The sequence below is a fragment of the Petromyzon marinus genome (assembly GCF_048934315.1).
Source record: "Petromyzon marinus isolate PM22_M1 ecotype Great Lakes invasive population chromosome 68 unlocalized genomic scaffold, UKy_Petmar_22M1.pri1.0 chr68_unloc.1, whole genome shotgun sequence".
Lineage (NCBI taxonomy): Eukaryota > Metazoa > Chordata > Hyperoartia > Petromyzontiformes > Petromyzontidae > Petromyzon > Petromyzon marinus.
Window position 1 is genome coordinate 6673469 of NW_027422597.1, and position 72089 is coordinate 6745557.

The 72089-nt window shown below is 48.2% G+C and overlaps 1 protein-coding gene across 1 annotated transcript; it reads right to left on the minus strand.

The window, feature by feature from the left end:
- Positions 1-28342: 28342 nt before the first annotated feature.
- On the minus strand, positions 28343-59388 carry LOC116957977 (chitin synthase chs-2-like). Its single transcript, XM_076058222.1, has 19 exons — positions 59363-59388; positions 57953-58085; positions 56692-56880; positions 54336-55426; positions 52648-52743; positions 51343-51765; positions 49821-49983; positions 49251-49337; positions 47382-47523; positions 44007-44207; positions 42174-42458; positions 41121-41236; positions 37838-38146; positions 36980-37116; positions 36067-36233; positions 35365-35468; positions 33609-33719; positions 32656-32858; positions 28343-31619 (listed from the first exon to the last, which is right to left on the minus strand). Exons 1-19 carry the CDS (start codon positions 59386-59388, stop codon positions 31448-31450), a joined length of 4155 nt encoding a protein of 1384 aa, XP_075914337.1. The 3' UTR covers positions 28343-31447.
- Between the last annotated feature and the right edge of the window lie 12701 nt (positions 59389-72089).

Below are 72089 nucleotides of genomic sequence, written 5' to 3' on the forward strand. Positions count from 1 at the left end.
ACCCTTCCGTCGAGGTTTTTCTGTTTTGGGCCAAATTTATTGAGGTACTGTTCGCCGATTGTGCCCCTGTGGCTCAACCATTCGCAGTTGATCTTGAGATTCCTGTATGCATGGTAAATGTACTGCTCGCGATTATCCTGCTATGGAAGTACACAATGCGCCATCTTGTCCCCATCTTATTGCCCAAGTGCCCCATCGCGGTATCCCAGGCCACGTGGTGTTCCTCGACTCCAAGGGGGGCGGGGGGGGGCAGTGAGGTTCAACCACTCGCGATTTTTACTTCCTGTAGTGAACAATACTGTACACGGTTACCTATACAGTATTGTACACTACATTTTGTTCTCATTCTATTTACTTTAACACGTAGGCTTTCACGACCAATATCATTCTTAAAACAGTTTTTTGTGGGGTTAGATCGCATACATATATAAATGTGTCGATAAACCTGCCACCACCTGACACAGCCAATGAGTGAGGTTTGTTACGTGAACAAAACATGCCGATTGGTTACCAGTAAATCACACCGGTGTGTTGGCTTTGGGTTTACACACACCGAGTTTGTGAATGAATACTGATTTATCCTTATCCCTCCCGGTTTGCTCAGTCATTCGGTTGCATCGGTGATGCTCCGGTTTAAAAATAATTGTCACATTCCTGGTGCCCATGATTAGTGTTTGGCAATTAGCTTCTGGTCACTGGACAACCAACTCCTGGATCAGATGCTGATGATGGAGGAAGTCGGAAAGGAGATCAGATAATTAATGTCGATCAATTCAAATAGAAACAAGCAACGTGTACTGGAAGAGAAACTTGCCTCCCTGCAAGAAGACTACAATGACATGCAATCACAAAGTACCATGAGAGAGATAAGCAAACTGGAACTAGAGGTTTTAATAACCAAGCCATCCTTCTATATAAGTAAGCCAGGATCCCCTTCCATGATCCTCCTCCCTCTGCAAGGAAATCCTGCAAGGAAATCGCCTCTATACGGCCTAACTTTCGATGGCTTTCCATTGGGTAGGGGGCACCAGACAAGGCTATTCCCTCTCGCTGCTGATATTCAAAGGGCTATCGAATCCTTTACTGAGAGTATTGCCAACAGGTGTTGGGGGTGAGAAAAAAACAGAAAATAAAATCAATTTATTAATGTATTATGTCGTAATCACCCACACAGATCCAGCATCTTCGATCCCTGTATTATTGTTCCTGGTCAAGGAATACGGGAAGTTGTCAGAGTTGATGCCCTTATCCCCTGCTACCCCGAAGCCACCTGAAGAGCTTTCACCCTCTCGCCCTTCAGGTAGTGCCCACTGCCCATTAAGTATCTTTAGATAATGGTCCCTTCCTATCTCGCATCTCTCTTCATACAACCCTCCCCCCCAATAATCCAGCAAATCAATATTTCGGTGGAGACATGGACAGATATTAACCTTTCCCTTTCCTACAGGGCACACTTATTCAAGATGATGGTATTGCAGAAGCTCCATAGAGATAGAGAGAGACAGGAAGAGAGTAAAGTGAGAGAGGAGGCACGAGTATTGTGCAATCGACGTCACTTTTAGACAATCAGAATCAGAATTAGAAAGGGTTTTATTCGCCATGGACGTTCACACCGACACGGAATTTACTTTGGCAGGATGGTGCATACATTCAACATATAGGAATCTAAAATCTTAAATAAGTTTTAAACAAGTCTTACTGTAATAATAAGGGTTAAAAGTCTAACTAACACCAAGGGGCTGAAGTATATAAAATTGAATAAATATCGAATATAAAATAGCTTTAAGATATAATTTAAAAATAAAAAATACAAATAGGTTAACATAGTTAATATCGGCAAGATGTCATTATGTAGATAAAATGTTAAAATCAGTGTAAGGCCTTGGCCTTGTTTAACAGGCCAGCAGCAGATGGGAAGAAACTGTTTTTATGGCGTGAGGTTTTGGTCCTGATGGACCGAAGCCTTCTGCCGGAGGGGAGTAGCTGAAACAGAGAGTGTCCAGGGTGGGAGGAATTGGCCATAATCTTCCTCGCTCGCCTCATGGTCCTTGTCGTGTGCAGGTCCTCGAGGGTTGGTAGATTGCAGGCAATTACCTTCTCAGCAGTGTGGATGATACGCTGCAGTCTGCTCTTGTCCTTGGCAGTGGCAGCAGCGTACCAGACGGTTATGGAGGAGGTGAGGATGGATTCAATGATCGCTTTATAGAATTGCACCATCATTGTATTTGGCAGGTTGAATTTCTTCACCTGCCGTAGAAAGTACATCCTCTGTTGAGCTCTATTGGTGAGGGAGCTGATGTTCAGTTCCCACTTGAGGTCCCGGGAAAGAATAGTGCCCAGGAAGCGGAAGGACTCTACAATTTTGACTGGGGAGTCTAACAGGGTGATGGGGGTGAGTGGGGCTGTATTCTTCCTGAAGTCCACAACCATCTCAACTGTCTTTAGAGCATTTAGCTCTAAGTTGTTCTGGCTACACCAGATCACCAGGTTGTCAGCTTCCCACCTATAGTCAGACTCATCCCCACCAGAGATCAGCCCAATGAGGGTGGTGTCGTCCGCAAACTTCAAGAGTTTGAGGGACAGATGATTGGAGGTGCAGCTGTTGGTATACAGGGAGAAGAGCAGTGGGGAAAGGACGCAGCCCTGAGGAGTTCCGGTGCTGATGGACCTGGAGTCAGAGACTTGTGTTCCCAGCTTAACGCACTGCTTCCTGTCAGACAGGAAGTCTGTGATCCACCTGCAGGTGGAGTAGGGCACGTTCAGCTGGAAGAGCTTGTCCTGAAGCAGGGCAGGGATGATGGTGTTGAAGGCAGAGCTGAAGTCCACAAACAGGATCCTGGCGTAGGATGCTGGGGCATCCAGATGCTGTAGGGTGAAGTGGAGGGCCATGTTAACTGCGTCGTCCACAGACCTGTTGGCTCTGTAGGCAAACTGAAGGGGGTCCAGGAGAGGGTCTGTGATGGCTTTGAGGTGTGCCAGGACCAGGCGCTCAAAATACTTCATTACCACAGATGTAAGGGCGACCGGTCTGTAATCATTTAGTCCTGTTGGCCTTAGCTTTTTGGGCACAGGGATGATGGTGGAGGACTTGAGACAGGCTGGTACATGGCATGTCTCCAGGGAGGTGTTAAAGATGTTGGTGAACACCGGAGACAGCTGGTCAGCACAGTGCCTGAGGGTGGCTGGAGAGACAGAGTCCGGCCCGGCTGCTTTGCGTGGATTCTGCCTCTTGAAAAGTCTATTAAATTCTCCCTCCTGAAAGGAGAGTGTCGTCTCTGTAGTATGGGTGGGGGATGGGGCCTCTTGGGTGGGAAGGGGTGGTTCAGGACAGTTCAATTGTCTTTCAAATCTACAGTAGAACTCGTACAGGTCGTTGGCTAGACGGGAGTCGTTAGTGGTGTCGGGGGCTCTGGGTTTGTAGTTGGTGATCTGCCTGAGCCCCCTCCAGACAGAAGCAGCGTCGTTAGTAGAGAACTGGTGTTTTAGTCTCTCTGAGTACAGTCGTTTAGCCTCTCTCACCGCTTTGCTAAACCTGTTCTTCGACTCCTTGAATCTGTCTCTATCTCCACTCCTAAACGCTTACTCCTTCTCCAACCTCAACCTTCTGAGCTTTGCTGAGAACCAGGGCTTATTGTTGTTAAAGTTCACCCTGGTACATGTTGGGATACAGCAGTCCTCACAGAAGCTGATGTAGGACGTCACAGCCTCTGTGAGTTCATCCAGACTATTGGTAGCAGTCGTGAACATATCCCAGTCAGTACAGTCTAAGCACGCCTGCAAATCTTCCACAGCCTCACTGGTTCACTGTTAAGATGTCCTCACAGCAGGTTTACAGAGTTTTAGTTTCTGCCTGTATGCAGGAATCAGGTGGACCATGGCATGGTCAGAGTGTCCTAGTGCTGCTCGGGGGACGGCGTGGTAGGCTTTACTGACTGTAGTGTAGCAGTGATCCAGAGTGTTCCCTTTTCTGGTTGGGCATTTAATTAATTGTATGTATTTGGGGAGTTCATGGCTGAGATTACCTTTGTTAAAGTTGCCAAGTACGATAACCAACGAATCTGGATTTGCTCGCTCCACACTAAGAATCTGATCGGAGAACATGCGTTGCGCCTCTTTAACCTGAGGACAAGGCGGCAAATAAACTCCGGCCAAAATGAGCGACGCGAACTCGCGAGGCGAGTAAAACGGTTTACAAGTTATAAAAATTCATTCAAGGAGTGGAGAACAATGTTGCAGAATCACTGTGACATCTACACACCAGCCACTGTTAATGTAAAAACAAATACCACCGCCTTTCGTCTTGCCGGAGAGTGCTATGTCATGATCCGATCTTACAAGATGGAATCCTGCTAATTGTAGCGAAGTGTCCAGAATCAAATCACACAGCCATGTCTCCGTGAAGCACAAAACAGAAGATGAAAGAAAGTCTTTGTTTTTTACCATCAGTAGCTGAAGTTCATCCATTTTGTTGTACAGTGAACGTACGTTGGAGGGGAAAAAGCTCGAAAGCACTGTTCGGATCCCGCGTCTGCGTAGCCGTACTAGAGCCCCCGACCGTTTACCCCTTGGGCGGCGTTTCGCTGCTTGAGCAAAGCCTAGCACGGCATTGACTAGAAAGCCTACTAATTCTGCCGCTGGAAGCAAAAAAGTAGGAATTAAATCCACAGGAGTTGTTTCCCTGATATGTAAAAGTTCGTCTCTTGTTAGAGAACTCCGAAAATATTGGCAAAACACTGAATTGACAGACAAAACAAGACAAAACAGGGTGCACCGACCAGCTGAGGCTACCATGATCGGCGCCATCTTCGCACCAGCACGGGTGTGCTGAACAGCAGGACTCTCTCACCAGCACTGGTGTGTTGAACAGTAGGCCTCTCTCACCAGCACGGGTGTGTTGAACAGCAGGCCCCTCTCACCAACACGGGTGTGATGAACAGCAGGCCCCTCTCACCAGCACGGGTGTGATGAATAGTAGGACTCTCTCACCAGCACTGGTGTGTTGAACAGTAGGCCTCTCTCACCAGCACGGGTGTGTTGAACAGCAGGCCCCTCTCACCAACACGGGTGTGATGAACAGCAGGCCCCTCTCACCAGCACGGGTGTGATGAATAGTAGGCCTCTCTCACCAGCACGGGTGTGTTGAACAGCAGGCCCCTCTCACCAGCACGGGTGTGCTGAACAGCAGGCCCCTCTCACCAGCACGGGTGTGCTGAACAGCAGACCCCTCTCACCAACACGGGTGTGATGAACAGCAGGCCCCTCTCACCAGCACGGGTGTGATGAACAGTAGGCCTCTCTCACTAGCATGGGTGTGCTGAACAGCAGGCCCCTCTCACCAGCACGGGTGTGTCGAACAGCAGGCCTTTCTCACCAACACGGGTGTGATGAACAGTAGGCCTCTCTCACCAGCACGGGTGTGATGAACAGCAGGCCCCTCAACAGCAGGCCCCTCTCACCAGCACGGGTGTGTCGAACAGCAGGCCCCTCTCACCAGCACGGGTGTGATGAACAGCAGGCCCCTCTCACCAGCACGGGTGTGCTGAACAGCAGGCCTCTCTCACCAGCACGGGTGTGATGAACAGCAGGCCCCTCAACAGCAGGCCCCTCTCACCAGCACGGGGGTGTTGAACAGCAGGCCCCTCTCACCAGCACGGGTGTGTTGAACAGCAGGCCCCTCTCACCAGCACGGGTGTGTCGAACTGCAGGCCTTTCTCACCAACACGGGTGTGATGAACAGCAGGCCCCTCTCACCAGCACGGGTGTGCTGAACAGTAGGCCCCTCAACATGGGTGTGCTGAACAGGAGGCCTCTCTCACCAGCACGGGTGTGCTGAACAGTAGGCCTCTCAACAGCAGGCCCCTCTCACCAGCACAGGTGTGCTGAACAGCAGGCCCCTCAACACGTGTGTGCTGAACAGCAGGCCTCTCTCACCAACACGGATGTGATGAACAGCAGGCCCCTCTCACCAGCACGGGTGTGCTGAACAGCAGGCCCCTCAACAGCAGGCCTCTCTCACCAGCACGGGTGTGCTGAACAGTAGGCCCCTCTCAAGACAAAACTGGATAAAACAGGGCGCACCAACCGGCCGAGGCTGCCATCATCGGCGCCATCTTGTCCACAGAAGCCTCATCAATGCATTTATAGGTTAAAAAAATTCCTGAACATTTAAACCAACGTTATATAGTTGTCAATTGAATTCACATATTTAATTTTTAGGAGTTGTTTGCTGCTGATCCTGTTATCCATTGTTTTTTTTACTGATTTTGAGACAGTACCTTACAGAACTAATTTGTAATGAAAATAAACACAGAAATCCGATAGCATCTTGTTTGCCAACATCACACCAGGCAGGCAGGGTCTCAAGGGGTGCCAGCTCAGAGGCACTTACCTGCGAGTCACCTGTCCATCAAACACAACACCTGAATTGTTAATAACGAGACCAGGCAGGAGTAACCCACACACTCACCTTAAGGTTCTCTTCCCAGAGTATGATCTTCTATCCCCAGAACGCTGTCATTTATACTACTGTTGCACGGGCCACGTGATCCAGCCACAGTCTAAATTTTAGATCGCTTTGCATCACTCACGTCAGAATAGTTTATGTAACGATAATTTGGCATATTTACAGAAATAATGAATATCTAATCTATCATACATATACATTTTTCAAACTTGAACCTCTCTTTATTTTTTTATGATTACGAGGTGGAGTGAATCAATGAGTGCTGTATTATCAAACAAGGTTCTTCCAACATTATGGGACAACCTTATTTCCTCGCCAAACATCAAAAACCTTCCATAAAAAATATTCTGAAGCAGTTAGTAGTGCCAGATACACCAGCCACATTTAGAAATGTGTTTTGTAACATCGATCCTTACTCACCGTGGAGCAATATTTTAATGTAAATGTAAAATTCAACTGAGGGATGTTATTATCTTGGTGTGTTCTGGGACTGTTTTTGTACATATCCGGGAATGATCTGGGACTGTTGTTGTCTTTCTGTGGGACTGTTGTTGCTGCTGTCTTGCAGGTGTCTGGGACAATTGTTGTTATTGTTTTTGTGTGTAACTCTTGCACCTGTCATGGTGTAGTCTTAGACTCTTGCTGTTGTTGTTTTTCCTTTTGCTGTTTTGCTCCAGGCGTGCATTTGGTGTAAAAAAAATTGGCAGGAATGTATGTTCTTGTGGAATTTCTACATCTATCCAGGCGTATCTCACTTAACAAGCATTCTTTCTCTGATAATTCGCAATAACGAGCGATTTAAATATAGATTAATTTGTTCCAAAACGAGCAACACTCTCACGGCACTACTTTTAGTTGTGGATATGATCATCTTAAGCAGCGTTAAAACACGTATAGCCACAACATAACCCTCGTGTTCCTCCAAAGATACCTCATTAGGTAACGCGTGTTGGGCTGAAACACGCGTTCGATAACTCCTCGTTTGGTAAGGATTTCGTGTATTTGTATTCTGTTGATGTACCCAGAAAATCCTTACTGACTCTCAAGATACATTTTTGAAAGGCCCTCTCTAAGTTTCACAATAGGGGCCGATTTATCTGCTCTGTGTAATCCCAATTGAGTAATTTGCAGATATATTTTCAACATTGGAATGTTCGGCCACACCAGAAACATTTACAAAGAAATTGTGAAAGAAGAAAAGCAGAGAACCCATAGAAAACCCATCCAGGAGCGGAGGCAGAACACAAACTCCACCCAGAAAAAGCAACTGAGTCAGAAATCCAACACAGGATGTCTAAACTGTGAGGCACAAGTGTTACCACTCTGCCACCCCGCCTTATCTAATTTAATCCACGAATTGAAATAGAATTGGAAAGAAAAAAAATCCCCGCTTCAACTACAATGGAAGTCAAATGGTAATGAATTTAAATCATGACTAAAGTTTGTCATCAGAATGCCTAAAGATATGATATTAAATGTAGTACATTTAGTAAAACATATAACCCATAACTGGTTCATTAGATTAATCTGATATACCAGTAGTTCCCAACCAGTGTGTTTGATGTGTACACCTCCCAGCCCAATCACCTGTCCTCATTCCCTGACCAGCACATAATCTACTGCGAATCATCCCTAATTTTACTTTACAATCCCTGTTCGTACCTCCTTTGGAGATGGTACACCAGACAGCCACTAACAGAAGATGAATACAGTAATTTCTCCAAACGTTTAGGCTCCACAGTCCCAAAGTGTCAGCCCACTTTATATCCAATAACTCCTTTGGTGCGACTGAGTAGTTTCTACTTCGAAAAAAACCTTAAAAAATGCACAGACCATAAAAACGAGACGTGACAAATGAAACACTACAATCGAGCAGACAGAGGTTACGAATCAAGCCATATGACACAATACAAATAAGGAAGACATGCACGTGTAAGATACACGATATAGGAAATTAGCCAATGCAAATGAGACAAACAGCAGAGACAGTACATACGATTCAGGGCATTTTAGATGAGTTATTACGAATTGGATATTAGATGGGCAAAGGGAATAGGTTGGATATGTTAAACAGTAACAATTGACGGCGAATTAAAAAGTAAATAATCATGAGCATCCCCACGCTGAGAAACATGCACGGAAAGCAATCTTGCGAGCAAGCTGTTATGAGTAGCAAAAAGATGTTGTGTTAAGCAAACGTGTTGTGTAAAAAGTACCGATATAGATGTCTCTTCTCTTCCATCAGCTGTCAACAGGCGGTTGACAACGAGGCTAAATTAAATAGTTCCCTTGATTTCGGTCACTGGACACGACATTCGCTATGCCATGAGGTATTGTGAATTGAATAATGGCTTGGCCACATTGATCTGTAATATTTAATGAATAAATAATCAATAAATAACCGTGATTGTGTTGATGTATTGAGCCACGACTTAAGCAAACTTTGTTTGGCTTTGTAACAAGGATAGAGGGCAACAGATTACCAACAGTGGCTTTGCACCGTAATGTGAATGGAGTAGAAAGTAGAGGTCAACCTGTGAATAAGGTGGATCTAGAACACAACAGAGGACCTCAAACAGGAAAACGTAGAACTATGGAAAGAGATATCTATGGCCAGGAGTCAGAAACCAACATAACAAGAAGAGCCATTGTTTTCGAATTTGGTAAAAAAAAAACCTCAATATTTCAAGAACCTCAATGCATGCGAATACCAGACGGGACTTAATGAACAACGTCACGAAGTAGTCTTTCAAGGGCTGCACGCAGCTACTAAGCCGCAGGTTGCCAATCCCTACCCACTGGAAAGACAACCGACATTAAATGCAGCCTCATTATCGACTGCCTGTTGACAGCTAACGGAAGAGAAGAAGACAACTATATCTACTTACAATACACGTCTACTTAACAAAACGTATTTAGCTTATTATGAAGGCTTGCTCACAATATTTTTATTTGACACAACGCGAGGATAGCCATGATAATGTATACCTTAATTAAGTCATAAATTGGTACCACCACGTTTACCCATCTAATATTCATAATTTCAGAACTCATCTCAAATGCTCTGACCCATATTTACTCTCTGTGTTGTTGGTCTAATTAGCATTGACTGCATTTTATATATGTTGTGTATTTTCCATGTTTTTATGCCTTGTGTGCATTGTCTATCTCATAGGTCATGATTCACATGATCTGTCTGTCCCAGTCTTAGTGTATAATTTCTACTATACTTTTTATTTAGACAGTATTTTTTTTTTTGGGGGGGGGGTTGGAAATGGAGATTCCTTATCCCACAAAAAAGCATCATGGGGAACAGAGTGGGGTGGCACTGCTGCGACTCTGGAACCTCAAAAGTTGACAGAAGTAGCCACCATTGTGTTGGCTTTGCTGGTCTGCCATCTGGCAAGGGAAATACATTTGACACGAAATCAAGGGTCTAGGAAGTTTTACTTGATTTGGTTAGCCATGTCACTTGGTGCATGTGTGATGGGTGGCGGTGCACGGATAAAGACTAGTTTTCACCTGTGATGACACTCGGCTAAGGGGCCGTCCATAAATTACGTCACGCTATTTTGGACGATTTTTGATCCCCCCCTCGTCACACGGCGTCATAAAAAGTCAGACCCCCCTTCAAATATGACGTCACAAAGCTCTGCCCCCCCCACAAAAAAATCCATAAAACTATTGTCATTGTAGTGTGTTGCTGCACTCTGATGTTGTAGGAGAAAACATGTATTAAAAAGTATATTTAATTAAGTAGAACGTGTTGTCTATATTCATTTAAAGTTGTGCATTTTGATGTGACGTCACATTTCTCAAACCCCCCCCCCCCTCGTCACACATCGTCACAAATGTCTGACCCCTCCCCCCCCCCCAGGTGCGTGACGTCATTTATGGACGGCCCCTAATGTATTAGTACCTTTTAACTAAATATGTATTTGTACAGACTGTATATACTGTACATGAAACAAAAATTGGACGCATTGTTAGATTTATATCTAACTAGCGGTAAGTACCCGCCATTTCCTGGGCGAAAAAGGCAGACACACACATGGACTTACACACAGACATCGACCCACACATAGAAACACATCGACTTAGACGCACACACACACACATATGGTCCATTAGGGGGGTGCACGTTTCGCAAGTGTAGAGAACGGAGGGAGAGACCAGGTAGCTTCCACACAGTGTAACGCAGCCGAAGAAAAGATAATGGCGCTCGACTGATTTGGAGTGAGACCTCTGCTGTTAAACCGGAGCCAGTCATGAGCACACTGGCCAAGTATGGGAATCTCTCCAATCTCTCCACAACTGCCGCATTACCAATTGTGAGCTGTGGGGGTGGATTGTCCGATGGTACAAAAGACCCAGACAGGTGCTGATGGTAAGGCCCCACCTCTTAGTGGCAAGCTCCAGGTTCAGCAGCAGCGCCTCCAATTCCTCCTCTGAGTGAGCAGCAATCACCAGAGCATCGGCATACATAACATGGTTGAGCAATAGGGAGCCATCCCTTGACCGCACCCGAGCATCGATCAGCCTCCCATTGTATCTGTACCATATGGCAATTCCTCCGGTACAGCCATTGAAGGCTTCACGAACTACGTGGTCAAAAGATATGTTAAATAATGTGGGAGCCAGAGGACATCCCTGTCACACCCCAAGGTGTAGAGGGAATGGCTGTGACTCACGGCCACGTAGTTTGACGCAGGGTCGCTCACCATCATGAAGGTCCTTAGGTATCGTGAGCAAAGGGTGAGGGACTCCGAAAGCATGAAGAACAACCCAGAGGCCAGGCCTACTGATGGTATCATAGGCCTTGACCAGGGCAATAAAACACATACATTCACTCACACGCACACATGGACCTTCAGACATGCAAATAAATGGACTTACACTGACTCACATGGAGCCACGCACACAAAGCGACTAACACACACGCCCATGGGCTGACACACACAGACATATCGACTCACACACACAAACACATGGACTTACACGCACACACACACATATGGACTCACACACGCATAGACATCCACTTTAGATACACACACATGGAGTTACACACACACATTATCGACGTACACACATACAGCGACTCACACACACACACACATCGACTCACGCAGACATACGTGGACTCACACACACATTGACGTAAATACACATATGTACTTACACACACACATATCGACTAAGACACACACACATGGACTTACACACACATACATAGACTGACACACACATTGCCCTACACACACATACGGACTGTGACACACAGATATCTACTTTAGATGCACACACATGGATTAACACACAAACATGGACTTACACACATATACATAGACTGACACACACATTGCCCTACACACACATACGGACTGTGACACACAGATATCTACTTTAGATACACACACATGGATTAACACACACATATCGACTCACACACGCATTGACTTACACACACACATCGAGGGACACACACACATATATGGACTTACACACACATGTGGATTAACACACACACACATATGGACTGATACACACATACACATTGACGTGCACACACACACATCGACTGACAAACATAGACACACAAACGCACATTGACTTACACACTCAGATGGAGCCATGCACACTCATCGACTAGCACACACACATGGACTAACACATACACAGCGACTGATACGCACACAAATGGACTGACACGCACACAAACTCTTCGACGTACACACACATCGGCCGTTGTCCATTCGAAAAAGGCACATGGACTTAAACACACGATGATGGATCAGCTATCAGTATCGCAGTACTACGTATGAGTAAATAGCGTGAATTGAGCAATCGAAACAATAGAAATGCATTGAAGAAATAAGCAGAAATAAGTGCAAATTAAAGAGCAGCAGTACGCACAGGTAAGTGGAGAATCAGGCTACAGTCTAGATTATTGACTGCCAGTACGCCGACTCAATGACATAAGCATTGCTACAGTCGACGTAAAAAGCTGGCAATACGGGCAGCAGCTGAAAAAGCAGAATGCAGTCTACATGACAGTACACTGAGTGAGGTAAAGAAGCAGGCAACAGATTTTAGACTGGCATACACTGAGAATGGTAAGAAGGAAAATTATCAGTGTAGATAATAGAGTGCCAGTACACTGACATTTATTAATCAGCAGGCAGCAGGCCACATCACAGACTTGTAGTAGACCGTTGCAGCGTCATTAAAGCACAGCAAAAAAGCGGATATTTAGCAAGCTAATAATAATGCATTTGTTTTGTGCACACAACAACGTGTTTGTTTAATAATAGTAAACAATAATACTACAATAATGCTATCTAAGCGCTGTACTAATATTAATGTCTACGGAATTTATAGCAGTAACTGCACGCATCGTGTTGGGGGGGGGGGGGCGAAGAAAACATGACTCTGAAAAAATAGCCGCAGCGTGATGTGTATATTTATTGCATGAAAAACGTGTAAAAGAAAATGCCCCCCGTGAGCTCGACCGAACGCGCATCACTTGGCAGGGTCCGCCCCCCCCCCCCCCCCCCCAGGCAATTGTCGTCAGTTGGTACGGTCGAGCTCGCGCAATAAATAAATAATTAAAATAAAGAATGCCTCTAAATCGCTAATTTAACAATTTTACAACGGAATAGCCTATTCCCACCGCGGGGCTTAGGGTGTGCTGCCTGGCAATTTTTTCTACTTGAACCCCACCGTCAGAGAGCCAAATCCCTCGCAAATAATCATTATTGAAAGGTGAATTTAAAAAAAAAATAAAGTTGCATCAAAAGTAAACATTTGTTTCATGGGCACTTACGTTGAGTCCTGATGCCGTGAACACTGAACACTTGATGTGCACGAGGCAGACACAACCTCGCCAAACACTGCACTCTGAGTGCACTACTCACGCACACACTCGCACACGAAGTTACCCCCAAAAAGAAAGGTTTACAGAGTCAAGTAATCGAAACGGATTATGTCACACGGATTTAATGTTGTTAACGTGAGCGCTGAATGTTAGTTTTATCACGCATTTAGATTGTGTGGTTGCTGCTCTACATCTACATTTGATAAGCCACTTCGTTCAGTTTTCATTTGTGGTCAGGTTGTTATATAGCTCAGTGGGTCTTATTTATATATAAGGTAAAGACGCAGCCCAGCAATGGCTCGCTCACAGCTGGTACAAGGGACTACACAAGAGGAGCTCTATTGAGACTCACAAAGGGGAATTATCTTGTTTCACGTTGGTCAGACATCCTGCAAGAGGGTGAAGTACCCACACTTCAATGCACCACACACGGCCTGGCAAATTGTTAACTGTGGGAACCCACTTATTTTGTTGGGTGGAAAGAGGTGGGAGGATTCCGGAACTAAAGATAAATCAATACAAGAACTGGAAGGAAGAGGAGGTAATCTGGTCTCGACAGGGTGACAGATCGATTATCAGTGGATGGGAGGGTACGGTCTGTCAAAGCGGTGCCAGCCACTTAAATCCCCCAATCCCAGATCAGAAATGCCAGAGCGAAATACCATTACAAGAAATTATATGCACTCGTTCACCCTATTATTGCCTGGTTGGAAACACAAATATGGTTACAGACTGTCCGAAGCCTAGCAGCTTCAGGAGGACGACCAGCATCTGAAATTCTGTTGCACATGTTCGTCCATCATGAGATTTAGGCGCAGATCTTGGTACAGATCCAGTGAGCACCACAAACTGGTCCAAGGGCTCCCCACTCAAACGCATTCAGTTTAAATTAATTCACGGAGCATACATGACATATTCGAGCAGAGCATAATCTTGGAGGTCTAGCAAGATTGCTATAGATGCCCAACCTGAGCACGGCACTAACGTATCTCAACGCTTTCTGGCTTTTATCAGATGTTATGAAATGTTACCATGAGATCACGAGTTTCTTCAATGACCATTGCTGCATGAATCTCTCACCGTCGGTAGAAGAGACCCTGTGGAGTTGAAAACCCTGCATGGTTCTGATACACCAACATGCTCTGCTCCAGACCTTTAACATAATTGCCAGAAATATATTTTTGGTCAAGTGGAAGAATCATGAACCCCCATATGGAAACAGTAGAATATATTCTTGGTTCTTTCGGTAAAGTCACGTATCTTTAATGGGTGTATCTTTAATGCCTGTATCTTTAATGGAAACAGTAGAGTATATTCTTTGTTCTTTCGCTAAGTCACGTATCTTTAATGGATGTATCTTTGGTGCCTATATCTTTAATGGATGTATCTTTAATGGCTGTATTTTTAATGGATGACTTTACTGAAATGACCAAGAATATGAATCCCTGCAGTCACGAAAGCTTTAAATATTTTTTTTACAGTAGAATAGTCAACTCCCCACACGTGCGACCATAGGACGCTTTAGTCATGAGCTCAAGGTGAAACAAGAAGGAAATTGACGCCAGATGCCCCCCCCCCCTTGTGCAGATGCTGAAATGAGCAAACTAGACCTTGGCATGGTCAGTGCAGTTTGGGAGAGTTACTCAATGGGACCTGCGGGCAATGTAACAACGAATTGTCGCCTACTGCCCAGGTAAGTGTGTGAACCCGATGACTTCCATTTTGCTCGTTCGTGGCCTGTGCATTTGTCATGTTTGCCATCGCCACTGTGCTTGCTTTGAACATTTGTTAGAGCGTGACCAGCGAATACGTTGGTCGGTCGGACACACCTGTGGCAGTTTAACCCAGCTGGGTTCCCATAGGTGGATTTGGCTCTTGGCCGTACATGTGTTGAGGAGAAGAATGATGACGTTAGGTCACACTCGCCTCGGGGGGAGTGACGTCAGAGGAAGTGACATAAGGGGAGCTTCGGGGAAGGTGACGTCATGTCCCCCTGGGGTATTTGAAGGGGGACCGGTGACGTAGAAGGGGTCTTCGCCGGGAGCCAGGATCGTGAGTGGTAGGGGAGTATGGACCCAGGGTAAGGGGGAAATAGCACTAGGCTAGAGGGCTACTTTACCCGGCTGGCCGAGTTGGCGGAACCATCGGCCAGTGCTGAGGGAAGAGCCTGATAACCTGGGAGGGTGTAGGGAATTCCCAGTACCCTTTCCCCTGGGGAGATAAGCTTAGCCCATAGTTGTGTTAACCCTTCCCCCAAAGTTAGGCGTAAGCCCGTAATATACAGTTTGGCGTTAGCCCCTATACAACTTGCCTTTGTGTCGTTCTTCACACCTCAACAACTGGTGTCGGAAGTGGCTTCCATTCTCGAGACCTTGTCCAAGTCCGGCGTGAGACGGAAGACCGCGCCTGGTGTGCCAACGTACGAAGAGGACGACGCTGCCGCATGCCTGGCGGAGATCTCGGAGATCGGGGCCCTGGAAACATGCCCCGTGGAGGTGGCCCGGCTGGAGGCGGAGGAGGCGGCGGCTGGGGGAGCTGCGGCGCCACTAGCTGACGTGTGGCGTAGCTGCCCAGCTGGAGCTGCTCCAGTGAGGTGGGAGTGTGCACACACGCGGCGGGCGATGGGGTGCGCGACCGTCACGATTTTGCCCACGCCGCCGGCGGGCGCCATTTTCCCTGCGTCGTTGGAGTTGGGTGCCATTGTTTACGTGACGCCACAAGTCGCCGCCATGACATGTGTCATGGCGGTGCCCATACACGCCACCACTCCGCACGTCGCCGCCGATGTTGTTGCGGGCTCGCTGTGAGTTGGGGTGGCGGGGGAGGCTGCAGCCGCCGACACGGTTCGTGGAGCGACGTTCCCGCAGCCTGCCGGGGCCGCCAGGGCTTCGTGTCCAGGCGCGATGGCTGCGGCCGCACTGATGCCAGCGACCGCCGCTGTGGGTGAGTCTGGGCTGGGGGATGAGTCGGCTCGTTGCGGCTGCCACGTCTGCCCCCTGTCGCGCCGTTTGTGGCAAAGCGAGGGGAACTGGCTGCATTTCCAGGCCAGATTTGATGCGGCCTTTCAGTCAGTGCGCTGGCCTGAAGAGGAGGCACTGAGCACACTGCCCACATGCTTGGACGCTAGGGCGTTTCAAGCCTTTTTGAGCATCCCACCAGTGGACAAGGCGACAATACAATCGGCCTATCATCAGATGGCCGAGGTATTCGAGCCACCATCTGCGGCGTGCCTGAAGTTTACTGAAACGCCGGTGGGAGGAGGGAGAATCGCCTCTCGCGTTCCACTGCTCCCTCCTTGCATTGGCTTGGGCCGCGTATCCCGACGTGGAAGGGGCCACGCTTGACTCCCTGGCCCTGGAGAGGCTGCTGGTCCTCGCGGGGGGGTTGGGAATTGCTCTGTCCATCACGGCAGAATCCAAATAACTTCACTGGCCGTCACATAGAATATTCAAGCTCATCTTGCGCTGTGGCGGACTCCGGCGAAGGTGGCGTGCGCGGGCGCTCCGGCACCGGCAGAGGTAGTGGCGCCCAGCGGGGAGGACGCCCTCGTGACCGCGGCGGTCGCGGGCCACCACGGTGGGTCTGCTCGCCGGCCATGGGGGCCGGGATGAGCGGGTCCTCCCCGTTTACAGGTCAGGGGGCGGGTCACCTGTTTTTGTTGTGGCCAGCTGTGCCACTTTGAGAGGGGGTGCAACATCACCCCCGGGGCCTTCACCAAGGCCTCTCCTCCTGCAGGCGTCCCTCTAGCGGCGGGGCATCCCGGGCTGCAGGTAAGTCGCGACGCATCCATCGCATGGCCGCTCCCTTCACTTCAGGCATCTCACAGGGTTAGGGTCCATCTTAATGGGCCGCGGGAGTGCGGTTGGCAATTGGGTGGCCCAGACGGACTCTCCAGTGGCAGGCCCTCGCGCGTCGCGTGGTGGCTGCTGCTGTCCAGGTCCTCGGCCATGGTGGGGCGCGTGCAGGGGTCGAGGTAAGGATCCTGGTGGATACGGGGAGGTCCGCCACCATGGTATCCGAAGCCGTTTTCCGGTCGCTGCCGTACAGTGTAGGGCCATTGCGGCCGGTTCGGGGGACATGCGTGGCTGCCAACGGGAGTAGCCTTGGTATTTTGGGCCATATTGTCGCGTCTGTGCCGATCGGGGAGATTGCGTTGCGGGGACTCGTGTTGGTCTCTAAGGCTTTGGCCGTACCGTGTCTATTGGGCACCGATTTTTTGGCCAGGATGCCCGTTCGGATCCTGGTCGACCAGGGGAGCATTGAGATGCCATCGGGGGACTGGCTGCATTTCCTGCAGTCCCCCTCTGTCGTAGCTCCCCTGGCTGCTAGTGTTCAGGCTCTGACCACAAAATCCGTGACGGTCCCACCCGAGTCGCAGATCCTGCTTCCCCTCAGGCTGTGCTGGCCATTGACATTGGAGTCCCCGGAGACAGGCATCCTCTTGTCTCCCTCCAATTATTTTTCGAGGTTCGACGGGCTGGAGGGTGCTTTCACAGCCATGGCGGCGGGCCAGGAACTTTTTTTGCAAGTCCTAAATTCGGGGCCCGTGCCGATCGCCATCCCTGTTGGTGCTGTGTTGGCACATGCCACCCCAGGCCCTCCTCCTGACGTCCTTGGGCCACTGGGAGGGGTGGTGGTGGGAGTGCTGCCCGCGCGGAGGGCTGTCGTATCATGGATTGATGCGTTGTGCACCGAGAAAGCCTCGTTGTCCTCCAATGAGCGTCAGCGGCTCCGCGATCTCATCGTCAGGTTCGCCGATGTGTTCAGCCCGGGTAAATTCGATTTGGGTCGTACCACTCTCCTTGAACATCATATTGACAAGGCCGACTCGGCCCCTATTCGACTGAATTCACACCGCTTCAGCACAGCGGAAAAGGATCATGTCCGCTCCACAGTTAATGACATGTTGGCGGCGGACATTATCTCCCCTTCCACTAGCTCTTGAGGAGCCCCCATCGTGCTAGTCACGAAAAAAAAGGATGGAGTCTCCGCTTCTGCGTCGACTTCCGTAAATTAAACAAGATTTCAGTGGCCGATGCGTATCCTTTGCCTTGCATGGATGATTCCCTCGATGCCCTCTCAGGTGCGTGGTTCTTTTCGATCCTCGATTTTCTTTTGGGCTTCTGGCAGTTGCCACTGGATGAAGCCTTCAGACCCAAGACCACGTTCCGCACACCCCAGGGGCTGTTCCAATTCAATCGGCTTCCTATGGGTCTTCATTCGGCCCCGGCCACCTTTCAGTGCCTCATGGAATTGGTCTTGGCGGGGCTGCAGTGGGAGTCTTGTTTGATTTACTTGGATGACGTGATCGTTTTTGAATGTACGTTTGACGAACACTTGCAGCGGTTGGAGGCAGTGTTCGAAAAAATTCGTGCTGCGGGCTTGAAAGTCAAACCTCAGAAATGCCATCTCCTGCAAACATCGGTGAAGTATTTGGGCCACATTGTTAGCATGTCAGGTGTGGCCACGGATCCGGAAAAGACTGCTTGTGTCCGGACGTGGCCGACTCCTACATCTGTCGCTGAGGTAAGTAGCTTTGTGGGCTTCGCATCGTACTATTGCCGGTTCGTCTGCGATTTTGCGACCATTGCGAAGCCACTACACGCACTCTCTGCCAAAGGACAGAAATTTTGCTGGGGGAAGGAGGAGGCCACTTTTGTGGCGCTCCGCACGGCCTTAGCGGACGCGCCACCCTTGGGGTACCCGGATTTCTCCCGGCCATTCCTCTTCGACACCGACGCCAGTGACACGGGCTCAGGTTGTCGACAGGGTGGAGCGGGTGGTGGCCTACGGTAGCTGCATTTTGTACCCCACTGAGCAGCGGTACTGAGTGACCAGGAGAGAGCTGCTGGCCATTGTTTTCTTTGTCTAATTGTACAGGCCATATCTGTATGGTCGCCGGTTTACCGTTAGGACCGACCATGCAGCCCTGCAATATTCCATTCAAATTGACGAGACCTTGGGTCAGATGTCCCGCTGGCTCGAGGTGCTCCAGGAGTACCCATTCAATGTCATCCACAGGAAGGGGACTCTGCATGGGAATGCGGATGGCCTCTCCAGACGGCCCCCAGAGGGCGAGTGCACCTGCACCCTGGGTTCCAGCCGTTGTAAGGCCCAAGTGGATACTGTAGCCCAGTTGGTCGCATCGGCCGAAGCGGCGCCCTTTCCGGGTGTGGCGTTGCCTGTGGATTTTAGCCTGGGACTCCCATGGGAGGTATGGTCCCAGATGCAGATGGAGGATTTCTCTCTGCTGAGGCTGCGATGCAGTATTGGGTCTAAGGCCCGGAGCTCGGCTCCGTCGGCTGCCCCGGTGACCGCTATGCATGACGGACTCCTCATGCATTGGGATGCCCAGTTGGAACAATATTGTGTGGTGGTGCCCATTGGCTTGCGAGGTAAGTTGACCCGAGCCATTCACGAGAAAGGTATGCACCTCGGCTACCACAAGACACTGTTGACCCTTAAATGGGACTACTATTGGCCGGGCGTGGAGGATGATGTGGTGCTGATTTTGAAGAGTTGTCACGACTGTGCACGGAAGAAGAATAATTTTGCCGTAGCTGAAACACAGCACAAGAATTCGTTCTGCCGTGTTTCAAATCTGATTTGTGATTTGAAACACGCGAATTCGGCCGAGTTCGCGAGCACAAATCAGATTTGAAACACGGCAGAATGAATTCTTCTGCCGTAGCTGATCACTGTTACAACGCTGTGGGTGATCACGATATAATTTTCTCCGATACCAAGGTTCTTTGCAAACCCACGGGTTTTTATCAGAGATTTGTTCACGAGGCAATTCAGATTTACAAACACAGACACAATTTCAACTGAGAAGATGCTTTCAAATTAAGCAACCATGGAAAGATGTTCTAAATCGAACCAAACATTAAACTAATTTTCAATGGTACAGTATATTTTTTCAAGTAGTGGTATCCCAAACTTTCGCAGCTCTTAAATTCCCTTTTCACACCATCAATATGTAAACTCCCCCTCCCCCCCTCGCCGGTCTGCACATGTTCACCCCCTCTACACCGTTCACCATGCTAAGTCTGCCAATTGAAAGCTAATTTTTATGCTAATTCCTTTGTCAAGGCACCTTAATTCCTCTCAAACAAGCTTAAAGGTCGCGGTTTGAGCTTGGCTGTGTTCACTCCAGCGCTGTCCTCGAGACAATCTGGTCCCTTCACCTGATGAAGGCCACTTGTGTTGTGGCTGAAACGTCGTGATTTTTGTTTTATTTTTTTACCTACGTGACTTTACCGAATAGAACCAAAGAGTATGGATCCTTGCAGTCACGAAAGCTTCAAATCTCCAATTGCTTTGTTTTTTTAGCCACCCGTCTTTAAGTCATTGGTGACCGGTGTGAAGCCTTCAGCTGGCTACACGGGGAGAGCCCTGCCAGTCACAGGCAGGTGGCTAGGAGATGTTAACTACCTCAACTGCTATGCAGGAGTTCGTGGGTTCGATCCCGATCCTGGCGCTTGTATATTTGAAGTTCGCCTCCAAGTATCTCTAACCCACTCCCTTTCCCCTGGTCTTTTTCCTCCAATGATACTAATTCATGACCTGGCTCCCACGTCTCACTTTCTATGTGCATCTAAACATCTCTCCTCCAGCCCTACGCTGTGCTTGTCAATCAGCTCAACTATCTCGCCACCAGACCTCTGTCCCTACCACCCTTCACCTACCCTCATCCATCCCAATATTACCACTTCACGTATGTGCCCCATACCCCACTGCCTCTCATCCACGTTGCACCCATCTGTCACCCTCACTCACCATCACATTCTATCTTATTCCTCCTTCCCTACCAGAGCAACATTTGCTCAATTCCCAGCCCCTGTCCCTCCATCCATTCCGTCACCTCCCTCACTGGCAGACGCTCCACCCCACCCGTTGCTCTCCTTTTGTCCCTTGTGTACCGCCGTGGGCTTGCATTGTAGGATAGAATGTCTCTCTCATCGTGGTCGAGAGGATTTTCTCCAGGTCCTCCGGTTTTTTCCTCCACATTTGGAATCAATGTGCCTTCAGAGAATTTGGCTGCTGCTATAAATGTACACGTGCTAATAAAAATTCCTCGAGCTATTATTTGTGACCAGGTCGTTTATGAAAAAAATATATAGCTTAGTGGACCTTATCTGGTATAATAAAAATATATTTTATTAATAAACAAGATAGTTGACTTGGAAGACTTCTGCTCACAGTCGTGCATGGCCTCATGTCGTTACTCACAGTTGTTCCCTCCGCGGCATTGTTTTACCTGGTAAAATAAAAGGTAGTTTTGGAAGTTGAACCCAGTTTCTCACTGGTGACAGCTCAGCGTTGTTTTCTGAGCAACCCGTCCACCTCCATAAATATTGACGACTATGCAATGTGGTATTATTTCAAGTTGGTGATGCATATGCAATTATTTATGTATTCGAATGTGGTAATGCTAAAGTGGTTGGGGGTATTGATTAGTGCACTAAACTGTTAATCAAGCGATATCTAAATTTATCGGTGTGTGGCTACAGGTGTAGGGGTGTTGTGGGAAGGTAACACACAGTGTGGGAAGGTAACACACAACCACACCTTGGTGGCTACAACCACGTCCGCTATAGCCCCGCCTTCAGTGGTGTATGGGTGTCAAGGGTGAGGAGCCAGAGAGCTCGGGGAAGTGTGTTGGCGCCAAGATTGAAGAACCAGTGAAGAAGGAAGGCCGGCTAGATAGACCCTGGGACTTCCCTGACCGCAGTCCTTTTAAGGGCCGGCAGGGTAAGCCAGTGGTGCGACTCCAGAGCCTCAGAGCCAGAGCCCTTTTAAGGGTTGCTCTGGTTTGTGAGGTGCCGTGATCTGTGATTGACCAGGGCCAGATCAGATAGCCTCCTCTAGCGCCTGTAGCTGGAGGAACTGGGAGCACAGGAGTTAGGCTAGATAGCCTAGGGAGTGTCCCAGCGTGTATACGGGTGAAGGGGCTGTTACCCCTTCCAGAGTAACCCTTGTTAAGTTAAATAAACAGTGCTGCTTCTACTCCACCGTGTCCCGTGAACCCACTATAACTGGAGTCAGAAGTGGTCTTTATAATGGGCACAAGACGGACAAACCACTCGCAAGAACCTGGGGAGGAAGAAGACTCTGCAGGGGCTGCTGGGACAGCGCCAGCGGACATGGCCAACGATTCCGAAATGCCACAGGCATCCCAACAGCCGCCACAGCTGGAGGAGTGGCCGCCGTTAGGGGACGGGTTACGGGCGGCTCAGTCCCATCTTGCCGAGCTGCGGTACGCCGCGGCATGCACGCTGGAAGAAATTAACCACGCGGGGCTGGGGTGCCAATGCGGCATGGCGAAGAAGGCCGGTCAACGGCCGTTCCCGCCAGCACACAGCCGCCGGAATTTGGATTCCCCGCCATGACGGTGTCTACTACGGAGATTGGAGGGCCGCAGCACCACGTGGACAGCGGGGGCCAATCACCGGCCGTAACGTCATCACCAATGGACGTTCGCCGCCAGGACCAATCGGCAGGCGTAACGTCATCAACTGTGCGACCGCCGATGGGGACCCCCATCCCCTCCAGTGATGACAAAAACGGCGGGAACAACGCACAGCGGCTGTTGGAAATGGAGCCATCGTTCCAACAGCGCTTGCCAGTGTTAAAATAATTTGTGTCCGACGGGGGCGACTAGGGGGCCTTTGAGCGTCGCTTCCTCGGTCATCAGGAGATGTCCGGGTGAATGGACAACGAGGCGCTGCGTGTCTTGCCGGCCATGTTGGAAGATGACGCTCTCGTCACCCTCATCATGGCTCCCAAGTCGGCGCGCTACACTGCAGTCGGCGCTCCGAGTCCTCACCACTGTCTACAGGCTGCCATCGGACTGTCGCCAACTGTTCCACGAGCGGCGCAGGGGCCAGAAAGAGTCGCCGCTTGCGTACCGCACGGCTCTCCTGGCCCTTGCAAAATCGGCTTTCCCACGCATGGACTGCGAGGGGGTGGACACGATGGTCACGGAAAAACTTCTGGCGCTGGCTCAAGCCTTCGCATCAAACTCCGGCAAGTCGCGGCACCCCACATGCTCGGCCTGTGCATGAACCTGTCACTACCTCACGCGCTTTGATGTATGGATCTCGTGGTACGGCCGCCGGTTCGTCGAGTTTCGGCAAGGTCAAGAGGGCGCTCAAGCCGGGTCAGTGGTCTGAATTGGCTCACCGAGTTGTTGCTGCGTCGGCGGGTTCGTCCGTTGTTGCGGGTCGTATCGATGGAGTTGAGGTGCGTGTCCTTGTCGATACGGGGGCATCGGCAACAATTGTCGGATTTTGTCTATAATATCCTCTCCGTTCTGAGCCACTCCTTGCCGCCATTCGACGTTCCGTGTTACGCAGCAAACGGGGGTTCGTTGGGTATCATAGGCCAAATCTGAGCACAGATTTGCATTGGGGATATCAAATTATCTGGGCCAATATTAGTCTCATCCTCGCTGGCGGTTCCGTGCTTGTTGGGGACAGACTTTTTGGCCAAAATGCTGATTAAATATTGATTTACCAGGGATACATTGAGCTCCCTTCGGGCTGACGTATAATGTTCCTGCCCTCCCCCGTCACCTCAAGGACGGCCTGCGCGACGATACAGGCATTCGTCACTCGTACTGTGCGTGTGCCACCAGGTGCGCAAATGCTCGTACCTCTTCAGTTGCGTCGACCTTTCGCACCGGGTGTTTCGGACCACGGCGTTCTGTTGGGGCCCTCCAAGGCTGGGGAAAACGGGCTAGATTTGGTGGCCGCTCAAACGATTGTGAAGGGGAGCGATGACCCGTTCATTATGGTCCTTAATGTCGGGGTGCAGACGACTGTGGTTCCCCAGGGGACCGTGCTTGCACATGCGACGCCTTTACCCATAAAAGAAATGGTTATGGGACATGTGGGGACCGGCCCTCCAAATCGGCCACGTTCCATTGAGGACGATAGTTGGATGGATGCACTGTGTTCAGGAACGAACGATCTATCCGACTCCCAGTGTCCCGGATTATGGAACCTTTTGATTGAATTCGCTGACATCTTTAGCAAGCACAAATATGATATTGGGTGCACGAATTTGCTGTGACACCACATCGACACTGGTGCAAATGCCCCGGTACGTAATAATCCTTTTCGGTTGAGTCCTGCCGAAAAGGATCATGTTTAAACGGCTGTGGACGACATGTTGGCTGTGGAAATTATATATCCTTCCACCAGTCCGTGGGGGGCACCTATAGTGCTTGTGAAAAAGCACGATGGATCTTTGATATTTTGTGTGGATTTTCGTCGTTTAAATAAAATCTCGGTGGCCGATGCATATCCACTCCCCCAAATTGACGAATCTCTGGATGCTGTAGCAGGGGCACGATTTTTCTCTACATTGGACTTGTCAGGTTTCTGGCAACTTCCATTGGATGACGAGTCCAGACCAAAGACTGCATTCTGTACACCACACGGCCTATTTCAATTTAACCGGTTGCCTATGGGATTACACTCCACTCCGGCGATATTTCAGCGCCTTATGGAACTGATTTTGGCTGGCTTACAATGGGACGTTTGTCTGATCTATCTGGACGATGTAATTGTACATAGCAAAAAGTTTGACGAACACCTTTTGATATTGCGTGCCGTGTTCCTCAAAATGCGCGCTGCAAATTTAAAATTCAAACCACAGAAGTGCCACTTGCTCCAAGAATCCGTGCGGTATTTAGGGCACATCGTCAGCCGATCGAGCATATCCACCGATTCCGCAAAAACGCAGTGTGTCAGCTCCTGCCCGACCCCCACCTCAGTGGCTGAGGTCAGGAGTTTCATTGGGTTCGCATCTTATTACCGGCGGTTCGTTACGGACTTCGTGACCATTGCTAAACCTTTACATGCCATGACGGCAAAGGGAGTGAAATTTCACTGGGGCCAGGTCGAGGAGATCTTTTTCCGTTCCCTTCACGACGCTCTCGTGGGGGCCCCACCATTGAGCTACCCCGATTTTTCCGAACCCTTCCTACTCGATACAGATGCCAGCAATACGGGTATTGGGGGTGTGCTCTCGCAGGTTGTGTCTGGAGCACGTTTTGGCTTACGGCAGTAGGGTCTTGTCTCCGGCGGAGCAGAGACACTGCGTCACCCGTCGGGAGCTGTAAGCCATTGTATTTTTTATACAACTATATTGGCCATGTCTGTATGGCCGGCACTTTACCATCCGTACAGACCATGCCTCGTTGCAATATGCCTTGCGGGTGGAACAGCCTTCGGGGCAATTGTCTCGATGGCTCGAGGTTCTTCAGGACTATGATTTCACAACCACATATCGGAAGGGTGTTCGACACACTAATGCGGACGCGTTGGCTCGCCTGCCCCCTGCCTCAGATTGCGCTTGTCTCATAGGATCGGGGCGTTGTAAGCCGCCGGATGACCACCCCACTTTAAATGTTCCGATTCTTGCTGTCGCCACCGAGGACCCTGTGTCTGCGGGTCCTATCGAGCAGGGGGGAGGAGACTCCTTGCTGGGATTGTCTGTTACGGAATGGGGGCGCCTCCAGATGGAGGACGCGTCCCTCCTCGCGTTGCGTCGTCGCACAGGGGGTTCCATGGGGGGGGGGGGTGACGGGGGTTGATTCATTCGGGCTGCACCAGGGGCTTCTTATGCATTGGGATGGGAAGGCCCCACCGTTGCAGGCAGGTGGTACCTTCTGCTCTGCGGGGTAAGGCCGAGTGGGCTGCTCACGAGCGACTGTTGCATCTAGGGACCCACAAGACCTTTGCCATGCTCCAGCTGGATTTCTTCTAGCCGGGCATGGCAAGGGATGTGGATGACCTCCTGGGTGCATGTACTCAGTGCGCCCAACGGAAGCCACCAGCGAGGGGTGCCTGTCCACCAATACAATCTATTAGGGTCTCTCGAGTTAATGAACTCGTCGCACTCGATATATTGGGGCCCTTCCCTGCGACCCCTAGGGGTAATAAGTACCTGCTGATTGGCTAACATACTTTACTCGATCGCCTATGGCATGGCCCCTTGCCAACCAATCAACAGCAGCCATCGCCGAGGCCTTTGTCCAGGGCTATGTCCTCGACAAAGGTGCTCCCGAATGGCTGCTGACTGACCAAGGGAAAAACTTCTCTGGCGTCCTTCTGCACGAGGTGTGTGCGCTTCTTGGTACAAAAAAATCCGTACTTCCCCCTATCACCTGCAAACGGATGAAATGGTGGAACGCCTTCATAGGACCCTCACGTCCATGTTGTGTCACCAAGTGTGTGACTCCCAGACCGATTGGGACCTTCAGATCCTGGGAGTTTTGGCTGCCTACAGAATGGCTCCTCACACGACGACCGGATTCTCGCCGTTCTTTCTAATGTACGGTCGCGATGTTGATCCACCTATTGAGACTCAGCTGCGGGTCTCCAAACCAAACGAAAAATCGAAATTGGCTGACCATGTCAAATTTAATATCCTAAGGTTGACCGAGGCGCGAGAGGCAGCTACCCAAAACTCTAATTCCCGACAGAAGGCTAACGAGAGTTGGGGTGCGCCAGTCACGCACACATGCGTGGAGACCGGGTGACAGAGCCTGGCTGCTCTGCCCTCAAGTACCGTTGGCAACCTCGGCGAAATTGTTGCGGCCATGGAGGGTTCCTGTGGAAATTGTGCAGGTCATGCAGCCACAGTGTATTCGTATTCAGTGGGGGAAACGTCGCTGGTATGTACACACCTCGCGCCTGAAGCCATTTGTGGCACTGCGCGTTCCTCCACCACATTACACCGGCCAAGCATGTGATGTATCCGCTGACTCCCGGATGGCGACTTCGCCGCCTGCCCTTGATATGCCACTAACTGTCCCATCCTCAGTTGCCTCGAGAATGACGGCCTCCCAGCCGTCTGCGCCACCCGGCGGGGATGGGGTTTCTACTCCCGGGATGCCGGAGGGTTGCGAACCCGAACGGACAGCACCCACCGCCGGCCCGACCGGTTCCCCCCCCCCCCCCCCCCCCCCCCACCTACGATGGCCCCGCAAAACGGACTCGCGCCAAAACGCGCCGGTTTTTGTAATATTACCTTCTGGTTGCGCTTGTTCGGTTCACACTGTTCTACTCACCTGTTACGTCTCCTTTTGCTGCGCTGATGGGTGTCTCGGGTTGAATGCGGGGGGGGGGGGGGAATGTATTTGCTGTATATAGTGTATCTTTGTATAGGTGGGTTGGGTTATTTATTGGGGCGTTTGGTTGTTATAAGGCACACACGGTTCGAGGTTTTGTTGCGTTGTTATTGTTCAATATTGTTGTAGCCGGGACGGCTGTGGGCTGTACAGGAGGGGGTGATGTACGGAAGGTAACACAGTGTGGGAAGGTAACACACAGCCACACCTTGGTGGCTACAACCACATCCACTATAGCCCCGCCCTCAGTGGTGTATGGGTATAAAGGGCGGGGAGCCATAGAGCTCGGGGCAGTATGTTGGGGCCAAGAATGAAGAACCAGTGAAGAAGGAAGGTCGGCTAGATAGACCCTGGGACTTCCTTGACTGCAGTCCTTTTAAGGGCCGGCAGGGTAAGCCAGTGGTGCGGCCCCAGAGCCTCAGAGCCGGAGCACTTTTAAGGGTCGGTCTGGTTGGTGGGGTGCCGTGATGTGCTTGACCAGGGCCATATCAGATAGCCTCCTCTAGCGCCTGTAGCTGGAGGAACTGGGAGCGCAAGAGTTAAGCTAGATAGCCTAGGGGTGTCCCAGCGTGTATACGGGTGAAGGGGCCGTTACCCCTTCCAGTGTAACCCTTGTTAAGTTAAATAAAGTGCTGCCTCTACTCCACCGTCTCTGTGTCCCGTGAACCCACTACACAGGTAACAATGCAAATTACACCAATGAACGAGTTCAAAACGCCGCTGGAAGTCGTGTGGGGCGCTGTTGCGCAATCTGTAGGTGGCAAGCTGTTTCAATCGCCCAGAGGGGTGATTCATTGAAGGGCTGTGCCATCATCTCTTTGCAAGGAGTCGAAAATACATGACTGATAACGGCACAACAGAGGTTCAGTAAACTTTATTAGTGCCAAATAAAACAAAAACAGGCAATAAAGTGTTTTTAAATTTAGATTTAAAGCTTTCGTGACTGCAGTAATTCATATTCTTAGCTCTTTCGGTAAAGTCACGTTGACTTTACCAAAAGAGCTAAGAATATAAAGTGTTTTTATATACACTTGTATATATCTCTCTCCCCCTATCTCTACTCCCTCCCTCCCCCCATTTTCTAACACACTCGCTACACTCCTACTCCTCGTGCTTTACTCCTACTCCTCGTGCTTTACTCCTAGTGTTTTACTCCTACTCCTCGTGCTTTACTCCTACTCCTCATGCTTTACTCCTACTCCTCGTGCTTTACTCCTACATTAGCACTGGCTGCCACGCCCATGCTGTTTACGCCGCACAGCTTTGCTCACTATGAAAGCCCTCATTATAAGCAGTTGCATTTGGAGACTTGCCTCTTCTTTTCTCTCCGCCTGATGAAGACCGCTTGTGTTGCGATTGAAACGTCGTGTTCTTTTGCTTTTATTCTTAAATGTTCATTTTTTATTTTCTATCTACGTGACTTTACCGAAAGAACCAAGAATATGTATATAATCAGTACGTGCCGTTTAGCACATTTCATGGTAATATACTTAAATAGCATTGTGCAAATATGTTCTACGACAAACGAGCCTTATTCTCATTGCCATAAACTAAAACATTATCTGGTCACGTTGAACAAAAGCTATGAATCGCGACGTTGTAAATTCAAAAGAGCCTATCGGGATGTATTATTAAGCAGTGGAGTGTAACCTACATTCCACTAGGGGGAATGGGGGAGGAGTGCACGTTTAGCCGCTCACTACGAATGTCTTCTGTGCCACGGGAAGAGCACAACAACGCATCCATTAGAGAGACACAGAGAGCTTGGCGTGTGCGTAAGCGCTACAAGCGCCCATTGAAGTATAGAGCTCAAAGGTTTGGATCGTTAAGCGTTTGGCTTAACGATCCAAACCTGCAAGGGAATCAACAGTATATTTACCAGTTACCAGTTAAAGTCCACTGCACTATGAGCTGTCATTCATAGGTGACCTGGCCATAGCTCATGACCGCAGTGACTGATATCACCACACGTGGACATTTGTAGCAGCAGCCAAATCATCTGAACCGAGGAACGTGGAGAAAAATGCAAGCTCCGACCACCACAGGGAGAGAGAACAACGCGGACTCCAAATGTATAACAGCAGGCATCGCCAGGCTCCGGCAATTAAACCCATGACCTCCTGTGTACCGGGCGAGGGAGATGACATTCTTGGTGGCAATTAGCAGAAAATCATTGCCTTGGCATTAAAATCATGTATTCACTTCTGTAATCCAATATTTTGGGGAAACTATCTGAACGTGGTGCTCTGAACGGATGGCATTGTTTAATGAATGTTCTTTTGCCTGGCTGCTTCTTCTCTGTATCTTGTTTTACGTATCTATACAGTCTCAATGTAACTCTACATCTCTGTAATGAAATAACATTATGAATACCAATAAATATACTTAGGTTTATAGACATATATATGGCCAATAATTAAATGTAATAAAACGCATCTTCATAGCCCTGCACAAGTATTCAAAATAGTATGTGCTATGCATTGTCTTTTGCGCTAAGAACTTGGCGACCAGACTTTTATTCCCACTCATGGCCACCAATAACAGTAGCGATTAATTAATTATCTGAACCGGTTCTGGGCCTCCCCTAGGTCGAATCAGCCTCAAATGAGTACCTGGTGCAATAAGGCGGTTTGACTTGGTGCTGGCCACCCACCTCCCTGTGTGTCATGCCGGCCATTATAGGTGCTCACTAACAGCCCGATAAGTCTATTAAATCTAAACGGAGGATCTTGTTTAGTGTTGTCTGGTAGAGAAACCTTTCTAAAAACAAGATTTCCCATGTTGGTTGCTAACCATTTAAATTAATCAGGCATACAAATGTTATTGCATTGACTACTATGGTTAACGGACCAGTCTAGGTGTGCGTGATGTTTACATCCCCAATTAGCATGGTTGGCTAAGTGCGGTGCAAAATATGTTCAACATACATACATACAAGAACATGACGTTTCCTTCATCTGATCACTGCTACATAGAAGCGCCGTCTTTATCTGATGAGAATCAAACCTTTGTCGAACTGGAAACATAATTGTGAGCAAATAAATGACCACATGCATTATGTATCGGATATCAATTTCTATTGGAGAATACCACTCGCACTTTTATACATTGAAAATAAAATAATCGTCGCTGGCAATGGTTGCTGATGCCTCCTAAGACATCTCCACCTCACGCATAAACGAGCCCACATCACTAATCCCTCAACTGGCTCCCCACCCTATCCGAAGTCAACCTCAAGGTCTCACTGATACTCTTCACACTCTTCTAGGGACTTAACCATTATTTACCTCCCTCTCCCCTTCCATCTGCACTCTCTCTGCTCTAGCAGCAAAGTCCTCATGCTGAAGCCTCCAGTCAATCTCCGCTCAGCGGGGATGTCGCTCATTCTCAAAACCTGAATTCCCTACTCCTAGCTGCGCATGCATCTTCACTCCCTGTATGTGGCCAGGAGCAGCTTCAAAGCCCCTACATTTACTTCAACCCATGTTACGAGAGATGTCCACCATTGTTGAACAGTAGCTCTTTTGACTGAATTCCATTGTAATGAGAGGCTGCTATGCTGCAATTAACACGGCCCTGCACTTGTGGTGCCGCTGAAGTTGAAGTGACACTGAAATGTCCCATGTTGCTGCAAGCGTCTTAAATCTCGCCACCTCTGCCCACTCAGCCACGTAAATGGACACAGCACAGTTGGTCGATCAGCAGGTCGCGTGCTGTGTGGATGTAAAGCATGGGTAACTCCCTCGTCTTTCAAGACGTCTGTGCCCAGCGTGGAAGAGTAGGCCAAAGACACCACTCGAGAGGGGCTCTCTCTCGAGCTCCATGTAGCAAGAGGCCCGTCATCCAGTGGTGGCAACAAGGGAAGAATCTTGCAGGGCTGCACCTTCATCGACCGCACCGTCATTGACCAACCACGACGTGTGTGGGTCCACGTACAGTGTGCGAGTAAGGGTCCAGGGATCTGTTAGACAATCTCTCTGAGGCGGCACTGCTGAGTGTCATCATCACCGTCTCCTTCACTGACGAACGCTTCATTGTCTCGGCCCACAGCACCGCTCCTCGATTGCTGCCGCGACGACGATGACGACGATGACGACGACTCCACATAGGAGAGCACGTGCATCAGCGTGAACAACCTGCATGGGGGTGGAGGGGGTGGGGGCACGGAATGGATGTGGGGGGGGGCACAAGGGGCACCATGGTGGCGAGACGGCAGAAGGTCATGCAACAGACCCCGGGGCCAATAGTTAACTGAGATGACTGGCAGATGCATCAGCTGTGCCCCCTACTGTGCCAACTTGTTGAGTTTTAGCCGCCCGGTGTTCCGCCTGTTGTTGTAAGCATTGCTCCTCTGCCCTCCATTGTGGCTGGAGGGTGACTGCCTCCAACTGCCCCGCAGCGTCCTTCACGAGCCTTCTCCATAGAGGCTGATCTTGATACCACTGGTTCCAGTCGTTGGCAAGTCCACTCAGCTCTATATCCTCCCATACCGCATTAGTCCATCTCTTCTCCAGTCTATGTCGTGCCAATTTAGCCCCCTCTATGCAGCCAAACAGAAGCCGCTTTACCATGCGGTGGCTGGGCATAGGGGCAACTTGATCCAGCCAACACAGCCGCGCTAGCCAGAGGAGTTCACCGTTGGGAATGTGTCCAGGTCTTTCAAGAATATGCGAGCTCGTCACACAATCCAGTCTGGTTAAACTCGGAATGGATTGTATGCAGGGTCAGCCTGAATGTTTCTAACTGGCACAAATGTCCCTTTAGAGGCCTCCACGTCATTCTCAAAAGTATAGAGAAGGGAGGGCATCAATGTGGCCGAGAAAACCTGGAGCTTCAAGTGACAGACCAAGTAGATTTCACACACCGTTACGCAGCCAAATGAAAAGATAATGCTGCCCGACTCATTCGGAGTGAGACATCGGCTGCCAAATAGGAGCTGGTCATAAGCACACTGCCCACACTCACACAGTGGCAAAGATAAGGATCCCCAGAATAGCCTTAAGATACTGTTTCGGCAAGTGCTGTCAGCGAGTAGCACCTACGAAGGCCAGCACGGCACATGAGTGGGAGGTCCAGGACCAGTTCAGATAATCGCCAATGTTGTTGTTCACTGAGTCGACACGCGCTCACACCTCCTATGGGCACGCGTGGGTCTACCCCCCACCCCCTCACCTGTGGTACAGCATGGCCAGGAACTGGATAACGAGCATGCTGGCGGAGGTGATGAGGAACATGAAGGCGAGGGGCGGCACTTTGATGACTGTCCCCTCTTTCTTCATGCTCGGGATCACGATGTAGAGGTCAGCTCCCACGAACTGCAGCGCCAGGGTCGCCACCACCCACAGCGCGTTGATCATGAAGTAGATGAACGTGCCCTGCACGTTAGGACAGGCAGACCTGGCTTGCTTTACATTCATTGGCCCGGGGGGGGGGGGGGGGGGGAGGGGGTAACCCGAGGCTATTTAGGGACCCCCTCTTTGTGAGTTTAATTCCGTCCCCTATTGTCTTTGCCCAACACCAAATTGTAACTTATGTTATTAATAAAGTATTAAAACTTTCGTGACTGCATCAAATGACTTATTGTTTTTTTCGTTAAAGTCACGTATGTAGAAATACAATAACATTATATTAAAACACTCTTCTGAAATTCGTGGTCCGCCAGGAAGTGTCTAACTGTGTTGTTGGCCTGACTGGATGTGCTTCACAATGTTTTTTCAGGTTTGTTGAATTCTCGTCTCTCATCTTTTTGTTGTGTTTACCTCCGTGATTTGTTCTTGACACCTGATGAAGATCGCTTGCGTTGTGATCGAAACGTCGTGATTGTTTTTTGTTTTAATATCATTTTATTGTATTTCTACGTGACTTTACCGAAAAAAACAATGTGTAACTTATGTTGTTATTCTTTTATGGTTTATACATTTTAGAATAATGATTAGAATAATTTGCAATAAAATAGTAAGAATAATAAGTCATACATAATACAATGTCCTTTAAATCTTCTTCTAGCACATACGAAGTACAGTAAGCACTCGATTAATGCCTGGTGTTCGCACAACGTGTCGGTGGAACGCGATTCTTCTGTTATTGAAGCATCTCCAGTACTCGCGATGATGCGTTGCCAGTACCTTGTTTCTTATCTCGAAGAGTTCCTGATTCACACGTTTCTTGTGATCGTTGTCTTCCTCCAGAGGCTTGAGGTAGTCGCTGATCATGCTCTTCCAGAACTCGTCTTCCTCCTATAAATTCCCGATCACGGGACAGAAGGTTCACTTTGTGCGATTGTCCAAATAACAACAACTTACTCCGATGAATAATATTACTATTAAGATGTAATTCCCCACCACTGTACAGTTATTTGCTCGCTGTCGAAGAGAGATATAGGGATCGACTCAGTAAACCGAGGAGGAATCACAAGTAGATGGGAAGGCCGCAGCCATGCACACCATGTGACAGTGCTATCAACAACTGCCCACGCTATGCAGTCCTCTGTATACACACGTGTTCTAGGCCAATTAATCAGGGTTCACATGTGGCAGAAAATCGGAGCAACTGGAGAAGACACACGCATGTGAGGGGGCAACACTCAATCCCATAGAGACGGAACAGTCGACTCCACATTTTTTTGTACCGCCCTCTCCTGGCGAGCCAGGGTGCGGCTCCTTTCTGACGCCCACAGGAAGGGAGATTCACATCATCTCAGTGTGTGATCCACCAACCACGTCTAGCAGCAGCGTAGCCACCACCACCTCCAGAATATTAACATCACTTCCTCCCCATTGCCCAGAATTGTTTTCCGGAATGCGCTAGTAGTGTCCTAGCATAAGATAAAAACTGGAAGTGGAACTCTCGCAGAGCAATGCAGTGAAGCCCTACATGATCAAGAATGGCCCAACGGCAGCGGATATCACAGAACTAGTGCTAAGGTCCCTTTTTTAAAACTGTCTCAAAGCCACAAATTAGAAGGACCGCGTCACTTGTTTAATCGTCACAGAAAACGACACTGGCTGGTCAGCGAAATTTGGACAACTGCGCAATGCGTTGAACAATTAAGAGCCAGACCGCGGGGGGGGGGGTTAAGATGATGACTTTAAAATCCATTGCATTGCTTAGTACAACAACCCCAACATTCATATAAAATATAAAGCGTAAACATCTTGATATTATTTTGATGAATGTATTTCAACGGGAAGGGCCCAATTAGCTCTCAGGCTTTGTTTTATGAAATATTTTCTGCACCAAAGTAAAGCAAGCACACAAAGTACATGTTTAGGGCTTTGTATGCAGCCTATTAAACACGCATCCCGGAACACAACACACGCTGGCATTGCTACCATCTATTCCAATAATACCTTCTGCTGTACTTTCTAAGCTGAGCACTGACGATTACCTTTCCTCCACAACAACTGCAGTGCAGTAGCCTCACTACCGTCTCTATCAATGTTTGTCCTTATCTTCTGGGCACTTATACACAACAAGGACAAAGATCCCCGTGTAGCCTTAACAGACTGTTGGAGAAAGTGCTTGATGCGACCACCTCTGAACGCCAACACGGCGCACGAGAAGGTGAGTGGCGAGTATCACGCCCGACCACATTTGTCTCCCCAGTTGATATATTTATACACAGCACCGGGTACTCATTTAAGGCTGAGTCAACCTAGGGGAGGCCTAGAACTGGTTCAGATAATCGTCACTGGTATTGGTGGCCGTGAGCGGGAATTCAACTCGGGTCACCAGATTCTAAGTGCAGTGCGTTAACCACTGCGCCACTGCTCCCCACAATGTATACATAGCACACGTGCAGAGAGTGACACACACAGACACACGGACGCACAGACACAGACAAAGACACAGCCATAAAGACACAAAGACACAAGGACCCACCTCATCGAGGGAGCACCTCTGCGTGATAGCGTAACCCTGAGGAAGGACGTTCTCAAACATGACCTGCATCTTGTGGTGGCGCTGCCACACGAGGTCATGGCACCCTGCAAGGAACAAAGGAGGACAGCGATGTGTGGTGCGCTCCCACAGAGGCCTGAACAAAAGTTAACCATGACCCAGTGGAGAGAGCTGCATGGATATCAACGATGGTTACACGTTGGTGATTATTCTTATCGTTAGGCTGGTTTAGCCTGCAAGAAAGCCTGGCCGAGTCACAAGGCTCTGTCTTCATGAGGATCTGACCAAGTTACCGTAGTAGAGGGGTAATGTTGCTGCTGAGTGTGGTCCAAATTAAGTGATTTGCATGTATGTTTTTTTTCAGGATTGTTATATTTTGGTCAATACCAATTACGCATGGGAGGAAACTGGAGAACCCGGAAGATGCCCATGCAGAATAGGGGAAGAGAATACAGTCACCCACGCTTCTACTGCAGCAGCAGCGACATGCACTCATTACACACAGAGTGCTTGCCACAAATGAACCACAATACATTGCGGATCTCGTCAAGGAGCATAAACCATCACACGAACTTCGTTCATCCGCTCATTGAACAAAGACGGTCACCGCATCGTGCCATTAAGATGAACCGTCTTGTTTAACTGACAAGCAATTACTTTGCCTTTGTTTCATGAAAATATTACTTTTGGCTTGAAGGGCGAGGTCCGTGTCTGATTCATCTGGAGGTCGACTTTCGCTCTCTGCTCCTTCTAGATGCTCCATCTGAGTGCTGGTGGTGTCCTGTTGTCTCGCCTCGAGTGGACGTAGCGTCGTCTCTCCTTCGAGTTCCATCGCGCACGACTCCACTTGGCTGGGAGGGATGATGACAAACTGTTAAACTAAACCATTTTTGAACTATCACAAATTATAACTCAATGAAGTGGCTTATCACGTGGAAAATTCCAGCAGCCAAATACTCCAATTGCATGATTAATCTAAATAAGGAGAGAAAGGAATAGACGGAGACTCCACATAAGCATCAGGCATCGTCAGGGTTGGGATCGAAGCCCGACCTCCTACATACCAGGCGAGGTAGTTAGCATCTCACCACCACGGCACCACAGATACGAGCACAACCAGAATCACATTCTATACGTTGAGACAAGACTCATCATTGACTTTTGAGAAAAATGTTGTGTCATGAACCCTCCTCCACCCGCCATAGCCATTCAATAATCAGAATCTGTATTTATACTGCAGGAGGAATCCGAAGAGCAATGAATATTTGTTCACAGATGTCCAGTAGGGGCATGGGGTCATAAAATTACCACAACAAAAAATATAGAAAACGATAGGAGCGTCAAGTATAGGAAGGTAAGCAAATTACGAAAAAATAAATAAATTAAAATAAAGTATATGAGTGCAAATTGCATAAGTACATCAGTTACTGCCGATTTTTCAATACTACATGCAAGCTTGGGGCAAGGCAGTCCCAAATCACACCAAGATAACACACAGTCCCTCAATAACATGGCACAAACATTGAACTATCGATACACGACAGGTAAGGATCAAAGTTACAAGCATGGCTACAGGGGCTGAGTGATTTGGTGGAACCTTGAAGTGTCATCCTCCTGACTCATCGCCGCGTATTCCTGCGGATAGACGCTGATCCTCCACTGGAAGCAGTCCCATTCGAGTGGCAGCACACAGCATTTCGCACCATTGCAACGATGCATTCGTTTCTTCTTCTTCTGGGGGGGGGGGGGATGGGCATTGTGTTGGTAAGGTCCTTCAGCGATATCAATCCAGCAGAAATTGCAAACAAACTGTAAGGTACAGTAGCTGCAGCTGTTGGTGAACCAGCGGTAATAACTGTCTGACCTCTGCGGTCCTCCATGTATGAAGGTTTTATTGGCAATCATTGTGTCTACTGGTAAGCAGAAACCAGAGCACCATGGAGAAAACCCAAAAATGTGAGGGAGAAACATTCCGTCCAATACAGATGGAACAGATAGTGTCCACAATTGTCGTACTGCATTCTCATGCGAGCCACGGTACGACTTCCTCGTCGACACCAACAGCATACATACATCTGAACCAGTCCTTGGCCTCCCCTATATTGACTCAACCTCAAAAATGAGTACCTAATGCGGTGGTTAGTTAACATCGCCACAAGGGAGACAAAGGCGGCCGGCGTGGTGCTGGCCACCCATCTCCTTGTGTGCCATTCCAGCCTTCACAGGTGCTTCTCGCTAACAGCACATGTCCCAACAGTCGGTTCAAGGCTACACGGGGGATCTTTCTCTTGGGAGGGATAGGGGACATATGTTGCACTTCTTTCGCAATGTATGTAGCTAATCGTGCTCATCGGAGGTGCGGGACAGAGCAACAGAGGAGAATGGAGCAACACTCCAAATAACGTTGGACACAAAAACAACGACAAGAATAACGATAACAAGCAAAGTAACTCACCTCCTTTGGGGCGGGCTCAGAAGGCGCCTTGGTCTCGCGTGTGCCCCACGACACGTTGTACATGTTGACCAGCGAGTAGATGAGCAGCAGCAGGTATCCCGTGGGGATGCAGATGAGGTACAAGAATCCGTGCACGATGCAGGAGAACTCACGAGGGTGCAGCGCCGCGGCTATGACGTGTATGGCCACGAGCGTGATTAAGAAGATGCCGCTGGGCGTGAACATGCCGTCCAATACAATGTCGCCGACCATAGCGAGCAGCGTGCCCGTCATGAGGAACATGTAGACAACGGTGAGCACCATGGCCACCTTAAACAAAAAATAAAATGTATTTAGTTTACCAGGTAAGGCCCACTGAGGTATACAGCTTATTTCAGAAGCCACCTGGCCCAAATGATAGCTCAACGAAGTGGATTATCATGTGGAAAAGTATAGCAGCAGCCAAAAACTCTAAACGCAGATTAAACGTGCAGGGAAGAGAGAGAGAGAACACACAGACTCCAAATATATAACAGGCGTTGGGGTCGGGATCAAACCCACGACCTCCTGTATACATGGCGAGGGAGTTAACATATTGCCATCGCAGCGCCACTGCAGGACGATGGAGGAGACATTAGCCATCGGCGTCACCATCGTCCTCTGTGTCCAACCACCATCACTTATTGGAAGTTGCTTTGTATGTATTCCGCACTTTTCCACAAGGTTCTAAAGGCACTGCACTTTACAAACAACAACAAAATAATGATGGCTCATTGGTCAAGGGAACGAAGACCCAAGAGGTTTGGGAGCTCATTGAAAGAAGTGAAAGCAAGAGAATGAACACGCGTCCAGGTGTGGTCAGAACACTGCCGCTAGATTGATCAACGCACGCTTCATAGTTAACAAGACGGTGCGGATCCAGGATCAAGATCAAGGATTGTAGACTCGACATATTCGTCATTACCAAAAACCTGGATATATGACGATGTAATTAAGCGTGAGGCTGCACCTAACGGATATGCTATTGTACATCAGCAGTGTCGCGGGAAGCCTGGCACCAGCAGCCCACATGGTGATGGCATCGTACTGAATCACCATGCAGAAACCCGTGTGAAAGCCCTGAGTGACTCTTTAACAATCATGTCATTCAAGCTGCTGCTTATGAAATAACGAACAGCAAGCGGGGGCTTACAATCACTGTCGTCTACAACCATCGTCTTCACCGCTGTCAAATAACTTTCCTAGCTTTCTGGTCTGGTAGATTGTGGCTCACTTGGCTATCGCTACATCATTTGTGGTGAAATGAACTGTGCCAGACCGACTGGTTCTTGTAGTTAAATCAACAGTGATTTCGCCAAGATGTTCAACAGCCAGTTTAACCCAGCACGTCAGCGGCAAAATACGTCGCTCATGAAATATACTGGATTACATCTTCACATTTGGAGATGTCGTAACGTTGACCAACGTTCTTATCGAGAACGTGGGTATTCGGATCACAGTCTTATGACGTGCAAAGTTGCATTACCGATTATTCGCCCACCCATCACAACGATATCATAGAGAGACTGGAAAGGACTGGACCACGATGCTTTCCCTCACAAGATCCGGTCATCATCGGTGCATCTGAATACTGCATCAACGGTCGATTAATTTGCAGCTCAATTAGAAAATGACATTACCGCTGTTCTTGATTAACTCGTGTCCATCCAAAAAAGCGCAAAGAGAACGCGCAAAGTGACTTACTGTCACTGGAGGCAATCGCTGCTTAACAGATGCGGAGGAGGCTGGGGAGTCTTTGGAAGAAAACTGTTTTCCAGACTGTCACACTCGCTTACAGAGCCGCCTGCAGATCTGCAAACCAGCTCATTATTGAGTCTCGCAGATCATTCTATGGTCTGCGCATCAATGAGTTGGCTCGCGACCCCATGCTCTGTGGCATGTCGTGAAGGGCCTGTTGCACTCCAACCCCATCAACCAGTCAACCCGGTCTGAGCACAGTACTTGTGACGTTCTTTGACAATAAAGTAATGATTAAGACGGCAGTTTGTAACTTGCAGGCAACGCATGCTCCCGCTCTGTCATCTGAGTTTGACCAACCTGAAACCAATGCAAAACTCGAGACCCTGGCATCATCTTCGGTAGCAGAGGTGTAAATTTTCATTGCACGGCTTCCCAATAAGACATTGCCACTCGACTACATCCCGATATTGATTCTCAAAGTATGCTTGGACATACTTGTGCTGCTGATTGTCCACCTGGCAAATATGTTATTCAGCGAGGGCTGTTTCCCAGACCATTGAAAAATGACGCAGGTAGCACCGCTCCTGAAAAAAGTTGGCTTGAGCCATAGTAACCACCCAGACTATCACCCGATCTCGAACCTGAGTACGATTTCAAAGGTCATAGAGTGCCTGTGCCTGAAGCGGTTACTTCCCCACGTTAGTGCGATGAGCAAATTAAACCCATTGTAGTTGGCGTACCGACAATTCCACAGCCCTGAAAAGATTCTACTAGAGGTCACTGTTGATCGTTAAAAGATCATGGATGACTGGTGCATCACAGCATTGGTTGGCCTCAATCTCTCAGCCACCTTCGACACCATTGACCATGAGATACTCATTGAGCGGATAAGGTCAAAGTTCGCTGCATTGGGTATGGCACTGAAGTAGATTGAGTCATACCTGTATGGTGGATTACAGTTCGTCAAGCTGGGTGACAAAAGTCATCTCCTATGCCGTGCTTAGTCAGCGTACCACAGGGGTCCATCCTTGGGCCCTTACAATCTGATCGCTGATATCATCTCACCGCGTAACATGAAGTTCTATAAATATGCCGATGACTCACAATTGTAAACCAAAATGAAGTCCAAGTTAAATATGGAGAGCCTCGGCAACCTCGAAGATTGCATGCGAGCAGTGCACGTGTGGTTTGCAAGAAATGAAAATGTGGGAGGATCAAATGTGGCAGTCGCAGACTCCAGAATTCAGTTTTCTATTAATCTATAGCCTCAGCATCGTACTCAGAATATGTCGTGTGATCACCGCGTGTAAAATGTAAAGTCCTGTAATTTTCATATCAGGGCTCTACGACACATTCGACAAATATTGAGTCGTGAAATAACCACCACGGTGATGTATAGCATCGTATCGATAAGGCACGATTATTGCAACATACTGTTCAATGGGACGTTGGCACGTGTTTTGATGGGTATTGCAAGTTCAAGATACATTGTGGTTCATTTGTGGAAAGCACGTTGTGTATAATGAGTGCCGCGTGCTGCTGCAGGAGAAGCGTGGGCGCCCACCTTGATCTGCGTGTCGGGCTTTGTCTTGAAGCAGACGGCAGTGTACAGAGCGGGCGGAATGATGGCGATGAGGAGTGCCCAGTTTTGGTCCATTTTGAAAACGAAAGTGAAGCAACCTGAGCACCGGCACGAGACAAATACCACACGAGCTGAAAACCATCATCATCATCATCATCATCCCCACCACCATCATCATCGTTATCACCACCATCATAGGCATCATCATCACTGTCATAATCACCATCATTACCATCCTTACCACCACCATCATCATAACCACTACCATCATCATCACCACCACGATTGACAACGACAACCGTCCAACCAGCAGTAAAGTAAAGAGTGCACTCAGATTAACAGTCGTGCAGCCTGTGTGTAAAGAATATTTTGCTGAAAGAAACATGCAGCAGTTTGAATACCCCGGCACACAAGCAATACTACTCACAATATTATTAACATGCAAGCAGTGCGCATACGTTATGATGAGAGGATTAACACGAGCAATCATTTTTAGGTTGTGTGCGTTAAACACACAACGATGGACGATTGTTATCAGAAAATATAGCAATCAAAAATATCGTACCAGGAACAACTGTGAATGATGACATGAAGCCATGCACGACTGTGAGCAGAAGTGTTCCACGTAAACTTTTTTTTTAAAAACCAAACTATTGTTATTATGCCAGATAAACCCACTGAGCTATGTAGCTATTTTTTCAGAAGCAACTTAGCCACAAATGATAACTCAAAAAAGTGGCTTATCACGTGAAAATGTATAGCAGCGAAACAGTGTAAACGCGTGATGTTGATTCTAAACGTGGAGAGAAAAAACCGGAGGACCCGGGGAAAAATCAACACGACCACGAGGAGAGACATACCAATTCCAAATATACAGGCGTCAGAATAGAACCCACGACCTCCTGTATACCTGGCGAGGGAGTTAATGCCTCTCCACCGTGGCGCCCTCTCTTTTGATACTGTCCTTGCATCAAAAGGATGAACCCGGATAAATAAAAAATAAAAAACCCAGGACACGTGACAACCCGAAGTCACCTGCAATCATGAGACAGACAGTGGCCGGGCCCATGATGGAGGTGGCCGTGTAGATGATCTGGTAGAGAATGTAGAGCCGAGAGATGGACGGGTTCTTCTTGGCCGTGCGGACGCCGTTTTCCAGGATGCTGAAGGTGTTCGCCATCGTGGAGGGGCCCCACCGCCTCCGCTGGTTGAAGAACTCCTTGAATTCCTGCGGGGCGTTGGTGTAGGCGTCTGATCCGGCGCAATACTCGACGCGCCAGCCCTGCTGCAGCATCAGCGTGCACAGCCAGCGGTCCTCGCCTGCACCGACAAATGGGAGAGGGGACGTCCGCGAGTTAGAGGGTAGCCGTATCGTCATACCCACAGCCTGGCTGAGCGGCGTATCTCTGTTGCTGCACCGGCAGAAGCCGTCTGCAATTATTTCTCTCTTTGTATTTTTTTTTGTATCTCCCGCTGCTGCACACGCAGGAGCAGCAGCAACAAGCACCATCATCCGCCTTCAGGAAGCCGACTCTCACCTGTCAATGCTCTCACCTGTCTAGGATCTCACCCGCCCAGGCTCTCACCTGTCCAGGCTCTCACCTGGTTCAGAGTGGTACAGTATATGAGGGACTTTGACCTTTCACCTATGAGTTCTCGATGGCACATTTCGTCAAATTCGCGTTGTGCGCATGTTGTATTGATCGTGAAGGCTGCAGGAGGTGCGTCTCTTCCCCAGCTTGCTCACTCCACTGCTGGCAGAGGAGCTCGGCAACATTCCCTCTCTCGTGGTATATTTTTGGCCTCCTCTCTGCAAGTTCGCCAGACGTTTTGGAAAGAGATCTGAATACCCAAACCTTAGAGTCGCCACATGCCACCTCCCGATCAACTGCGTGGTGAACCCATTCATACAGAGGGCGTGGTGGGGAGGGGAGCGGTCCATAGAAGTCAGACTCAGAAGGCAGAGACCAACATTCTAATGATTAATGATTCGTTCATTGTGGGTCCGATCATCGTGCAGGTATAATATCGGAGTCATTCAAGTTGTCAATTGGGCAAATGGGAACAGATAGTTTTTTTTCTAAAAAAGTTAAATGTAAATAAATAATTTTTAGATTTATGTAAACATTCTCAATATTTTGCTTACCTTTCAATATTCGGGTTTTGATACTTAAACTAAAACAATTGACATAGTTGCCCCATGACCTAACAACTTTACTGGATTGGCTCTGTCGGGTGGTGGACGCTTATAGTTAAGATAAATTAACACTATACCTACACGATCATCTAACCCAGGATTAACGCATTGTGAATCATGAATATTGGTTGTGAAAGCCTACGTATGAAATTGATGTTGCGGGGTTTCGACCCACGTATTACCGCGATTTATGTTGCAAAAGACGTTCTAAATACATACAACGTCCACGTTTGTCGACGGGATGTTCGTAGAATTTATTATTAAAAACCCCAATGATCCGATCGAATTAGGGATTGCGATCAGATCATTGGGGGGGCACGTGCCACCCCCCCCACCCCACTGGCTCCGCCAGTGCATCGAAGTAACTCATCATGTGGAATTTTATGGCAGCCAAATGTTCTAAGCGCGTGACGTTGATTCTAAATGTGTAGGGAACAACCGGAAGACCCGGAGAAAAATTCACGCAACCACAGGGAGAGAGAGAGACACCCAAAATCCAATATACACATACATGTGTCAGGGTCGGGATGGAACCCACGACCTCCTGTATACCAGGCAGGGGAGTTAACATTACGCCACCGTGACATGTACACATGTTGAACTTCTTTCGCAATGCAGTAGCCAACTGCTCTAATCGGAGGTGCGAGATCTAGACACACGTCGACGCTTACCTTGGTCGTACTGGATGTACTGCAGGGCCTCGGTGGCCACCGTGGTGTAGGTCTTGAGGACGTTGTCGTCCATGATGGCCTTGGCCCGGAATAGGCTGAAGCAGCCAGGGCTGCAGAGAACGCAGCCCAGCACGTGCTCGGCCGTCTTCTGCAGCCAGTGGCCTACCGCGTACTCGAACTTCTGGTACCAGATGAGCGGCCCTGTCAGTGTATAAACAATCGTGGTTAATTGGCTGAATGCAACTCGTAGTGAAAACACAATGCAGCCATCCTACGATTCAGGTGTGGTTTTCCTGGATAAACGGATGGGATGGGTCAAGTAAAAAAGACACATGCTCTTTTAATTATTCCCCTGTTTTAACTGCGTATTTGTTATTAATTTATTTTAAATTGTGCGTTTATAAATATATGTGATTTTTGCTATAACAATGAGTCAAGAGGTGGCTAAATCTGTGCTCTCCGGTTTTCTGAGTGAAAAGTGGGGGTTGTGTCCTTGCCCAATGCCGGTTCCACCTTGCTCGACCACTCAATCAACGATGGACATCTGAATTGTGCCGTTAAAGCTTCGAGCTTAGATATTAGTGCGTGCCACGTAATTTGATTTCATCGCAACTATGTTTGGTGTTAATCAGCCTGAGGTCTGCCTCGGCTCAGCATGGCACGTGCCAGCTCATGCCCACTGCTACCTTCTCCTGGCAGATTTCAGTGACAGATTTAGTTTTTTGGGCACCTAAACTCTAAGGAAATAGTACAGGTTATGGCCGTCTATGTATTTATTTATTATGTTTGCGAGCCAGCTGGCCAGGAAGGTTGGATGATTACCAAGGTTGGTGATGTGTTGGATTATAACATCGCAGAGTCTTGAGAGATGGCGACGACTTTGGGAGACCTTCATCCCGCAGTGGATTGACCACGGCTGATAATAATGATTTAGATTTTGTTTTCAGTCAATAATTATCTAGGAATTGCGCAATTTACTCCGAAGTCTTCGCAGAATTTTGGTATTTCATTTGAGTTATGTAAAGTCAAAATTCCACTACTAGTGGTGGTTGTATTTTTTTCTCAGACCACTTCATGATAAAAAATTCTGCTCCATGTGCACTCGGCACTGCTGTGGTGGATGCGTATTGATGTAATTACAATCCTTCCACCATGCTTACGTGTGTGTGTGTTTATTTAACTATCTTTAAACATCATAAATAGTTGTGGTTGAAAGGGCGTTCTGTTATTCATAATAAAGGTTTTCGGGTTAGATCGCGTAAGTATAAATGTGTCGTAACCTTCCACTACCCGACACAGCCAGTAAGGTCTGTCACGTAAGCAAAATGTGCAAATTAGTTACTATTTCAGCCCACCGGTTTGTTGGAGAGTAAATCCACAGCACAGTGTGCTAAACACTGCACTACTGCTCTGCACCACACACACGCGCATCCTACACCACACACACACACATCCTGCACCACACACACGCACATCCTGCACCACACGCACAGCCTGCACCACGCAAAAAAAGAGAAAGATCCCCCTATAGCCTTAACAGACTGTTGGGGCAAGTGCTTCTAGACAGCACCTATGAAGGCCGGTACAGCACACGAGGGGGTGGGTGGCCAACACTATGCCCGGCCGCCTTTGTCTCCCCAGCAGCGATCTTTACACATCGCATCAGGTACTCATTTGAGGCTGAGTTGACCTAGGGAAGGCCCAGGACCAGTTAAGATAATCGTCAATGGTGTTCACCGTGAGCGGGAATCGAACCCGAGTCGCCAGGTTTGTAGCGCATAGCGCTAGCTGCTCCACTACCTCTCCGCATACACAACAACAACAACCGCCATTCGCCACTAAGTGGCGGTGACGTCACCACGACGCTTGCGCCAGGCTATGTGCACATTGAGGCAACGTGAAGTGTTGAACGCCCGCTAGCAGGAGCTCACGTGGTAGACCCAGGTGCCACAGGTTGACTGACTGAGACGACTGGCTGATGCACCACCTGTGCCCCCTACTGTGCCAACTTGCTGTGCTTTAGCCACCCAGCGCTCTGCTCCTTGTTGTGAGCGTCGCTCCTCCACCCTCTGTTGTTGTTGGAGGGAGATTGCCTCCAACTGCCCAGTAACGTCCTTTACGAGCCTCCTCCACAGAGGCCGATCTTGACACCACTGGTAGCAGTCATCGGCAAGTCCAATCAGCTCCACGTCCTCCTGTACCACATCACTCCATCTCTTCTCCAGCCCGTGCCACGCCTGTTTAGCCCCCTCTATCCGGCCAAACAAAAGTTATTTAGGCATGCGGTGGCTGGGCATGTGAGCTACATGACCCAGTCAATGCAGCCTTGCCTGACGGAGCAGCCCACCAATGAGACTTTGTCCAGATATTTCAAGGATTTTTGAGCTCCTCACACAATCCTGCCTGGTTAAACTTCGGATGGATTGTAGACAGGCCAGCCTAATTGTTTCAAACAGGCAACGATGTGCCATTAGGGGGGTCCACGTTTTGAAGTGTAGAGAAGGGAGGGAATGATCGTGGCCGAGAAGACCTGAAGCTTCGTGCGGAGGGACAGACCAGGTAGCTTCCACACAGCGTTGGGCAGGCGATGAAAAGATAATGCTGATCGACTGATTTGGAATGAGACCTCTGCTGTCAAACCGGAGCCGGTCATGAGCAACATGCCCAGGTATGGCAAACTCTCCACTCTCTCCACAACAGCCCCATCAACAATTGGGAGTTGTGGAGGTGGAGAGTCCGATGGTACAAAATACCCAGGCAGGTGCTTAGTTTTGGTGGGGCTGATGGTAAGGCCCCACCTCTTAGTGGCAAGCTCCAGGTTCAGCAGCAGCACCTCCAACTCCTCCTCTGAGTGAGCAGCAATTACCAGATCATCGTCATACATAACATGGTTGACCAATATGGAGCCATCCCTTGACCGCACCCAGGCATCGATCAGTCTCCCATTGTATCTGTACTCGATGGAAATTCCTCCGGTATAGCCATCGAAAGCTTCACGAACTACGTGGTCGAAAAAGATAATGTGGGAGCCAGAGGATATCCCTGTCGCACCCCAAGGTGAACAGTGAATGGCTCCGACTCCCAGCCACGTAGTTTTACCCGGGCCCGCTCCCCATCATGACGGTCCTTAATGATCGTGAGCAGAGAGTCAAGGACTCCGAAAGCACAAAGAACAACCCAGAGCCCAGGCCTACTGATAGTATCACAGGCCTTTATAAGGTAAATAAAGCAGGGAAGTAGGTCTTGTTGGAATTCCCTACACATCTGCTGTAGCAGACGGACAGAAACAATGGCATCTGTGCAGGACTGCCCTTTCCTGAAACCGCATTGGGGCACCTGCATCCTGCACCACACGCACCACAGCTGTCTACGCACCCACGCCCGTCGGGTGAATTCTCCCACAAGCGGCGCCAACGGTGGGGTCCCTCCTGAGTCGGTCGACCAACATGGAGAGTGCCGAGGGGTAGAAGTCCGTGTCGCCATCCAAGGCCAGCACGTAGGTGTTGCGCTTCTTTCTCTGTGGTGGTGAACGTGGAGTAGTGGCACGGAGACAGATCATCATCAGCGGTGGCATTACAGCCGCGACCTCGCGCAGAGCAAGCAAAGCAACTGCTCACTTTGCTCCTCAACCCCAACGCTCCTTCTCCAACCTCCAACAACAAAACACACAACGTACATATGTGTGCTGTATGTATGTTGAATGTATATTGTATGTATGTTGAACTTCTTTCGCACCATATGTAGCCAAACATGTTCGTCGGGAAAGGACAGCAAACTAAACACAAACCGCATTTCAAAATAAATGAATGTTCGAAATCGATTATTTAAAAGTGCATAGATCCAGTAGATTCTGAAAAACAACCACGCGGTTGGAGAGATCGTTGTCATCTGCAACGCTCCAACCTCTGGAAACAACCTCCCCGAAGCGGTGCGCACACTCGACTCCATCGTCACTTCATTAACAGTGACAACTCAACAGCAACAATGCGGCTCTTTTCGCTTGCGAACAACAACAACTAACTCCAGTCATCCTCGCAGCAGCGGCTTTTGGTGAGCCATTGAACAAAGATGGGCACTGCTTCTCGCGCTTTCAGATGCACTTCTACGGTCGTCTGGAACGCTCTTCCTTCCGATATTAGGAAGCAACTGGAGCTATGCACTTTTAAATCATCAATTAGATTTTAAACTAATTTCTCCAGAACTGCTTTTTGTGTTTGGTTTGTTGTCCTGCCCCAGCACCTCCGATTAGCACAATTGGCTACGTACGGTTCAAAAAAAGTTAAACTCTCAGCCATTCACCGATTTTGCCCTTATATTTGAAACTGTAATACGTGTATATATATATTTCTTATTGTATACAAAGTTATGTTGGTATTCTGAGTATAAACGTGACGATGGCGCGTTGAGTGACATATTTGTGCCGGGAAAGTAACCAAAGGGAATGGATTCCTGCAGTCACGAAAGCTTCAAATCTAGAAAGATAGACTAATTGTGCCGACTCTGCATGCACAGACACGTGTAGTGCACGCTACGACTGGGCTTCCACCCGGAGGGAGAGAGCCCGAGAGAGAGAGACCCTCGAACAAACTAAACAATTAAAATTTACTAGACAAGACCCACTGAGCTATTAGCTCTTTTCAGAAGTGACCTGGCTATCACAAATGATAGCTCAACAAAGTGGATTATCACTTGGATATTTATAGCAAACACACGAAATGCGTGATGTTGATTCTAAATGTGGAGGGAGAAACCGGAGGACCCAGGTAAAAAAATCCATACGACCAAGGGGAGAGAGATACTCAAACTTAAAATATACAGGTGTCAGGGCCGGGATCGAACTCGGTGCCTCCTGCATACCAAGCGAGGTAGTTAACATCTCGCCACAGCGGTGCCCTAGCAGGGTGTATTTGGCCTACACTTCCACACTGCTCCCACGTCTTTGGGGAAGAGAGGGTAGTACTCACACTCTACCCCACCGCACGCGAACTGCCATCCACATAATGTGCAGGGTCTACCCATTTATACTGGCAAGTGGAAGTGGAAAGCGGCCTCCCCAAGGTCGGCTTAGCCATAAATGAGTAAACATTAGCACTGGGGAGACAAAGGCGGATGGGCGTGGTGTTGGACACACGACCCGCTCGCGTGCCGTGCCGCCCTTAACAGGTGCTCGCTAACAGCACTTGCCTCAACAGTCTGTTAATGGCCATGAGGGATCGTTGTCTTTGCAGTTTACAAGACCCTTACCTCCACCCATTCCTCTTGTTTATCTTTCTTCACTGTGTGGATCTTGCGGTAGATCTTCCAGCCAAGGAGGTAGTACAAGTACATCACCTGTACAGAACACGTCAAGGGGTTTAATAACAACAATCACCATCAGCAACAGCAGCAGCCGTGATCGATCCACTACTGGATTAAGACCTACCCAAGTCGTCGCGATATCTCACGAGATCCTGAGTTGTTATCCACCCAGCACCTCCATTACCGACTGATTCCATCGCTCCATTTCCTCGGCAGCCAACGCTCCCGGATAAGTTCCATTCTTTGGCTGCCACTCCGTTATTATTCTCGACACAATGGCCATGACGGCGCGTCCTGCCCAAGTGTAACTCAACAGCGCACATGGAACGACTTATATACGTATCATCGCTGGACACTGACCGGAGACATTTAATTTTCCAATTGTGCATCATCGTCGTCATGTATAAGCGCATCAGCTGTTGCTGCTACTATGTTCTGTGTGTGGATGCGGTTGTAGGGTTTGTGGCCCAATGAGCTTTAGGGCAGAAGATCAAAGCCCAGGGATGCAACAAATACCTGCGACCAGCGCTTGCGGTGGCGGATCATCTCCTTGTCCTTGAGGTGTACGCACAGCGAGTTGCCGTGCGGGAGTTTGTAGGAGAGTCGCGCTCCGTACGGCGTCTGAGTCCTCTCCATTGAGGGCGCCTCTTGTGGATGATTTGAGTTTTTCTCAAAATACCTTCACATCAGCAGCAGCAGCGCAGGCGACAAAGAAGACACGCCCCAATTACTATGTTGCATTGTTGCTGCTGCTACTGCTGTAATATCTGGGATGAAGTTCCCAGTTGTTACCTCACTGCTGCACTCGACAAAATGTTGATTATTTAGGTTATTTGGCTGTTCTACATTTCCACGTGATAAGCTAATTAATTGCGCTATAATTTGTGGCCAGGACGCTTCTTAAAAAAAGCTATTACCTCAGTGGGTCTTACCTGGTAAAATGTAAATTGTTTAGTTTAATTTTTGACGTTTGTTATATGCTTACCTGTCCTATACTTGGCACTTCTATCGTGTTTTATTTTGTATTGTTTGTTGATGTAACGTTCTGACCCGCCCCTGCTGGGACATCTGTGAAATAGAGCTTTGCAGCTCATCGAATTCCACCTGCAATATAAATACAAATTCTGATTCTGAATTGAATAAAGCAGCGGCAGACGTGGGTGACCAATGATCCAGCACTCAAATATTATCTCCAGTCGCTCGCTGGCTCACCGGAGGTCAGTCGCCTTCGTATCGCTCTTCTATTGCTACTACTTCTACAACCATCGTTACTGTTCCCACGAATTTTGAAGATTAATTCCTCCACCCGCATCGAGGGCCTCGGTCGCCCAGACTGAGTCGTCTCGTTTCCCAAATTCTTACCAACGCACAAACAAAAGACAACGATCCTCCGTTTAGCCTTCAAGAGTGTTGGGGCAACGACTGTTAGCCAGTAGCACTCATGAAGGACGGCTCGGCACACGAGGGGGTGAGTGGCCACCACCACACCCGCCTGCTTTTATCTCCCCAGTGCTGCACCGTTTTTTTTTGTAAATTATGTCATGCGACTTGTGCACTCTAGAGCAAGGTTGGCTATGCATGGTGTGAAAGTAGTTCAACGTACATACGGACGTACAAAAAAAGATGAGGCTGCCTGCTCAATTAAACACGAGCGTGAACACTCATCTATCACACCGCCCACCACTATGTTTCTGTTTGGCAGCCAATTGTCAGTTTGTGCACCTTCGGATCTGTGCTCAACAACGGTGACGGTGACGCAAGGCCTCGCTAGCCATGCGATCCGCACTCACGTCGGTCATCTCTGCCTGACCATCACCAATCATCGTCATCGTTCACCGTGATCTATCCACTTCTGAATGAAGTCATCTTCGCAAGCGGTTCCCATCCTTTTCTTGTTCTCGCGTACACCATGAGCTGAGCTTAACTTCCCTGTGCCGTCCCTTGCTTCGTTATTAGAAGAACCGTGCCTCTATCCATCCTTCCCTCCCTCCCTCCACCCAGCTCATCACTACCACAAAATAACATCTGGTGCACTGACCGGCACACTTCGGCGATGACGTCCATGAGGCTGGTCACGAACTGGTTGAGCACCATGTGATCTCCCTTCCTCTCGAAGGCGTCGTCGAAGTAGATGTGAGCCGAGAAGTCGTACGGTTCCCGCTTCACCGTCTTCTCCTTCTTCCCCTTCTTTTCCTCCTCCCTTTTCTCATTTTTCTCCTCCTTCTCCCTTTTCTCATTTTCCTCCTTCTGCTTCTTCTTCTTCTCCTTTTTCTCATTTTCCTCCTCCTTTCCCCCCTCCTTCTGTTTCTTTTCCTCTTCCTTCTTCACCTTTTCTTCGTTCATTTTCTCCTTCTTCTCTGTCTTCTTCCTCTCCTTATCCTCCTTCTTTTTCTCATTATTCTTCGTCTTCCCTCTTCCGCCGGAACCGACGTTCAGATCCTTCGGCTGACTCCTGTCCAGCCTGGCAGCGGCAAAGGGGAAGGGTGGTTATTGTTATTCCGCCACACGCTCCCCATCGAGTCAAGGTCATGGTAAGCATCGCTGTCCTCTGCAATCGAGCGCTCTCCCAAGATCTCGCACCGAAACGTTTCCTCCACCTTCCTCACAGCAAACTGCCACCACATCCTATTGAGTTCAACTCACAACGACCTCTACCCACAGCTGGCACGAGCTTCTGGGTGAGTGGCGTTTCTCCATAGCTGCACCAGTCAGCAGTCGTCTGGAACTCTCTCTCTATTTATCTCCCACTGCTGCAAACGCAGGAGCAACCAAGCACCATTATCCACATTCAAGAAGGAGACTCTCACCTGTCTTGGCTCTCACCTGTCCAGGCTATAAAATTGTTTAGGCTCTCGCCTGTCCAGGCTCTCAATATTATTATGCATCGTAATAATATTGCAGCCTATATGTGTTAAAATCAAGAGAAGATTACAGCTTGCACCATTCACAAACATCGCTCAATGGTCACATACAAAGAATGGACCCACGTTAAATACGATTAGCTGATGGCTGTCACGTTTGGAGGCCAAATGTTCTCGACATTCCCAACCGTGCTAATCGGATGTGGAGGGGAAGGACAATAAACTAAACTAAACATAAAAAGCAGTTCTGAATAAATGAGTTGTCAATCTAAATAACTTAAACGTCCATAGCTCCAGTGGCTTAATAAAATCGGAGGGAAGAGCGTTCCAGATGGCCGCAGAAGTGCATCTGAAAGCGCGCGGTGCCGTGACCGAACAAAATTAATGGAATGGTCCATACCCATCTGCATATTCACGAGAGACCCCCACTGGTCCGTAGGATCCGGCCGCTTGATGGGAACGGGCGGTAGGGAATATACTACCTCAAGATGGACGAGATGATCTTCGTCATCTCCTCCTTGGTCTCGTGCCACATGGTCGCGCACAGGTAGATCTTCACCCTCTCTTGCTCTTGGCTGCTACAAGATTCAACGAGCACATGACATCGTACTCGGATTGAGACAGGGAATAGCAGAGTGCGGTTCTGTTTTATGCATTGGACAATGTGGGGTGTACATAATTTGGTCTGTATGATAGAAGGGCAAACGTCACGAATTGTCATCATTTTGAAAAAAAAAATGCTTGGATTATTTGATCATACTTTACCTCCGACACCCAAAACAAGAAAAATAGACAAATACATCGAGCAGACTACCACACACTAAAAGCAAAGATCGCCCATATAGCCTTGACAGAGTGTTGGGGCAAGGGCTGTTAGCAACTAGTACTTATGTAGCCCAGAACGAAACTTCAGGGGATTTGTGGCCATTCACACAGACACACACCTAGTCACACAGACACCTAGTCACATATGTAGTGGGTTTGTATGGAGACAGAGTTCTTCTTAGGAGGCAACACGTATTTATTTATAACAACGATAACAGTATCACTAGGTCCATAATACGAAGGGGTAATGGCCCCTTCTACCCACAACCTAAGGAGGTACAGCCTCCGGGCTAACGTGCCCTAACTAATGGGGCTAACCACTCTTTAGCCCTCTGGCTAGCGGGACCTAGGGGAGGCTGACCCAACCCAGCCAAGGTCCTCGGGTCTCGACCCTGGCCCACACAGACCCGGCCCTGTGAAGGGTGTCGGGTCGGGGGATCCTCAGGGTCCTAGCCTATTGACCACTGGCCTCACTGAGCCCCGGGCCTTATCAGGACGGCGGGGCTTGGGGTCCAGGGCCCTATCTTCATGTGGGCTTCTGGGTCTTCGGCTTGAGGCAAACTGAATCCAGCCACTCTGGGGTCCGGATTTTATGGGGCTCCCAGGGTCACCCCGCCCCTGGTCACGCCCACCATCTGGAACCTTTTCGAGGGACCTGGATTGTTGTGACATCCTCCCCAGCCCCCCGCCTGGGGGCCTGGGGTGTCCCCCTCCGGTTCGCAACCGTCCTTCCCGGAATGCCTGACCCACGAGTCCTGCTTAGCACAGGCCGGACTCGCTATTGCCCCCTGTTGGCCCCTGACTGGAAGTACCTGCTCAACCAAAGTGTTGGCGGCATATTATGCCCAACAATCACCCACCAAACATAGCTACAAGAAAACAAAGATCCCCCGTATAGCCTGATCAGACTATTGGGGCAAGTGATGTTAGCGATCACCTATGAAGGCCGGCACAAGGGGGTGGGTAGCCAACACCACGCCCGGCCGTCTTTGTCTCCCCAGTGGTGATGTTTACACACCAAACCAGGTGCTCATTTGAGGCTGAGTCGACCTAGAGGAAGACCATGACCGGTTTAGATAATTGTCCCTGATGTTGGCCGTGAGCAGGAATCGATCTCGGGTTGCCGGTTCGCAGCACAGGGTGCTAACCGCGACACTGCCACTGCCTACCTAGACACACACAAACACACACACCTACTCACAGAGACACCTAGTCACATACAGACACACCGAGTAACAAATGCATCTATTCAGACAAACTCACCTACTCACAGACACACCGTGTCACACACAAATCAAGTCACACACGTGTACACACCACGCCGTACCAACACCAACAGACGGACCTCATCTGCTCCTCCTCCACCTCCTCCTCCTGCTGCCGTCGGTTGAGCAGCAGCCCCGCGACGAGACACGCGGGCTGCGGGGTGCGGCGCACAAAGAGCTCGCGTGTGCGCTCCATGCGCGTCGCACCACCCGGGCGCAACGCCGGCGCCGCCGCCAGCAGCAGCGCCGCCAACCACAGAGCCCCGGCGCCGAACGTGGCCACGGCGTCCACCACGGAGTCCTCGTCGGCACCCACAAACGAGCAGACGGCAGCAGACGTGCGGTTATAGAAGAATGAGGCGGCCGTGTGGTTATAAAAGAATGAGGCGGCTGCGGACGTCGTCCGTTCGGAGCCGTTATGCCATTGGACTGACTCGCATCTGTAGCGAGGGTCGCCTGAAGCATTGAGCATGAGGTGGAGGGCGAAGACGACCGCCAGGGCGGCGGGCGTGGCGAGGCAGAGCGGCGCGGCGAAGCAGCTCCCCTGCTGGCGGATCTTGCAGGCGGCGTTCGCGAGCCACTTGCAGAGGATGGAGGCGCCCGCCTGCACGCCCAGCAGAGCCAGGGCGAGCGTCATGCTCTCGCGGTGTTCAGTGATGCCGCTGATGGCGCCGAAGCTCCTCCACTTGCCCTCGACGCCCGCGTCCAGCAGCACGACCGCCACGATGATGAGCGTGCGCACGAGCGACCCGTAGAACTCGGCGAGGTTCCGCGATTCGCCGACGGCATCGCGGAATCCCTGAAGCCAGCCGGCGGGCAGGAAGTTCTCCCACCACGACAGGGACATGAGCAGCAGGCTCACCAGCAGCAGCGCCAGATGAGCGAACCTTTCCTCCGTGGAGCCATTGCCGGGCACCACCAACACCGCCTTGGCGACCGACAGGGCGAAGGCAACGAGACAGCAGCAGATGGAGGCCAGACTCAGGAGCTTGGACGTCCGGGGCGGCTTCCTGCGTCCCGTCCACCTGCCGGCGAACTGCAGCGCGCTCGGCACCAGGGTGACACCGTTGAGGAGGAGGATGCTGCTGAGAAGGTTCGCCGAATCCGCCGGGAGGACGATGATGGCCATGAGCGCTGACCCGAGTCCGATGAAGCCTTCCAGCAGGCAGTTCTGGGTGACAGCCAAACGAACGCAAGGACATTGAGAGACAGAAAGAGATTGAGGATTGTAGGAATGGTGAAACATGCCAAATAAACTTCAGGGGCTAGAGATATGGCCTTGCAGCGTGGAAAAAGTAGGCCATGTGGTGCCATGACCGTGGAGCAACTCCGCCAGCAGCCCACCTATATAGTGTCCTAGCGGGGAGTTGCCTGGCACATTGGGTTTTAATCCGATTGGGTCAGTTGTCTACAACCTCCGAGCCTTGAAGACCCACTCCCTGTCTGCCGTCCTGCCTCTTCAAGCCGCTCACAGCATCCATGCGATGCCAGCGAGTGCTGCTGTGAGACAGTGATTGGGCAAGTCTTCTCTCGTCCTTCTCCCTCCGACTCTCTCAGCGTCCGTGGGACGCCAAGAGTCCAGTTTAAAGGTACGTGTTAGGACGTTTGAGTAGCTGGGTTCGCAGGCAGATTTATGCTAGGCTCTCCTCACGAAATATTCCTCCTCCGGATAATGCGTATTGGCGCCATAAATAAACTCTAGTACAGAAAATCAGTGAAGCGTGATTTCTGTATGTGTGGGCAGAACCTCGGCATAGCGTCTGTGATTTCTGTGTGTGGCGCGTCTACGTGGAGAGACGGTGTGCCCGGCGTGAGGCGCGTGCGCGCTTAACGCAGCACGTTTCCACAGCAGAAATAGCGTTAACGGTGAGGCGTGCCCCATAGCCCTATCCCCGCCGTTCCTTTTCCGCCATCCTTAGCCCCTGTTTGCACAGCGGATTAAGTCTTATCCACCTGCGGGGGGGAGGGGGGGGGTGTGCATATTCATACCGCCGCCGTTTCTGTTGATGAGCGCTCGGCGTGTGCAGGATAAACTCGGCGGTGGTAAGCCAGCCGTTCAGATATCTCCCTCAGAGAGGGCGCGGGGGGGCGGTGATCACCCGATCGACGGGGGCCCGGCGAGAGGCGGCCGAAAAGGAGGAGGGGGGGGGTGGAGGGGGTGGATGTCGCACCCCGTCCGCTCATGGGGAGTGGGGCGGTGGACGTCGGCCCCCACAGCCACACCACACCCATGAGAAGGAACTCTCTTAGAGTCTAGGTCCCTCTGCTGGAGGCGTGGACAGAGCAAATTAAATACTGCACCTTTGTCTTCTACGTGACTTTACCGAAAGAACCAAAGAAGATGAATCCTTGCAGTCACGAAAGCTTTAAATCAAAACTGCACCTTTGCTTTAACCTCTGTCCGTCTCTGTGTCTCTCTCTCTCTCTGAATCTTACCAGAGCGATCATCTTCCGATTGGAGACATCGGAGTTCTTGAAGGCGAGCCGGAGGCCGCAGCGGATGGAGCTGTAGATGTTGGGGATGATGAGAACGAAGGCGAGGACCCAGGAATAGAACTGGTTCTGGTCGAGCTCGCCGTCCTGTCTGGCGACCTTCTTCATCTCGGCCAAGTACACCAGGCTCAGCTGCATTCCACCACATTGCGCACGCCAGATGGAGGGAAGCGTCACGACACTATGTGGATCTATCAATAGAGGGTATTCCCTTTGAATGTGCGGGCGTTCACACTCCGCATTTTCCACTTAGACTTTTTTCGCTTAGCGCGCATCGCGCCCCCGCTATAATGCCAATCTAGCGTGTGGCACACTGCGAGCTATAAATGTACCGTTAACCCTCTTCAGATTCCTGACAACTGCGTGATGATGCTTGATGTGACTGCCAGCGAGACATCCGTACCCAGTTGGTAAACGCATGTGGATTGCCCTCCAGCAACAACGGCAACACCGGTGGTGCTCAATGTCAATCAATAAATCAATGTCCCTGCTCCTGGTGAAGCGGTAATACACGTCATTAATTGGCTGTGTCAGGTGAAGGAGGGTGCACGACACAACATTTTGCTCACGCGATTTAACCCAAAACTAAATTATTAATCACAATGTTGATGTCATCGTTGTCATCAGCAGCCATGGTCAATCCACTGTTGGATTACGGCCTCCCATTATCTTCTCGACTACGAGTGAACGGCATTGATCAGTGTAGCGAGTTGACGGTCTCAGCTCGTTTCGAAACTCAATTCGGGGCGAGAGAACTCGGCTCAGAGGCATTGACATTGAGGGGCACGTGTCTGAACTAACTAACTACTCAACAAAACCATTTTTTTACTAGGTAAGGCCCACTGAGCTCTTTTTTTTAGAAGCCACTTGGCCACAAATGATAGCTCAACGCGTTTAGAGTATTTGGCTGCTTTACATGTCCATGTGATGGTGAAAAGTAACTAAGTTGAGCTATCATTTTTGGCCAGGTCACTTCTGAAAAAATATGTATATAGCTCAGTGGGATTTACCTGGTAAAATAAAATACAATTTTAGGGTTTTTTTATACATATCGAGGGCATGTGTATATGTATGTTGAACTTATTTTGCACTGTACATAGCAAACCGTGTTAATCGGAGGTTTCGGAAACGAATCAGGTGATGGTGCAGCTATGAGGTGAGGCTGAGGAGAGAGGTGCGGGATTTCCTCCTCCTTCCTCCTCACCTTGCTGAGCACCGCCGTTCCGAACACGGCGAGGAAGAGCAGTGTCAGGGGGATCAACCTGAGGACCCGAAGCCACCGAGTCGAGGACTCCTCCTCATCGATATCTGGACGAATGTTGAACCTGTCCCAGGATCTACAGTGGACACAGACGTTCGGTCGAGTCACAGTGAATGTTGTGTTACGATAACGCTCTCCAACATGAGCTGCTGCAGTAATGCATTGGAACTTTTGTTCACGTAACAACTTTATTAATTAGTTGCGTTAGGTGGAAGAGGCTTTACGACAGGACATTTTACACATGCGATCTGATCTGAAAATGTATTACGAAGCACGATAAGTGGTCGCAAACGTCTACACGTGCTAGATTCAGTCGAGTAACTTCTGAGCTTTTATCGACGATGTTCGTTGCCAAGAGGAAGAAGACATTAACGATGCAAATGGAGATGAGGAAAAAAACAACCCCTGATTATTGCGCAAAGAAGACTGGGTCGGTGGACGCTGGGCATTGCACTAAGAGGCATGGAGAGGAAGACCATGCGTGACCATTCTGGTCAGCGTGGGCTGGGGAAGATGCCACTTTGTGACCGATGCTCGCCCATGCTGAGAGGGAATTTGATGTCTTCCGTCGCCGTGCCCAGAGTTGATGGGAACCAATGCGCGGTTGGAATTGCATCGAGAGACAAAATAAAAGACACCTAACACGCGGATCAGAGAACGCACGCACGAGTGCAAGTCACACATTCCACAGCACGAGTTACCCTGCGTCGCTCTCTGACACGTCGAAGCGTGCGTGAGTGGTGCGCGGGTTTGGGGAGTGCACCGTCGCGAATCCTTGATGGTGGTCGACGACCAAAAAAATTCTCACGGACTCGTCGTCCGTCTGGGAGATGGAGCAATCGAGCCCGGCGACCCGAGTTCGATTTCAGCTCACGGCCAATACCACTGACGATTATCTGTACCGGTCCTAGACCTTCCCTAGGGCGACTCAACCTCAAATTAGTACATTTTTGTAAACATCGCCACTAGGGAGACAAAGGAGGCCGAGCGTGGCACTGGCCACCCACCTCTTGTGTGCCGTATTGGCCTCCTTCCCCCAACAGTTTGTTAAAGCTATGCAGAGAATATTTTTTATTTCGTTTTGGTGGTAGTTTTCTTGGTAGTGTTGCTGGTAGTGGTGTTGTTAGTAGTGGTGTTTTTGGTGGTGGTTATGATGTTGTTTGTGGTGGTATTGGTGATGGTGGTTCTATTGGTGGTGGTGAAACGCGAACTTACTTCTCGCATTGGGATTGGGGCTCCACTTCTTCTGATTGTGCGTTCTTCTGCACGTCCCTGCTGTGTTCGTCCCCGCACGGGCACCCGCATTTCCATTGAACAGCTCCCGCCTCTCGTTTATCTGGCGACGTTAAGGACCTGGACGTTGCTTGAGCCTTCGTCATCGCGCAGTCTACGCGTTTGGGAGCTCTGATGTCGGCGTTGGCAGAGATTCTCCCTCTAGCGTCTCCCTTCAATAAACATTAAAACCTTACCTGTCCGCGATGAGCTGTGGCGTGGTTAACAGACTTAGCTCATCTATTGAGATAAACTCAGAGTCTTTGAGGCAATGAGACCGATAGTTTTGTATTTTAGATGCGATCGCGTTCATATGCTATACTGTTACGTGTATTATAACTGCAACACAAACTAGCGATAATAATGATTATAAAATTGGCAATATTAGACTCCAAATGGTGAAGAAAGAAAACATCTAACACTGAAAACAGTGCAGATATTTTAACTGTCTACAGACTTCTACAGAGGCATCAGCACTGAGCCCTCTAAGGAGCGGGGTACTAGTCTCAGATAGTGTGGTAGCACCACTGATTATATATATCCAGAGGAAGAGCTGATCCCGGATTCAGTTTGACACCCTAATTTGCAAGCGGTCAAAGACAGAGTTGAAGGAGACAAAGACCTGCTGAGCCACGGGGCATAAATTTACAACGAGGAAGCTGATATTCTCTGTGGCTTAACATTCACAGTCGCGATGTCATGACTTGATATTCAAAGCAGCGTGAGGCCGTCATCATCATTGTCATCATTGTTTGTCATGAACACCATCAAACACGTCATCATCATTGACATTGAGTCATCAAACATCAACAACAGCGCCATCGCCATAATGAATTTAACTTACCATTATCATAATCATAATGCATTATAATCACCACTATCATCATTGTCATCATCATAATCATGATCAACATCGGCATCAATTAACATCACCCACCAGGATCATTACCACCGATCAATTGTATCCCTAAATAAAAAAAACATCTCAACCATTCTCAATAAACCAATAGATGAAGGAATGCCGACGCCACGTTGGTCGTGGAAGCTATTTTGACCATATTTAACCACCACGCTGGGTCAATGTTCCTGACGAGAAGAATGGAGGTGTGGGAAGTGGTGGTGCAGCGGTTAGCGCATTGCGCTACAAAATCGGACACCTGAGTTCGACTCCCGCTCACGGCCAGCACCAGTGACGATTAAGAGAACCGATTCTGGGAATCCTCTAGGTTGGCTCAGCCTCAAATGAGTACCTGGTGCAGTGTGTAGTAAACATCACCACGAGGGAGACCAATGCGGCAGGGCTTTGTGCTGGCTACCCACCCCCTTGTGTGCCGTGCCAGCCTTCATAGGTGCTATTTGCTAACATCACTTACCTCAACAGGTCTATTTAGGCTACACGGGGGGTCTTTATATATGGAGGGGTGGGAGGAGGGGCGGAGGAGTGGTGGGAGCATCAGTTCTGAATCCTCTTGCCGCTTGACGTTCGCCGTGGTCGGGAATCGAACGCGAGGGGCCGGAGTTCAGAAATAGAATAAAAAGTTGATTATCCGAATCAATAACACAATGAGCGCTACAGCTCCTTACTAAGGGTGACTCGGCCAGCAGACAAACACGCAGCAAGTATTACAAATCAATAAGTAAACACAAGGTAATGATAACAATATGATCTTACACAATTATGTGCATTCACTCCTGTATCGCTGCTCAGTGTGCAATGCACTTGAGCACCGCTCCCGTGCGTGCGACCCATCGACGGATGAGTGGCACCTGCAGAGGAGGCAGTGCCCACTGGATGAGAAGACTGGTCCCTGCCATAGGAATGTGGAATTTCTACCACTGGTCCAGCATGTATGTTGAACTTCTGTCGCACCGTACATAGCAAACCGTGATAATCAGAGGTGCGGGGGAAGGGTGAACAAACTATACACAAAAAGCAGTTATAAAGAAGTTTTTCTCAATATAAATGCTTTAAAAGTGCATCGCTCCAGTGGCTTCCTCATACCGGAAGGAAAACCATGCAGCCAGTGGGGATGGGACAAGTTTAATTGAGTGTTTGTTACGATGGGCCTCTTGTAATCGCGGCTATATTGATTATACATGTAAACTTAATTACCTATTAAAGGAACCCACAATGTATACTCGAGCGATGCTGTTGGAGTGTAACGTTTCTCAGACTGGACTCGTAATTCACAGATTGCCGGGTGTATTCGATCTCCCTGCGCGGCAGTTGATAAACCCGCCCTTCGCTTCCGTTCACCTAGCGATACAACTGAGTGCAGCAGAGTTATGTCGCTCGGCAGGTCACGTGTGGTGGGGCAAAGTGTGGGTACCCCCCCCACCTCTTCCATGTTGCAAGACGTCTGACCAGTGTGGAAGGGTATGCTCCAAATTAACCTTCTCTGCTTTGTTAATATATTTTGTATTTGTTGAAATATCTCACCTGGATTATCCCTGGAGATTAAAGATCGCGTTTGCAAGAGTGCCCAGGGTGTAATGTGACGCGTACCTAGCAAACACAACGCGACTTCTACAAACGTTGTAAATAACCGCCTGAAGAGGAAGCCCGCTCAGCCAGCATTGACTTCAGCGACAGAATCCTTTCAGCGTTGCTTGTGCATCGCGCTGCGTAGCTACAGAGAGAGTAGCCAAACACTGAGCCAAGCAACAGAGGCGGAGGTGGCTACGCACTTGGCCTATCATCTAACGCTATGGAGGTGTGGGTTGGTGGATCACACAATTGTCGTGAAACCTCCATCCCGTGGGCGTTCAAAGTTGAGCTTGCCATACCCTGGGTGGCAAGCGTTAAGGGTTTGGTGGCTTTGCTGTCACGAGCCAACATCCATGAATCTTACAGCAGGAACCTTGACTTCTCAAGTGGAGTATCCTGCAGCGCAAGGACATCGGCGACTTCTGTCCTCAAAGTATGTCATCAAAAGCGAAATCGTCGCATTTGGTGCTTGATAATCCTTAATTTTTATGTTTTAGTTAGTTTTTTGTGTTTAGTCTTTTATATGTTTAGTGTGTCGTCCTTCCCTTGCACCTCCGATAAGCGTGGTTGGCTACGTTTGGTGCGAATGAAGTTTAACATACATACAATACATTTGACTTAAAACTTTCGTGACTGCAGGAATTCATATTCTTTTGTTCTTTCGGTAAAGTCACGTAGATAGAAAAAAATACGTGTTGCGATCGACTTTACCGGAATAACCAAATAATATACATACAATAATATAGAAGTACAGTAAGTGTGAGTTTTCTACAGATAAACCTGGTACCTCGCACGAATTAAGTGGCTGAATGTTCTCAGTAAATAGAGAATTGGCAGATTGTTGGTCCTGCCGCACTATCTATAAAGTATAAAACTATAAACTATTTTTTTTATTTTACCAGGTAAGACACTGAGCTATGTAGCTCTTTTCAGAAGCGACCTGGCTGTCACAAATGATAGCTCAACGAAGTGGCTTATCACGTGAAAACGTATTGCAGCCAAATACTCTAATCGCATGTTCATTCCAATGTGGAGAGAAAAAGACGGAGGATCCAGAGAAAAATCCACGCGGGCACGGGGAGAACATGCAAACTCCAAATATACATGCGTCAGGGTTGGGATCAAACCTACGACCTGCTGCATACTTAGCGAGGCAGTTAACATCTCGCCACCGTGGCGCGATGTTTGTGATTCCTCGCACCTCTGAGCCGTTCTCACTTTAGAGGAACCTATTGTTTTTTTTGGCTGGCCATAAAACAAAGACGGTCACTGCATTGTGCGCTATCAGATGCACTTTTGCGTCTGTCTGGAATGCTCTTCCTTCCGATATTAATAAGCTACCAGAGCTATTCACTTTTAAATCTAGATTGAGAACTAATTTCTTTTAAACAGGTTTTTGCGTTTAATTTGTTGTCCTTCCGCACCTCTGATTAGCGCAGTTACTACGTCCGGTGCGAACGAAGTTCAACATACATGGTTAGCATCAAAACACCACCAGTTTCCTAAAATAGCCTCGTGGCACTTTGACACTTCCGTGTAATGCATGTTACCTGTCACAATGACGCCGTGGGCTCAGTGAATCCCCACATCCAAAAACGACATTGAGATCAGGAAGTTGATTGTGTCGCCATGGTCATCATTGATAGCACAACTAAATATAGCCTTCACGTTGAATTTGTTTGAACTCGAGGTGGTCGGGTTGAGCAGAGGTCAAAGTGTTGCACCGCTCAGATCTTGGGTTCGAATCCAAACAGCCACTTGTGATGAAGCTGAGTTCTGAAGTGTTCTCGACTTAATTTTCCCAAATTCCTGTTCTATAGGGATACAAAAAATTGGTTTTGACTATCATACAAAGTTTACTTTCCGTGGCAGGGCATATGGAAAGAATCGCCCCCAAGTGCGTGAGCCAGATTATTTGGTATTTTTGGGACATTTTTGCCAGTCTCAAAATGAAAAAAAAATCTGGCAATAAAACAGGAGGTTTTAAGATGGTTCAAGGCTGCATTAACTACAGGTACTTGTGACAAAACATGCATACAAACAAATTTGCTTTGATAATTATCAAATGTAGTGATTGTTTCATAGTATTATTTGATGTTATCCTGTTGGAAGTGGTGCACAAGCACAAATAACAAATGAATCGCTTTGGTCAATAACGCTTCGTTAAAAATAAAACACACACATAATAGGTGAGGTTTTAGACAATCGCCTTTAGTCACAGCACATCGAGAGACCAGAGAAGTAGAGTGGATAAGAAGAGCACCCAGCAGTTTATACACCGTGGGGCCTCGTAAGAATCATACTACATCATAAAAAAAATCTCCCTAGCATCCTGACGTGCGTGATTGTTACCCCTCATCCCACGGCATTGAGCAGGGTTCATACGTAGTGACGTCATCACGCCTTCCCCCATCCCCCAACTATCCACCCCGGCAGAATATTAAGACAAATGTTATTTGGGTCTTTCGGTAAAGTCACGTAGAAAGGTTCAAAGAAATAACAAAAATAACAAAAAACTACGACGTTTCGATTGCAACACTAGCGTTTCCCGATGACGACCGCTTGTGCTGCGATCGAAAGGTCGTAGTTTTTTTTTGTTATTTTGGTATTTCTTCGAACCTATCTACGTGACTTTACCGAAAGACCCAAAGAATATGAATTCCTGCAGTCACAAAAGCTTTAAGTTAAGATAAAGACAAATGTTTTGCTGGCTGGCTGGCTGTCTGGACGATCACGTCGACAGGATGCGTGGGCTGCTAGTTACATTATACATAGTTTTTACTGGTGAATAGTTTTTTCATAATACTCTGAGTGAAGGATTCCTAGCTTCAAATCTAAATTCAATGGTGAAAAGTCCATACATATCATCCTCATCACAGAATTTGTATTGTTCTCAACACGAACACGATCACGCATAGGGCAGGGCTTCCCAACCTGTCTCACACATCTTTTTAAACCCTCTCTCTTCCTGCCGATGCATTATTTAGATTTTAGCCCAAAGGACGCATTAGTGGCATCCTTTAGCATCTCGCCACCACTCTGCGGTGGCGAGATGTTATCTCCCTCGCCTGGTATGCAGGAGGTCGTATGTTCGATTCCAACTCGGATGCCTGTATTTTCGGAGTTACATGTCTCTCTCCCCATGGTCGAGTATATTTTTCTTCGGGTCCAATGGTTTTTCCCTCCACAATTATAAATGTGCGTTTAGAGTATTTGGCTGCTATAAATTGTCACGTGATAAGCCACTTTGTTGGGCTATCATTTGTGGCCAAGTCGCTTCCGAAAAAGCTATATATCTCGGTGGTCCTTACCTGGTATAATAAAGAAAAGTTATTTTGATAGTTTAAAATTCCACATCCCCTTGTCGCGCCTTCTTTCCTGTGCCTTTCTTGAACTATTTATCTGAGCGTGATCTTTCATTCCTTGCGTGACCTCCACATTTAATCACGGCTGAGTCCCTGCACGAACCCTACCATATGATAAGAAACAGCCCAATGCACTTTGTGATGATCGCCTGGGCTCTATGAAATTTTCAAAAGCATTAAAGAAGCTCTCAAAGAATGTACGGACCAAACCTATCATATGGGATTTGCTAATGCTTTAAATTCCTGAACACTTAAAGCTAATTTTATGTTTGCCCTTGGTATCCAATTTTACTGTCTTAAATTAAAAAAATGTGCGTTCCGATATGCAGTACACTATGTATGGTAGCATTGGCTGTGACCATTCTGTGGGTCGTGACTGATGCGTGTTTACCACAGCCAACTTGCTGATCTTGATGGCGATAGTTCAGGAAAGCGGGGAAGTTCAGCATATGAATGGTGTCTCTGATGTCGTCTGTGATGCAGGATGCCAGTCAGCGTTTCGGGTTTGGTGGTTTGATGTCACGAGGCAGTATCCTCGAATCTTCCAGCAGGAGCCTTGACTTCTCAAGTGCACTATCCTGCAGCGCCAGGAAATCGATGTTTTCTGCCCTCAAAACACTCACAAAGATAGTCGCATTTGATGCTTGATAATTATCCATCCACGTTGAGCTGTACGATTTGTGGCGATGGACTAATCGGACGGCTAGTGTGTCCTCAAGGGGTGGTCCATTTGCGTTGCTGCCATCGCTTTAATGGCCAGGGACGACCGTATAAAGGTCACCGGTTGATGGGAAGGTAGCACATGTTGCATCTTCTCCAATTACATGTAAGGATGCCTGGCATACTATCATTGATGGTGCTTCATATTGAGCTGTGTACTGCGGAACACATGTAAAGTTGGTCCTTTAACATAGTTTGCAGTGTTTTTGCGACTCAAACCCTCGTCCTAAGTGGTTCACGTTTGAGTAATTGTAGAAACATTAAAATGCCCCCTCTTCTGGAAATTAAAACTTTCCTATTGTGAGCTATGTGATTTCCTAAACATAGACCTACCTCGCCAGATTAAAGCACACTATAAATAAAAGTTTGACAAATTACTTGGATGTCTTAGCTATTTTCAATGTGGCATTAAAACTACTTCAGCCAACTCTCTTCCATTATAACTGGACGGGGTCACCGTACACAATAATAGGTACAATGTAGACCAGGACCCCATATATTCCTTTATTAACGTATTAGCACATTTTTTTATCATATATATATCTCTGCATTGCAAAAAGCCAACAACAAACAATAATGTGTAAAGTATTAACGTTTATGATTTTCAGGACCATGACAAAAATACATGATTGCAGAAAACATCTGAATGATACAATTTGAAAGTTAATGTTCGGATCAGTAGAGGTAGGTGTGGAAAAGCACTTGTTTAACTGCGATATGAACCCGATAATCTCACAACTATTTGGTTACGGCCAACATCACTGTTTTTGAGCCAGCTGGCCAGGATTGGGAAAAATAACCGAGCCCACTTAACACCCAGGCAACTGGAGAGCAGCACGGCCTAAGAGGTTCTGATGTAACATTAACATAAACACATTTCGATTTAAAGCTTTCGTGACTGGAAGGATTAATCTTCTTTGGTTCTTTCGGTAACGTCACGTAGAATGAGAATAAAATAATAAAATAAAACAATAAAATTCTCACGACGTTTCGGCCACAACACAAGTGGCCTTCTTCAGGTGAAAGGAACAAACCTGTCGGGACGACAGAGCTACAATGGACGCTGCTAAGATTCGCAGCGTCTTTTAAGCTGGTTGAGAGAAGTGAGGCACCTTGACAAAGGGGTTTACATATCAAACAGGAGAATTTAGCATTGAAACAGTTGAGGGATTAGCTTGTGACTGGTCACAGAAATAACTATGTTAAAGTCAAAGCCTACACATCCACAGAGGCACCTCGTACATGGACGCCAGAGGGGCTGCAACAACTCAACTATCATACAGTAAACCGATGTGAAGAGTAAGAATCCACCCATTTTTTCGCCATATAGCATCGTGATATATAACAACTTATTGTTGGTAGCTCAGCTGATTGGAGAATATATAGAGTTTATTGATAACATTGAGGTAGTTTATATTTTAGTTTTTTTGTATCTGTTTACTATATCGTATTCATTATATAGTGCAGTGTATACCCAGTTGCTGTTAATAGCTCTGCTTATTGAAGAATATATTGAGTACATTTATTATATTGATGTAATTTAGACTTAGGTTTTTTCACATCGGTTTACTGTATGATAGTTGAGTTGTTGCAGCCCCTTTGGCGTCCATGTACGAGGTGCCTCTGTGGATGTGTAGGCTTTGACTTTAACACAGCTATTTCTGTGACCAGTCACAAGCTAATCCCTCAACTGTTTCAATGCTAAATTATCCTGTTTGATATGTAAACCCCTTTGTCAAGGTGCCTCACTTCTCTCAACCAGCTTAAAAGACGCTGCGAATCTTAGCAGCGTTCATTGTAGCTCTGTCGTCCCGACAGGTCTGTTCCTTTCACCTGAAGAAGGCCACTTGTGTTGTGGCCGAAACGTCGTGAGAGTTTCATTTTATTATTTTATTCTCATTCTACGTGACTTTACCGAAAGAACCAAAGAAGATAAACACGTTTAAGAATGACAGTTAAACGACAAGCAACATTAAATAAATGATTACAATAATAATCATAGAACATCTTTAAATCTTATGAATGGTCCTCAAACTATTCGGTACACTGTTATTCCAGTGCCCAGCCAGGCTGCTTTTGGTATTTAATTTAAAACACCGCGTGCACCAACTGGACGCCAATTTAAAATTTCAAAGCTTGAGTTGAACACCATCGATCTTGGTGAGGGGTTACAGAAGGTCAATGTTTCTAGACAAAACGATGTTTCTTTTACCATGCAAGGTCCACTCAGCCATATAGTTATCTTTCAGAAGCGAGCTGGCCATAAATGGTAGCTCAACGAAGTGGCTTATCGCAAACATTTGTTGTAGCCAAATACTTTCTTTCCCTTCAGATGATAAATGTTTTGATCAAATAAAAACCTTGTATCGTAACAGGGTGGTGTTCCTTTAAATCAGTCATCCCCACCTCCACCATCCACCTCCGATTAGCACGATTGGTTACGTACAGTGCAAAAGATGTTCACCCAACACACATTCATACATATTTATCAACCCGCTCAGACGAGCATGATAGTGTATGGTTAAACAAACCCCAAGATCGGCAAACCATGGAAAGCCCCTCGTCCAGCAATAGATTAAACAAGAGCTGTCAATTGTAATATACGTAAACAAAAGTCGTATGAAATTTAAATGTAACTTCAACATCCATAATAGAGGTTTTTTTGGGTTAGTTCGCGTAAATATATAAATGTGTCGTTAAAACCCGCCACCACCCGACACAGCCATGCCAATTCATCACTAGTACAGCACACCAGTGTGTTGGAGAGCCAAGCCACAACATTTACAAACTGAGTACGACGTTTCGCCAGTAATTACAACTAGCTTCATCAGGCGACAGACAGATTTGTGGAGAAGTCTTAATGTTTAGTTCCTTATATAGAGGTGTATATGTGTTGACCACCCTTCTGCGCTCTTGCACAATGTGTGTGTGGGGGGGGGGGGGATTACTGAGGCAACGTACATTATGCATATGTATTATGCGAGCCCTTTGGTCCTCCCTGTCTATCGTGTTTATTAAAATAGCCCTATCAAAGGTAATCCTTACCGAAGCACACTGCCTTTTGTAGGCATGTATTTAACTAATGTATTATTTGACGATTCGCTTCCACGCAGCACTAAGACGGTAGCTATCCGAACGGTTAAAAAGAGCGCAGAAGGGTGGTCAATACATATACACCTCTATTTAAGGAACGAAACAGTAAGACTTCTCGACAAATCTGGCTGTCGCCTGATGAAGCTAGTTGTAATTACTGGCGAAACGTCGTACTCAGTTTGTAAATGGTGTGGCTTGGTTCTCCAACACACCATTGTGCTGTACTAGTAGTGAATTGGCATGTTCTGTTTACATGACAACCCTTACTAGTTGGCTGTGTCGGGTGGTGGCGAGTTTTAGCGACACATTTATATATGTAGTACGCGATCTAACCCAAAAAAACTCTATATATGGATGATATTAGTCGCGAACGCCTACATGTTAAACTAACTTCAACATGTATATTTAGATCCCTGTTCAAGATCAATAAGGGTTGCAATAATATAATCGAGTGGATTGCACTTCATTGCAGTTACGAGTCAATTCCATAATTTAATGCTTAACCTCCTTTCGTTTCCCTCTTTTCTCCATTGCCGATTCCCATCCTCTTCCCTCCCCTCGCCCCTCCACACTCCCGTCCCTCCACTATAGCTCGTTCATGTCCCCGAATGCCTTCTGTTAGGGCCACTCATCCCTCAGCCCTTGCACTGCCTCAACCTTCTGAATCACTCTGTTTTATTACTGTATATGTCATAGAACACCTTCATCCATAATAGCCTACGTGTTAAACAGAACACTTTCAGCTAAGGCGTTCTATAAATATAAAAAGCCTACGTGTTAAAATGTCTAGTTAAAACACGTTATATTGTAATATATTGTTTTCGAGACAATGAGAAGCCAGGCATTCCTTTGTTCGATCTTCGATAAGTGCCTCTCGTTCAGCACGGTGCAGGCTCGCCACATATCTTGTCACTAAATATGAATGTCTATTCCCAGGTGACAAAAATAATACTTAATCAAACATAATGCACATTCCATCCTACGATCTCAATGAGCAATGCATGAGAAGCAGAAAAAATACAGAACCCGGGCAACTGACCAAACTAAAGAGGGAAGGCCACTTTAATTAGATGGGTTTTCAAAACAGACAAATATATCTACTTTGATTGCCTGAATTCAAGTGGCAAGGTGTTCCATAGCTTGGGTGCCATGCTAACAAAAGCCCGATCAACAAAGGAGCACAACCTAGACCTGGCAGTATTGAGCAGTTGGACATCAGAAGACCTAAAGGACTTTGATGGAATATATAAATGTATTCGTTCAAGCATGTCATTTGGGCTGCGCCCTAAGTGAATATCAGTATCTAAAAATCCACTCATAATTTGACTGATAGCCAATGAAGAGGTAAAGATGACTAGCGTAATGTGCTCACGGAGTTGTGTACGTGTAAGCACTCTAGTGGCTGCATTCTGAACAAGCTGGAGTCTGCCCAGTAATTTGCTTGGTATCCCAACCAGTAAGGCGTTGCATTAGTCTAGTCGGGATAACACAAAAAGCATTAACCAGTCTCTCCAAGTCAGCAGGTAACAGGAAGCTATGCATTCTGGCAAAATTTCTTAGGTAAAAAAATGATATTTTACCCACCTTAGATATATGTGCCTCAAAGGATAATGACTGGTCAAACTGAACACCAAGATATATGACCTCCCATGTGGGACTGATATCATGACCATCACTCAAGAAACAAGGCGAACCAATTTTAAAAAGATGCAGAGGGGAGCCGATGAATATCTCTTCAGCATTGTCAGTTTTGCAGTGTATCATAGCGAAGAGCAATGGGAGGATGTACAATGGGTTCTGAGGGGAACCAAATAATATAATTGAGCAGCTTCTTAAGCAGGAAGCTCGCATTCATCAGCTAGTGGAGAACTCGATAGGGCATCTGTGAGAGAGAGGAGGGGTCAGGGATAAATTAAAGAGGAATAAAGAGTGGTCTGAGATTCATGGAACCATCACAGTCAGTTCATATAGTGAAAACCCAAAAAAACAAACCAAATCTAAAGTATGTCCATGATACTGTGTTGGTTGTTTGACATGCTGGATCAAACCAAAAGTCAAGAATGGACAAAAAGTTCCTGACATGAGGTTTAGATTGTGTATTAACATGAAGACTGAAGTCACCAATTATGAGAATCCGTTCAGAATGAGCACACATCACCAATAGGAACTCAGAGAACTCTGAAAGGAATGTGTAAATTAACCTTGGAAGTTGATAGAGCAATATCAACAATGCTAGAGGGGTACAAATTGGCCTCCAATCTAAATCAAGGTGCTCAATTAACTAGAACATTGGCAATGGGACAGGTTTTACAACTATAAAATTTGCATTAAATTAAGCCAGGTCACTCCCTCTACCTGATGACCGTAGATTCTTACAATAAGATAAACCAGATGGAGTCGCCTCGTTCAGTGTCAAAATAGTCAAGAGGCCTGTGCCAGGTCTCAGTTAGAGACAGAAAGTCAACACAGTGGTCAGTGATATTTTTTTTCACCACAAGCGCTTTACTTGTGATTTCAGATTAATTAAAACAGGTCCCTGCAGGGTGGGCTGGTAGGAACATTGGAATTTTCAAGTCTCTGCGCTGTCTATTGCTGATTTTACACCCAACAGCACGATATTTCACTTCGTTAAAGTATTGAAAGGGGACGGACGGACGGACACATTAATCTATTGCAGGCTGGTACACTCAGTTTACAACTTCGTTCCTACCAGTAAATGCTACATGAATACAGCCAGTTATGGGGCCCTTTAACGGTGATCGTTGAACAGGCCCCAATGGGCAATGAAAGGAATAGGTACCAATGGAAATGGTGGGGGCTATGACAAAACAGATCTGATTTTATGATCTGATTTGCGAATTAATTGCTACGACCAGCCCCATGTTCAACATTGGGCGATTACCTGAGAATACCCAGGGAATGACAGAGCGTGGACAAATGGGCATCACACAATTGAAACACAGAGCGCAAACTCGACGGTACCAGACAGCTCAAATAAGCCAGGTAGGCATAGATTGATGGTCAGCCATAGTGTTGAGCTGGCAGTCACCACATCTCATCTGGAACCGAAGCAGTATAGGTGAAAGCAGCAGCAGCAATGCAGACCACAATGCGCCCCGCCATCTGCTGGATGGCATCAGAT

Bases quoted from the DNA above. Each gene is read 5' to 3' on its own strand.
- LOC116957977 (XM_076058222.1), bottom strand. From the start codon at position 59,388: ATGACGAAGGCTCAAGCAACGTCCAG. The intron at 55,427-56,691 runs GTAAGATTCAGA...GCTGTCACCCAG, and splicing joins ATCGGAAGATGATCGCTCTG to AACTGCCTGCTGGAAGGCTT. The intron at 32,859-33,608 runs GTACTGGCAACG...CCTAACGTGCAG, and splicing joins TCTTCGAGATAAGAAACAAG to GGCACGTTCATCTACTTCAT.